The sequence below is a fragment of the Phlebotomus papatasi genome, chromosome 2 (assembly GCF_024763615.1).
Source record: "Phlebotomus papatasi isolate M1 chromosome 2, Ppap_2.1, whole genome shotgun sequence".
Classification (NCBI taxonomy): domain Eukaryota; kingdom Metazoa; phylum Arthropoda; class Insecta; order Diptera; family Psychodidae; genus Phlebotomus; species Phlebotomus papatasi.
In genome coordinates this window covers 61,294,752-61,366,840 of record NC_077223.1, presented here as the reverse complement: position 1 = coordinate 61,366,840, position 72,089 = coordinate 61,294,752, and the positions used below count along the sequence as shown (strand labels likewise).

The following is a 72,089-nucleotide window of genomic DNA, read 5'->3' as shown; positions in this document are numbered from 1 at the left end:
TTATTTCTTTTTCTGGAAAAAAATCATTTTATGACACTTTGACAAATCTTTCTTCTAAGACATTAAATCTCCTGCAACGATTAAAGCCATAAATGCAAAAAGCAGTAAAATCAATTGATTTTCGGGGGATTGTTTCGACGGTGAAAGTGAAATTGGAAGGAAATACATCCTCCTATAGGAATTTCAGCAAAGGCGTCTGGAGGCGAAAAAATTCATAAAAATTTTCCAATAAATTCTACCGAGGCTCGAGGTGTAGCGGGTCGGAACAGAAAAAAAGTGCTCAAGGAGCATCTTTTTTTTCAACGTTCTTTTTGTATCAAATCATAACACGCATCTCTCGCCTTCAACCAATTCACCCGAAAATTCTCCCCCATTTTCATTTTATTTCCACCCAACTCCCAGCAGTTGGGAACTCCATTGGGCTGAAGCTACGAGCACACCGTCAAGATGCGAGTATATGGCGAATGTATGGGGCGAGGGAAGGTGTTGCTGAAATCCATAAAAGACAAAGTGGAGGGCACATTTATAAACATTATTGCAGAGCACCGGGCGAAAGGAGATGAGCGATAAAGTGGGAGCAAATTGACATACGCATTGAGACTCTCTCTTTCCAAGAATAGGACGCGTCCCTCTGAGGAAAAAAAAGGAGTTGATGTGCTCTGTCATGAATGCGAAGAATAGCAAGGAGTGTTTCAAACCAAATTGACTCAGCTGGCGACCGATAACAGCTCCTGTCGCACCGATTGACTCAGCTAGGGGAACCCTTTGCAGATGGGTCCTGTCATTACCAAATCACATTTTCGCAATTTCATGCCATTTCTCAGGCATTTTGCAGAACTCTAGAGAAGGTCCATGAAATCACGGAAATAGCAAAAATAGTGCCGGTACAACATAGGGGAAACTGGGGCACCACTAAACACGGGGTAGCACCAAACACTGAGTGAGAGTTTTTAATCAGTATTCGGCTTCAGAGGACAAGACTTATAGAAATTTATAAACGCTATAGGGATGCTTGTTCACTGAAGAAATGATAGGGATAGTCCAAGTAATTTAGAAATAAAAATTAGTGTTTGGTACTACCCCGTGTTTGGTGATGTCCCAGTTTCCCCTATACTTTATTTTATTTATTGAGCATGTTGAAGAATTCTAGAAAAGAACAAAAAAAATTAGGGAATTAAGGGTTAGCAGATGATAAATTTTAAGCCTAAAAATGTTTAATACTATTATGATCGTGTTTGGTCTAAAAATTCACAAGAATCCTTAAAAAAAAAACTCGAATAACCCTATTGCTTACTGGTTAAAAATATTAAATTATCAGTTGCAACCGTTGCAACCATTGAAAACATCGGATTAAACAATTAGTAAAATACTAAATTTTGGGTATTGAAAACGAAACATCTTTTTTGCACTTTAATTCTCTCAAGTGCTTTAACATAATCAACTTAGTGTTGGTTCCCGCCACAACTGTTTAGTAGTTTTAGAACACGACAATAACTGGGGTAAACAGTTAAACCAACACAAAAAAAAGACTTGATTGCAGAAGCGCTTGATAACAGTAAAGTCCTAAAAAATCTTCACGAGAAACATTTAGGGTAAGAGTGCCAAATTCCGGACAGCTTGCAATTTCGGCCACCTTTTTCGTTCCTCGAATTTCCATGAACATTTAGATTTTACGTACTCTAGAGATTATGCAATGCAAAAGAATAACTAAAAATCGTCGGTAGCCTCAGCAACTGTGCTAACTGCATTTGCTTTGTGTCTGCATTCATTGCAAACGTCGCGCAGAGATGCGTTGCTTACAACGAATGCTGACACAAAGCAAATGCAGTTAGCACAGTTGCTCAGGCAACCGACGAAATGTAGCTTTGACAAACGAGATGACGTGAAAAAGATATTGGAAGAATTCCCGAAGGGCAAGGAACTATGAGAATGAAGGTGGCCGAAATAGGACACCAAAGCTATGTCTACATTTTTATTCATTTTAAAATGAATTAAGAATGGTTTTAGAATAAATAAAGACGGTAAACTCTTTACAAGGTTCTAAGCAATACTCTTACAAAAGAAAGAATCAAAAAAATCAATTTGTATTTAAAATATTACATTTCAAACTTGAGACTTTGACGCTTGCCTGCAACTATGCCGAAATTTGGTACACTTACCCTACCCTTTTAGTACATTTTACATTTTACAATATTCTATATTTACATTTTTTTTACATTTTTTAAGACATGACTGCTCTCATAAACTTCTGCATAATCGTCTTTTCATTGTGTTGATTCCTATCATGACTGATTTTCCCAATGCTCGTCGTGTTCTAAAACCACAAAACAGTCGTGAAAGGAACCAACACAGAGAAAAGTCGATTGTGCAGAAGCACTTTACAACGGGCATGTACTTAAAAAATGTTTTTCCACTTTTCATTTTTCATTGGAATATTTTTCATACAACATAAGTATTTTTAGTACAGAGAATCAGAACATGAAACATGCATTCTGGCATTTGTCTCGAAAGAAGATTAATAAAAAAAAAATATTACATTAGCCTTGATTAGTACTAAAAAGGATTAGGGGAAGTGCTCATAATTTTGGACAGTCTGCTTATAAGCATCGAAGTTCCAAGTTTGAAGTGCGATATTTTCTATACTAATTGACATTTCTTGTTACTCTCTTTTCAGAAGGGTTGTTTAGAAACTTAGCAAGCTACTTATCGTCTTATTTTTATTAAAATTAGTTTTAATACGTTTAAAAATGAATTGATAAGTAGAGGTGACCTTGGCTCTTATTTTGGACAACTTGTTTATTAATTTGTCCAACTTGGCTGTAAATTTGTACAGCTAATCCGCCTCAATAGGATGCCCATTGTTCTTTATTTGATGAACCAATCTTACCAAGTCCTCTTCCTGTTCATGTAAGGGAAACGTAGAATGTCACAGAAGCCCGGAAACTTTCCATATCATTCATTAAAGTGAGTTGACTTCGATACTCCAAGTACGTGCAGATTCGCTCATTCTCTGACCTTTCCGGGAGCCTTTCAAGGCATTTCTCGCTACATCTCTTTCGTAGAGATGATGCTCCTTTGTTTCTCCAGGCATTTGTCCAACCTAGTCATCACAAAAGCTAAAACTTCACGAAATTTCGTGAGAAAAACACCTGTCCAAAATAAGAATCATCACCTCACTGGTGAATGTCTTAAAAAATTTCCCATTTTTCACACGAAAAATATAATTCACAAGGCAAATCTCACTTCAGGTCAAATGTACAAATCATCAGTAACGTGAATCAACACAATATTCAATGAACATTCAATAACATCACTCAAAAACAGCGAACAAACTTAGTTAGTACTTCACCAAAACTAAATAAGACTGAAGTAAGCCACGAAGTTCTGTCATATTTCTCGTAAGCAATTGCTCACACTGAATTTTCAACAAAGCAATTTCAACTCAAATCATATTCAAATTTTAACGTATTTAGTGTTAAAATCTTTCAAAAAGAACAAATATTTAGATAGAATTCATTATTCATCAAATATTGGAATAAAAATCCATCATTTTAATCAATTTATTTTTAGTGTCCAATGTTATCCTCAAAGTGTCCAAAATAAGAAACTGGACAAAATTATAAGCCTTTCCCCTATACAGTTGTAAAAAGTGTTTATGATTTGGAGCTCTTGAATTATAGTAAATATTTAGTACACGGAACTTCTGAATTAAACATTTGATGTGCTAAAAATCATACATTTCAAAAAATAATTTTTTGAGATAATTGAATAAATATTATAACATGGTATGAAGAAATTTTATATTTTATTGTCTATATTTTATTTTAATATTTTAATATTTTTTAATAAGTTGTGCTTAATCTCAAATGACTACGGTTGAGATAGTGATAATATTCAAGTTCCACAGTATTTAATTTCAAACTATTTTAGAAGTTGGAATATTTTTAGTACAATCACCATAGTGGATAATTTATTTTATGCACATGTACGAAAAATTCATACGATACATTACAAAAAGTAGAATTAAATCAAATTATTTTAAATACCTTAAGTAAGCTTATCTTAATGCAAATTCTATTAAAACTATCTTGTAATTTGTAAATAAGTAGTTCTACTTAAGGCGGTCTAGTTTAATCCATTGACTGTCCCCTTATTTATCTTTCAACGGATTCTGTGTCACTCAGCGCCACCGGGGAAAAATTGATGAGACCCGGTGATAATTTTACACCCAACCATAATGTCTGTGATGAAAGAAGTCGATCCATATCTTGTAGATTGAGTCGAGAGAATGGGTATAGCGTTCTTGAGTGAAATATGTTGGATTTTCTCAGCGACAAAAAGGCGAAATCATCCCAATTTTCTGGATTGTTTATTTGGAGAAGGCTTAAAGAGAAAATATAAGAGATTTCCACATCGAATTGGGTGGTTCTTTTTTCACTTTTGGGCGACCACCCACGTGCCTGGGTTTCCTTTCTCTTACTCTCAGAATTAATCGTTATCTTCCATTGTCTGGATTGGGGGAAAAATCAAATAAATTACCTCAGGAGGTTTTTTCGAATGGAAAAGAAACGATTCCTGGGGCTTTGGGTGCCACCTCAAGGCGATTGGCATCGTCAATCTTTCCACAAAACACTGAAGAATGTCTCTTCTACGTGTCCTTTATTCCTTTTCTTTCCACCTCAAACACCTGACAAATCCATCCGCTCTTCTTTTTTGCTCATCCAGATCAATGACAGTCAGAAGAAATTAACAAATATCTACAAGAAACGGCCCACCTGGCGCACCCTTCAACAGCACACTTTTATTGCAAGTGACACTCGCGAAATATATTTCAAGTCTAATAAAATATCCCACTTCTGACACCAATTCCAAATATAAACTTTACACCAGTCACTTTTTCTGTGGTATAATTGAAATTAATGAAAAATTCTCTATATAGGTACGTAATTTTATAGGGCCAAGTGTTATTTCTCAGTTTAAATTTGCCAGGGAATATTTTTTTATCAATTTATTTTCTTTTCGTATTAGAAAGTTAACACAATGGAAGACAATTACGAGACAGAAAGGGTTTTCCGGTTACTGACTATGATTAAGGCATCACACATACCGGAGATGTGAGTTTCAGGAGCTGATATGGACGTTTTATATTTTTTGTTTATGACTTTTTACAAATTATTTTCAAACTAATATTGCTCGAACACAAAAATAAAAAAAAATCATTCGAAAAGCACACGTATGATAACATTGTAGGGGGATCCTTTTCATCTTCATACAGAAAGTGAAGTCCAAGTTTTCAGATTTTTTACCGAAAATTACACACAAGCCGGATCAACTATACCGCTATCTCAAAAAAAAATCTCTTACTAAGAGTAATCCTATCTACTAAGCGGAATCCTACCTCACAAAATTCCTGGAAATACTTTGATTTTCTTCTACAGTAAAATGAAAATTTAGTAGCAATTTTTACAAAGCTGCCCCGCTTTGCTCAGCTACGTAGAAAATTTGTCCACATACGTACGCCGTATATTCACTGTAAATAGTACACCCAGATACAAAAATTTTCACAATGTTTAGATGGAACTTTCATCTAATTGCTATTTAACTATTTGCTTTTAAAATATTTTTATGTTATTTTTCTAATAAATGTTTATATGTGACACTTGGAAATCATTTTTTCACTGTATTTTGCCAATCAATTAGCTATGATTATCAAAGAATCACCCTTATTTTACTACTTGGATTTTCTCTAACACCTGAAATCTATCTTATAGAACATCTTTTGAGCGTAATGATTCCAAAAATGACCAGCCATAAATTTAAGGTCCAAACTTAAGGTCCTCTGACCCCCTGACCCGAGCTGTAAGGGGTCAAAAACTAAATTTTTAAATGGTCATATCTCCGGTTCTAATTATTGGAAAAATATTTGGTGTTTTGGAAAGCTTTCATTGAATACTACAAGTCTTATAACACCACAACTTTAATCGATTTAAGTGAATGTCCGATTAATCGAAAAATCGATTTTCGATTAATCGATCTCGAATATTTCGAAAACTAGATAATGCTTTTTCTTTAATTTTTAGTATGTTGTAGCTGAGGTCGAGACCTTTCCAACGGTGGGTCGCACTCCTCCCTCGATGTTCCCTAACCCGAGCTATAATCGAAAATGTCTTGACCGGACTGCATTTTTGGTGTTTCTGCAGCGATGTCGATAAAATTTTAGTTTATAATACAGTAGAGTCTCCTAAATTCGAACGCTCGGGGGGTATTTTTGACATTTCTCACCTCCCAAATTCGAACGATTTTTTCAAAACTAACGAAATTTGTGTGAGATTAAATTGTACTTTGAATCAAATTCCCGTACTTTCTTGCAAGCCTTAGTGGTAAAATACTTCCTTTTCATTTTACACGACCATAATGTATGTAAACATTCAGGAAGAAGCACATAAATATGTTTTTCATTCACCAAGAATACGAACTTTCTCACATAACCTCACAATTGACATTTTGAATCCAAACGGCGTTCGAATTTGAGAGATTCAGATTTGAGAGACTCTACTGTATCTGAAATCAAGATCTTTCTAACGACGAGTCTCTTCCGTCTCTATACCCCAACCCACTGTACCCCGACCCTTACTGTATCCAAATGGACCGGACTCTATCTCTAATGTTTAGTGACCGATTTTAATGGACTTTTTTTCTTTTGTTCGCCTTCCCCACTCGGACTATTTAAAATAGAAAATGACCAGTGATAAGTCCAGATAGGCTTATGCTAGCTGAGATTCTTTACAGGCGACCTCGAAATGCGTGCAACTTGGAATACGTGAAAATTCGATTGTGAGTTGAATTTTGGGGGTAAAGAATCGCGTCGAACATACGGTTCTTGGCCACCGAAATGGATAAAATTGGCTAGACGCGATTCTTTACTCCCAAAATTCAATTCACAATCGAATTTTCATGCATTACGAGTTGCAAGCATTTCGAGGTCGCCTGTAAAGAATCTCAGCTATCATAAGCTTATCTGGGCTTATCACTGGTTTTGACTGATACTTTTACAAAGCTACAAAAGTTCATTTTTCCCGAGCTGCCAAGATAGTAATGTTTATGATTTTTTATTTCGGATTTCGATACTTTCAGAAACTGGGCTAAACGTCTAGTCTGAAGACCGCTATAAAATAAATTGATTCAAAACTTAAAGGATTTTTCTCATATTTCTGTAGCACAGATCCCAAGCCAATTCGGCTCTCACCTCTCATCCTGGCATCTGGTGCAAAAAAAAACTCCTTGAGATTGTCCTGACGAAGGGCATAGAAAAAACCAGAGCTAAATTTAGAACGAATGTATTGATTGATTTCTTTCTCTTCCTTTCGGATCTTCCTCATTTTTGCCCAGACTCCAGGGAAAAAAAAAGAGTTGGGGATGTGGGGTGAGCCCGGGAAAGACGATGAAACCCTTGAGAGGAAAACAGACAGAATTCAGAGCAATTTATCCAATTTCCGAATCTCTTTTCACATTCTTCATATTCATCCGAAAGAGGCGAGCTTGTGCAGAACACTTCTTCACCCAGGAATGGGTTTGGGGTGTTTTTTGGGATGCGTTTGTGTTGTAAGTGAGGATATCAAGGGGGTGAAATTTGAGCGATGAATGTATGGGAATAAATTTAACTTTCCGCCAAACTCATCTCATCTGTATTACAATAATTTTTATTTTCCCACCAACACATCTCTTTTTTTTTACCGATTTTCTCTGTGAAAATATTTTCATATTTACCATCTTCTATAGGAGGGTTCAGTATCTCGGGGTAGTGAGCGTATATGTAGGGTAAAATGGCAATTTTCCACCCACTCCACGGGAAAAGACTTCCAGAAGGTGTAAATCGATTGAAAATAGAGACTCTGCCACTGGAATATTGTTACCTCGGCTCTCCTGAGTACTTCTTTTGAAATGTGTACTTAACAGAAAGACGCTGAATAGAGCTTTCTTTGGCAAACCCAGGATGAATTCCATGGGGCTGACTTGAGAGTGTCTCCATCGAGAAAAATCGATTTGGTTCATCTCCGCGTGCATTTTTTTTTCAACCCTCATATGGCTGGTTAGAAGGGTGAAGGAATTGATAAAATCTGAGTGAGACGTGGAAGAAATAAGAGATTCAGTTCCGAGGCCAAGTTTAAGGAGTTCTGTCGCTGCGATTTTTCACTCCATTCCAAATTCTTTTCTTTTCTTTCAACCCTCAAACAGTTGGTAAAAAGAAAATTTATTGAAGTAAAACCCTAAACACAAATTGCTCTATGAATATACCGAAACCTCGAGAGTTCCATAATTAAATTTACAAACAAAACATTTTAAAAAAAAATTATTCTCAATAAAAGATATATTCCATCTATACTAAAAAAGCTCCGACTATTTAAAGATATTTTAATTTCAATAATGAAAAGAAAAGCATGTTATTTCACAGCAAAAATAAGAAAAAAAATTACATCGATAATCCCCAGAAAACATCTTTTGTATGTAGAAAAAAATCTAATTTAGAGACGAAATAATTAAGTAAGTAATTAAGTCTAATATAATAATTCTTATTATATTACAAATTATTCTACTAAGAAATTACTAAACCTTACCTACATATTTTAAAGTTTGTTATTTAAAAATATACAGTACATTTCTTATAATTAAAGCATTGTTACTAAATTTCAAATTTTTGAAAATATAGTACGGTGGGGTAATTGCATCGTTTTCCGAAGAGTACTACTTAAACGCTTGTTTTTGGCCTGATAAAATTCTTTTTATTTCTTCTCAATTCATAGAATTATTCACTATTTCATTCAGAAATATAATATAAAAAAATATCAAAAATATTAAAGAAAATTTATAAAATAATGATAATACTGAAATAAGTCTGCATGCACTAACTGGATCGCCTTTTTGCTAATTCACTTTTAATTAAACCTTTGGATTTAAAATACTTTTTGCACAAGGAAAAAACAATAAATATTTTCCATCAAGCAGCTGTCATTAGCGAAACTATCACTGCTAGAAAATTTTTAGTGAAGAACCCAGCTGGTACAAAGATTGAAATGAGTCGATTACACTCACTTATTTAATGGATAAAAATATTATTTTTGCTTTTTTCTCAAACTTGAATAGTTATATTATGTTACTGTAGTGACTATAATGCCCAGCGCACAATAACTTTTGTTTGTAAACATGTTTTCAAAATTGCATGTGAGAGTGAACGAGATGACTAGATCTAGATCTCATTTGCTCTCATTGAAATGTCAAAAACATGTTTACAAAACAAAAGTTATTGTGCGTTAGGCATAACGGAAATAAAAATAAAAATATTATTTTAAGTGGATTAGTATTAAATGATCCAAATAGCGAAGCGCCCGGATTAGCACACTTGACTATAATAATATGCTTGAATTGCTCCATCTAGATATTTAATTTTCTTATAATTTAATTTTAATATAGTTTTGAAAAACGTCTCATTCTTAATAATATTCTTAGTTTTTTTTTTCAAAATCTGAAGAGAATTAAATATATGCTTTTCTTTTTATATTTACAAAAAATAATTAGTAGTCTAATTAAGTTTTATTTTTTAAATATGTAAACTAAACATATAAGCCGTGTGGAGAATTAAATGGGTCCGCCCAGCAAAAAATAAACCACGCCCAAAAATTTTCAAAAGTACCTCTTTTAGAATTTTCAAGATTATTTTGAGACAACTCTTTAAGGTTTGATATTTTGGTTAGGGAGAATATATGGAAGCGGACGTCTCTTTCATGAATGCGTGACTGCAAAAAATTCAGGGCGTTTGTTGCTGTACATTTCAATAAGTCTAAAATCTCATACACAGAGTATTACACACACCAACTAACCAAATCTACGATTTGTTGTTTTCACACAATTTCTTTAATGGGCGTAGTTTATTCATTGATCTTCCCATATTGAAATGATGCTACACTAAGAATAAAAGAGGATGCGATTAACAGTTTTTCCTCAGAAATTTAACACTTTTTAGGTGTAAAAATATATCAACATTTTTTAATGTTAATTTTACACCTTTTTAAATGTAAAATTAACATGAAAAAGGGTAACTTTAACCCATAATACACCTAAATAGCATAATATTTACACCGATTTCCGATTAATAATGCAGGGTAAAATTAACATTTCCGCAATGTTATTTTAACTTTTTCGGATTTCTCTCAGTGTAGTTTCCTGCTTAATTGTATGGCAAATTGTTTTTCTATTAAATATTGAAAATTTGGAAATTCTTATGTTTGTTACATGTATATAACTGATAAAAGGGGGCGTGGCAATAAATTATTTTGGCATGTCCTACAGGTCAAATATTTTCTGACGTACCTGAAATGATTTATTTTCGCTATCTTTTTCAAATAATATTACATCATTTTCTCTTTACTTAGAGGATTTAGTATATTTTGAACATTTTAACTATTATTACAATATTTCTTAGAATAGCCTTTCACCCAACTCCCATAGCCAAGATTGCTTTTAGTTTGCAAGTATGTAGCAAAATAGCTGTCTGGCGTAATTTAATGAGACTCACCCAATGTTTTTTCTTCTTTTTTTCCGCTCTCTCGCAGTATGGGAAAATTGTGTGGTCGCACTCTTGCACGTTGAAGATGAAATGGCCGTAAAAAGTGCGATAGCAACGTTCCATTTAGCTGTCTGATGAGTGAGGTACAAAAATTTGTAGCAATACCCAACCCCCTATACGTCCTCCACTTTCTCACTGCTTTCAAGGGAAATAAAAAAGGGGTTGAGGGAGAGCTTTTTACCTCAGAAGCTTCCAATTGAAGGTATTTTTGTACATCAACCACTTTGCGTTTTCTTTGGGGTGGTATGTACTTCATTTTCTCGCGGGAAAATTTATGGAAATTTATTGCTCGAAATCCAACCATGATAATGTTGAATAAAGACTGGTGCTGTTTTTTTTTCTTTCTCTAGCAAAAGAGGAAAAAAGCAAGTTTACAAGTAGAGAAAATAGGTTGGTTGAAGGTTCTTGTGTCCATTAATCAATAGACAAATTGAGGATGTTGAGTAAATATTTAGGTCTTATTCATATAAAGAAATTCACACACTTCACACATTTTTCAATGAATTGAGCCCCTAGAAGGGATTCTCAAGGGTGTATTATTATACAGGTTTTTCTTTTGAAAAATCGATTCCACTTCAAAACCCTGAAAAATACCGAAAGAAAACCGCAGAACAACATTGAAAAGTGAAGGAAAACCCCACTTGAATTTCTGATATTGATTTTTGCCTTTATTCTTAAACCTCCTTTGGGAAACCCATCCCTTGTACCCACATAAAGTTCCCAAAGTGGATTCTCATATATTGAATAAAATGATGAGGAATTGTATACCTCCCTTATGCCATAATTAAATACTTACCAAGTCGAAAGCACATCGTCATTCCAATTCGATAAAATCCAACTCACATGTTAAGCTCATATTCTGGTTAAATAAGACTTTAATTATCAAATCCTTAAGCAGGGATTACGTGTAAGTCCGCCTTTAGGATATAATACCACTTCTTTTCATCAACGACGAAGGGGATTCGCAATTTACTCAACTGCACAACAGCACACACACTTTCAGGCTTTTCCTTGGGAACATTTTTCCACATACTTCAGCCAACATGCTTCAGAGATAAAGGAATGATAAAGGGTGACTGAGGCGCTATGATAAATTTGGAAAATTTGGAAAAATTGAAAAAAGTACCCTCAAAAAATTGAAAAAACCATCAAATTTGAAAATATTAGATAGTTTGTAAAATATTCCAGAGTTCCAAAATGACCATTTGGAGATGTGTTAAAATTATAGTACAGGCATGTACTAAACCTATATGAGAAAGAAATTATCATACTTTCTTATTAAGGACTTTTAACCATTTAAGGATGAGAGGGTTAAAAATTGGGTGTCTGAAAAAATCACTTTTTCTGTCTTTTTAGGCCGAAAGCTTTAGAAGGCCTTAGGAAAAATTTAATTTTTGGGTCATAAGGTTACCCATTCGTCCTTAAAGTGTTAAAACGTAATTAGGACACAGATAGTTTTTAAACATATTGAATAAGATAGAAGATGAAAATAATAACGCAATAACGTGGAGTAGCGTTTGTACTAAATTCATATTTTCTAAATAAATGCAAAATCGTTATACAAAATATTTTATCTTTACTAAACTTCTGACAACCGAACTAGACTATATTTTTTTATTAACATGATTATTAACATAAACTACGTTCGCAATTTTAGTACAAGATAAAATATGCTTTAATCAACATGATAATAATTTAATTCCTAAATTTATTTTGAATGTCTGAAAAAGAAATATATATTATGCTTCAAATTCATAAGCTCTATTTTTCCACTTTATTTCACGTAAATACTATTAACAAGGTACTTTAGAACACACATGTTCTAAAACATAACTCTGCCTTCATGTTGTTTTTTTTTTACTATATAAAAATAATTAAAACAAAAGTTTGTTGAAAACTAAAAGTTTAAAAATATATTTAACCATCATTTGGTTTATTTATGTTATTAGTTTGTTTGCAAATTTCATTGAAACCTACTAACCTTCAACTGCAGGTTCGAAAGCATATCGTACTTTTCCCGTCATCAACGGCTCATGCTCCTGATCCAAATAAGTCAGGATGTGTCTATTGACTCGTACAAATCGCGAAATCTCCCTCTGGGAGATGGGATTGAAAATAAGATCAATTTCGATGGTGCTCCCTTACTCAACGACATATGGCCCAGTGAATCATCTTCATTGGCTGCGAAGTAAAGTCCTTGGCCATTAATACGTGTTGATCCCGGGGGAAAAGTATTAAGTTTTGTGTCGGAGTCTCATCCCTTTTTGCCCATAGTGTTCCATCATGGAAATAAATGTCCAATTTCTCACCCACGCAATTTTCTCTCATAACCATTGGTGGCAAGAGATGTTGGAAATGTGAACCGAAAAATCCCCCAAGGAGAAATGATGAAAGCGATTCTATTTTTCCAACCCGTGTCTCACTGGACTCTCAATTTCTCGTTACAGTAATTTAATTCTTCGCTTCCAAACGACACATACTACATTTTAATCTCTAACCCTTTTCCCGGACAAGGCTCCCGGGAATATTACACAGAACACAAACCATGTACATACATCTCTAATGACATTTCCTCCAACGATTTTCTTCTGGAAAACAGTGAAAAAAAAAAAGAAATCCCTCGACAGAAGGTGAAAATTGTCATAAGGAATTATTTTCATTGCCAGCTTCTCTTCAAATAAATATTCAAAAATGGAAAGTTGTCGAGGGACGCACCCCTTTTGGACTTGATTTCAATGAAGTACGGGAGTGTATACTCAAGGATTATGTCCACCGAGGGAGGTTGCATAATCACCCATCTAGATACAATTTTCAATGAGGTTTTTGCTTCTAGTTTACTTATCTCAGCAGGTCCCAGGCAAACACTCCAAACGAATAACAATGGCTGACGGATAAATATCAATAGAATCTTTGCAATTGAAGAAGTGTGTGTTGTTTTAACAATTGAAAGGGAAATCCTTATAGTTTATTTATGTCATGAATATTAGGTTCTTTAAGGACTTCTAATGCAAACTGACACTATTCAAAATTTGTGAGACGTAACTCGCAAAACAAAATCGTAATAGAGGTTAAGTTCAACAAAACATAGGTTATGCGGGCTTCAGACCAAAGGCTTAGCCATCTGGCTTAACTTGTCTAATTCCTCATCAGACATGAATTGTTAGGGAATTGTTGTTTAAGATATTGGATGTAAAAGGCAAATGATCCGTTAGATTTTGAAAAATCAATAAAATTGCTTGTTATTTAGATTTGAGAGACTTTCGGGGACTGAGCTAAACCTCCAGTCTGAAGCCGGCATTAGGTTACAAAGAATCAGATTCTATATTAGAATTTTCACGGAAAGCACATAACGTACTGTAGTTTAATAAATCATACAACAAATTAGGTTCTAATCACTATCCAGTCCATTGTTTACCTGAATCCGAAAAGTTTCACCCGCTGAATCTCAATATTCCTAAAGGCGATCTTCGTTATCAACTAGTCCATCAATTTCGATTTAAAGGCTCAATGGATCTTATTTTTAAATCTTTTGTCTAACTTTTACAATAGAATTCTTTATTAAACTCTCATATTTCTTTTTAAATTATATTCTTAGCTTAAATTTTAAAAAAATTCAAAAACCAAAGGAATTTAGGGTAAGTGTGCCAAATTTCGGCATAGTTGCATGCAAGCGCCAAAGTCTCAAGTTTGAAATGTAATATTTTTAAAACAAATTGATTCTTTTATTCCTTCTTCTTAAGGAGTATTGCTTAGAACCTTGTATACAGTTTATCGTCTTTATTTACTCTAAAACCATTCTTAATTCATTTTAAAACGAATAAAAATGTAGACATAGCTTTGGTGTCCTATTTCGGCCACCTTCATTCTCATAGTTCCTTGCCCTTCGGGAATTCTTCCAATGTGTTTTTCACGTCATCTCGTTTGTCGAAGCCACATTTTTTGTTATTAATTTGCATTGTATAATCTCTAGAGTATGTGATAACTAAAAATTCATGGAAATTTGAGGAACAAAAAAGGTGGCCGGAATTGCAAGCTGGCCAAAATTTGGCACACTTACCCTATATGTAAATGTTTTGAAGAGAACATCGACCGATCTATGCCCGGATCATCAAGGACAGTCAAGGACGAGAAAGATTAAAAATAGGGCAATTTTTAGATTAGGTTTAACTTCATCAATAAATTTTTGATCGTAAACTCTTTCCTTTCCAAAGTTTTGACTAATTTAAAAACTATTAATCAAAGGAAAGTTGAGACTCTTAAAGAAGTTAAAGTTCTAATTTTTAATTCAATGATATTTTTTCTTTACTAGCTATAATATTATAAAGGGTCGAAGTTACTGTATTCTTTCGTATTGAAGTTCCTGTAGAGATATTCTGTGATACTAGATTTTATGGTATAGGATTCTTAGTTTATAAGTCGTATCTGTAATCTAACAGAAGTGTTCGAGACTTTAACAAACACTTAATGTCGTTCGCAAATGTTTAATAGCGAGCAGACCTAAAGCCTATGGCCTAACCTTCTGAAGGTCATGTAGGGGTCTTTTACCAATCCAAATTCTCTATACTAATTTTTATAAGTGAAAGTAGCATCTACATCGTCAGAAAACTTTACTATGCCTTAATTCAATGCAGTTTTTAGGTTTCTATTTCTAGTTCTAAGGGATACCTGAAATTCCCAATTTAAATTCAAACGAACCTTTGCAAATCTAACTGAAATTGGGCCTCTAACCAGACTAACAATTTAAATTCAAACAATTTCCTTTTGTACATTTGTAAGGGGCAGTTCCCTTAGTTTTTAAAAAGAATTATCCTGATATATGTGTGGCACTTAATATTATGTATCTAATCGAGTCCTGCAACTAGATCTTCCCAGTGATTGCCACATCCGCCTGTTCTGCCTGACCCACGTCTGCAACTCTTTTACTAGGGGGTTCTATATAGAAGGCAAGAAAGCCAAGAGATTTATGAACCCTCCAGTGAAAAAAATTATTCAGTGACCAAGCGAGGGTGCTAGTGAACTGGACGCACATAATGAGATTCAGGCGAAATGGTCAGGAAGGGTGACTATGGGGTTGGATATCGCACATCGCTTAATGAGCATGTGACTCATTTGGTGATAAGAATAGGATTGTGCCAAGCGGAACCCATTGATTTCATGCTGAGAGGCGGGATTTTCAAATAATTTCCCATTGACAATGTATCAATATTAATTATTGACATTCTATCACACCATATAATCCCTTTCCTCCCCCAAAATGGCAAAAAGTTTTCCTCCGAAGTGTCAAACGAAGGGATAACACGAGAAATTGGATGGGTGGCCAAATCTCACAAGAATCGATTAAGTCCCATTTAATCTCATTCACAAATAATTTCCCACTCCAATGGCCAAAACTTATCGGACCAATCCAACCCCTGAAATATCACCATCACCAGGCGCACGCAGCGGAGTTGCCCATCCTTGATTTTTTTTTATTATTATTATTATTATTCCACCAAAAGCGTAACTTGCAGCGATTTTTGAACAAGCCACATTTATTCGCATTTCACTGTAAAATCCATTTTAGTGAAAAAAATGTTTTTCAGTAATTTAACCTTTCTCTTCCACAGAAAACATAGGCAATGTTTGTGTGAAAAAAAATCCATAATAGGATTACAGAGAGAGAAAAATAGCCCAAAAATATATCAATTTGAGTGGAAAATTTACTCCCGTAGAAAAAAAATAGCAACGAATTATCGTGAAATGCAATAAAATGTTCAACATCAACTTTCCAAATGACTGGACAAAGTGTGGGTTTTTTGATTAAAAACATTTTTTTTAATAAAACTGTTTGAAACATAAATCCTATCTTGTTTGCAGACACATCAATCGTTTGAAAGTACCCAGCAAAATCTCCTGAGAAATGAGCCATTAATATCAATTATGTTGTTGGACATATCCTCGGACAAGGGGCTCCCAAAAACAATAATTAGCATCATTAAAAGGCAGCCCAGAATGAGTGAAAGAGAGGATCCCTCATAAAATTTTCTCTAAAATACCATATTTCCCATCTACGAGATGGGTCGTAAATTATTGATGGATTTGAGCATTAAATGGCGATGAATGATCGTGACTCTTGAAGACAATTGCTGATAATTCGTTTGTGATTTATGACCAGAGACACTTCCTCCTTTCATAACTTTGATTGTATTCACAGCTGAATTTTATGATACTAGATAATAATTCATGATATTATTAGAATCCTCAACTACTTCATGCACCCATTCTCTTTTACAATCGAAAATTCTTCTGCAAATAGAACAATTTAGAACTTCCGTTGAGGAAAAAAAAATCTTCCAAAAAGCTGACAAGTCAATAACCAGCCTAATTTGAACAACTGACGACAAATTCAATTACTGAGCTTTGATTTTCATTTGCTTCCAAACTCAAACCTCATAAGACTTTTCCTCACTCTGTGCCATGTCAAAATTCACCTCACGTCCAACATGAGAGAAAATGTATATTTTGGACGCAATATCCGTCTTGAGGGAATGAGGATTTGTCCCAGAGAAATGGTTTAATTAGTGGCAATTGATGTCTGTCTTTGCTGGGGATGAAGAAAAGTCCCGGGAAATTTCATTTGTCGCCACAGCAACGACGCCTCGTCCAAAGGAGATGGATGATTGTTGGGTGGGAATTGTGTAAAGTCAATTTTCTAATTAACGTATTACACAATTTCATCTCCCCATTCCCTCCCGTCATACTGTTCTAATCTCAATGATGCAGAATGTCTCAGTAGAGTGACCTCCGCACAAACTTGAAGCCTCTAGGCTGTGAATGAATTAGATTGAAAGGATTTCTTTGGGTGAGATACTTTGTGACTCTACTACTGGAGCTCCTCTGTCGTATTTGGAAGCTTTCACGACCCCAAAATGTTTCAACGTCATCGATTTCCCATGGGATGTTCTACTCTTCCCTCAAATATACCCATACTACCCAAAGAATAGAAACAGATCGTTGCTCTTATACAGAGTTGAATGAAATACAGATTAAACATTAATTTAGGTACATACAGTTAGGCAGTTAAAGGTGCCCAATTGGTCACTTCGACACTCAATTCCCAATATTATTCATATTGAATATTTCACTGACTTGTTTAAAATTTCTTATTCTAAGATTCCATTGGGGATACTGCTATTTCCTTTTTTCCTTTTCCAAATTGTTTTGGAATTTTCGAATAAATAGATTATTTCTCAACTTTCCACTAAAACATGATACTCAAAAATTCAATTCAATTCGATCTTTAGTAAATTAATAATAATGTTTACGCAAGCGGGATTTCTAGACATGTATTTTTATTTTTTTATACAGGAATGAGGCTGTCAGATTTATGCCCACAGTGCAGTGAAGATTAATGGATGCAATTCGAATTTGAACATATTTAAAGCCAAAAAGAGTTTCTGGTGACCTAAATGGGTTTCGAACCCAAGAAACTTTAATCAGAGAACGAGTGCTCTACCACTTGACCCACTGAGTCCCCCAATACGATCTTTAGTCTCTACAATTCATTGAACTCCTTATCTGCTGGACAGACTTACGGTTAAAGTTGAGAGCCGGCTTAACGTAATTATCGTCTAAATAATGATTAGACTATCATTTTAATCAGTTTCCCATTACAGGCCGTAAGTCTACCTAGGGCATTACAATATGTCCATCGTTGTCTTAATATTTCTTGTTACCTACAGAACAAATTACGGAAAAGTTTACTGATTGGTTAAATTTTTGCGACATCTATTGCGACTAAAGAGAAAATTCCAATGAGATACGACAGTATAAGTATTTAAAATGTGAAAAACGCATATACAACATTAAATGCTTATAGAAAAAATATCTAGATGTAACCGGAGCGAAAGAATTTTGGATTTGAGATCCTTAAAGTTTCCTTTAAAAAGTTTTATTACTCTAAAGGCCTTGACAGACCTGAGGATTAGCCGAGAGATGGCTTAGCGTAATTATATTAAATGGCCAAACTACATTTCCATCATTTTCCACTAAGTCGTCTCTCGGCTTAAGTCGCAAGTGTATCTAGGGCATAACACTTGTGTACACATAGAAAACTAGGATAGTAAAATTTATAAAAAATTTTAATAGCCTATACAAAATTTTAATAGCCGGATAGTAAAGAAAAGTCATCCAGCAAACGCGATATGAGATTGGACTTTCAAAAATTGTAGAATATAGGTGCTCGCCTTTAGAATTTACTATCCTGTGGATAGTAAATTCTAACAGCCAGATGGTAAATTCTAATATCCCCAGATAGTAGGTTTTACTAGTCGGATGGTGGATTTTACTAGTCGGATGGTATATTTTACTAGCCGGATAGTAAATTTTACTGGTTTAGCTGGCAATTTCAAATCCAAATTAGTATCCTCATCCTCCGTTAAATTTTACTGTCTTCCAGTTGAATTCTAAGTAAGATCTAATTTGCGGTTAGTAAAATGTACTATCCGGATATTAGAATCTAAGAGAGATCAATGTAAAATCTAAAGGAGGATAGTAGAGATTTTACCACCCGTCTACTAGAATTTACTACCCATAGGATAGTAAATTTGAAAATTTCAAGATAGTAGATTCTAAAGGAGTCTATGGCTACGTCTATGGAGGATAGTATTTTTTACTATCTTTTGAGGCAGTAAAATTTAAAGACACGATTTGTAGATAATACCATACAATTTTTTCTCGGTGTTGTAAAAATAAGTATAAATTGTTTAGGTTATTGAAATTTTAATTTAATTATCAGAATCTTTCAGTATTTGATGAATTCGAAATTGAAACGAAATTCGAAATTGAAATGTTTGAGAAAAATCATGAATTTCTAAAACTTTTTATACATAATGCCAATTCCGCTTTTTTGTAATTTTCTTCTTCTTTTAGACTTCACAACAACTACAATTTAGTTTTGACGAATTTGAGTGCCAAAGATTGGGATAGACATAGGGGGAAGCGCGCTACCTTCGGACGACTCAAGCTTCGGACAATTCAATTTTTTCTCTATGTTCCTTATGGATTTCACCCACAGCTCTTTTCTGAAAATTTGAGGCATAGGACTAGCTATTAAAATATAATTTTATAATGGGCCAAATTCATTTTTAACACATTGAAAAAAAAATCATTTGTGCGAAGCATAAATGGTCCGAAGGTAGCGCGCTTTCCCCTACATAAAAATGTATGAGAAGGATTATTATCTAAAATTAGATTTTTATGTTATTTTAATCATCTAAAAGGTGTATCTGATGTGTTAATGACTTAACATTTTACTAACCAAAGTTGCAATTTTATTTACCATTCCAACATTTTTACTGACCGACCAAACATATTATTTTACGCACTATTTTTTTATTTACTGACCAAGTATTTTTTGATCGTTTTATCAAAATACTGACACAAATGTTTAAGCCTTGATTGAATAATAAGGTCAAGGCTCTGGAAAATTCATAAATTTTGCAAATAAAAGTCTGATGAAATTTTAGTTAATAAATTGCTGCTACTTGGGTACAATGCACAACTGCAAAGAAACAAACTTTCTCTATGAACATTTAAGCTTCCTGTTCTTTAAATATCAACTTGAAGGCATCCCTGCAATAACCGATTTTTACTATGATCTACAGACAATTACGCAACACCAACTTTGTCCTCACCTAAACAGAATTCTCTCTTCTCTGAGCCATGAATCTCTAAATACACTTTATTTAAGGAGGGTGAAATGTTATATAGCATAGTGTTTAGGTGATTATTATCCATCCACCCTTGCTTTCTCTTGAAGCGTCTTTGAGGTAAAATTTTGAGCATCTTCCTGGAAGACGTAAACTATGTATATGTGAAGTTGGATCTGTGTCTCGAGGGGCTCTCTAACCGACTCTTTACCTTTTCTTCATGCCAAAAAGTGGGTCAGAATAAAATTGTCTGAGAGTATGGGACTCTTGTCAAAGTTCACCCCTTATCGCAACATCCTCAGGATTAATCCTTTAATTATTTCTCAACACTAAGCAAAGTTCCGAGAGGGGTTTTGTACACCTTGTAGCATTTTAGAAGGGATTATACAACATACCACCCACCCCTCCCAAAAAATATTATCTTATCTCTCAACACTCGAGTCCAAATGGAATTGCAACTTTTATCATATCTTGGAATTATTTTTTTTTCGACCCCTCTGTCTTTCTTTTATTTCGCACAGCCTGAGAAAAGTTTCTCAAGTGGCGAGAAAATCTTTTGCATACAGCAAACTTTTTTATATTTTATGCTCTAACGTTATCTGATATCGCGAAAAGTTTTCTCGTCAATTCCCTAACTTTATTCGAGAGGGGGTCGTTCTCCTGCTTTTTGTTCTTTCCAGAAGAAAAAAAATATATATAGAACTTTCTTATCTCCCTCGAAACTATATGATGAAAAATTTTTCGTGATTGTAGATGGAGATTTTAATTTAAGATGAAAATTCAGTGTCTCGGTGCTTCTTGCAGATAAATTTCTGATTAAATTTGCACACTAATTCGTGTCGCAGTGAGACATTTTTTCTGCCAATAGAAAATCATCTTTAGAGATTTTTTATTAAAGTTTGTTTTTTTAATTTCTTTTCTATAAATTATAAATCTTTTAAAAGTTCATTGAGATATTTCTTTTTCAATTTAAAATCTCTTATTTTCTCAATATTATAATTTATTGTATATAATATTGCAACATTTATTTCCCTGAAATAGAAACCCTGAATAAGAAAAATCAAAACATATCGTTAAGTAAACTTCTTTAATTTTCTCAATTAATAAAATATATTGAAAATGTCTTTCTCAAATCTTTCAATTTCTGCAACTTATTTCGTTAAATTTATTTGTCAAAAGGGTCAAAAGTAGTCTGTCTCGTGTATTGGCTGAAAAACTTAACGGAACTTACAAAAAATTATCAATTTCCTCTAAAATAGTCATTACTAAAGGTAGAAATGGGGCTGTTTTATTCATAAATGACTTTCGAAAATACACGTTTTTGGGATAATAAATGATTATCTATAATTTGTGCTATATATTTTTGGATAGCCAATACGCAAGAGAAACTAACGGAGTATTAATTATTGGAATACGGTTCATAGTCGTTTAACAAATGTGTCTTAAAAAAAAGTTTAACTGCATGAACCTGCCCCACCCTCCCCTATCCCTCTTCCCATGTATTAAGCTATTAAGTACAAATATTTATTTATCTTTCATCAATTGACATGAATTGTCAAACTTCCCATTCATTTTGACACAATGAGTCAGAAACTCAACGAAATTCATTAAGTCTGTGCCGGTAATTGATTTTTTCAAGTATCATTCAATTTTTTAACACAATGTACATCAAAATTCATTAATATCTGAACGCTATTTAGCGCTTGAGACACTCTCAAAGTCGTAGACAAAATCCCCATTATGAAATTTTCTATTGAATTGTTCGCTGAACAATTGAAGAATCTCCTATAACCTCATCCCTATCTAGCCTTGTCTTTCGTGTCTCAAAAATCCATAATTCATAATGGCACAATCCTCAAATTCTGCATAATTAAGAGTCAGTGAATCCCTCGTCTCTTCCATCCCAGGCAGACACACAATAGAAGAATTCCGCGTTTCGTGGAACAAGAGCCGATTTTCTAACACCCAACAATGGCCCAAGCGAATGGAAGGAATGGAAAAGAATGAGAAAGGACAGGAAATCTCGTGACAATCGCGAAGAAATCATTATCATATATATTGGAGTGTTGGTGGCTACACAAATTATCTCGTCAGCGGACTCCCCGACTGGCCGGAATATTAAAATAACAATTAAACGTCCGTGCCATTGTGTCGGGGAGTGTCGCGTGCTTTTTTTTCCATCGGGGGCCCAAGGGGTGCTCTGTTGGTGGACCACCCCTGAAAGTTGAGGTTCGTCAGCAGCGCTCTCGTTTCACGACTGTTATCTTCTGAATGCATAATCCGTGTGGATCAGCGTCGAGCTGAAAAAGAATATGCTTTTATTCATGCTTTTGTGCCCTTCGCGAAGTTCGGGGGTGATGAGAACCTCCCCAGGAAATCATTAGCCAATGCACACAATGCACTGAATTGAAAAAGATCGCATTGTTGCGATAAATAATAACCTTTTTAATGTTTAATGGTTCTGAATAAATAGTCTTTAGAAGTACTTGAATGAAAAAGGTTGAAATGGGGGTTAGATTATTCCTAAGAATTCAGTTTTTAATTTAATGATGTTCACTGAGTGAGAGATAATCCTTAAAGAATTAAGCGTTATAATTAGCGTTAAAAAAATCCACGAAAAATTAAATTTTATACTACACGTAAATATTTATTCCCTGCATTGAACTTGTAAATCGAGTAATGAATTTTGATTTATAGAGTACTGCTAAACATGATAAATTAAGTGTTAATTTAAAACACGAAACTTGTAGGATTGAAACTTTTTAAGGCTTAAGGGGGTGGCCTGAATTAGGGTGTCGATAGAATCAATTTCTTTTATAATCAATAATTTTTTATAATCATTAAAATCACATTTCTGGGATTTTTCTTTGCTTAAATATGAATACTTATGAATATTAGGGCCCATTTATAGCTATGTAATACAATTTTGAAGTTGGAATACAACGTAGAAATTGTATTACATCGTAGAAGTTGGAATACATCGTAGAAATTGTATTACATCTTTGAAGTTGGAATATCATCATCATCATCAATCATCATCATCATTTCAACCACTTATCACTATTGGGGGGCGGGGAAGTTGGAATCCAACGTAGAAATTGTAATACAATTTTGAAGTTGGAATACAACGTAGAAATTGTATTACAATTTTGAACTTGGAATACAACGTAGAAATTGTATTACAATTTTGAACTTGGAATACAACGTAGAAATTGTATTACATCGTAGAAGTTGGAATACAACTTTCAAAATATCATGTCAGTGGATTCCCTATCTCCTCTCTAGGAAATCCCAGATCCTCTGGGATTTTCTTGCATATTATGCCCAAGACTCTTCAGATACCTTCCGTGGTCAGAGGATTTCTGGAGCTTCCTCCAAGAAATCCTAGATCTTTTGGGATTTTCTTGCATATTATGCCCAAGACTCTTCAGATACATTCCGTGGTCAGAGGACGCCTGGAGCTTCCTCCAAGAAATCCCAGATCTTTTGGGATTTTCTTGCATATTATGCCCAAGACTCTTCAGATACCTTCCGTGGTCAGAGGATTTCTGGAGCTTCCTCCAAGAAATCCCAGATCTTTTGGGATTTTCTTGCATATTATGCCCAAGACTCTTCAGATACCTTCCGTGGTCAGAGGATTTCTGGAGCTTCCTCCAAGAAATCCCAGATCTTTTGGGATTTTCTTGCATATTATGCCCAAGACTCTTCAGATACCTTCCGTGGTCAGAGGATTTCTGGAGCTTCCTCCAAGAAATCCCAGATCTTTTGGGATTTTCTTGCATATTATGCCCAAGACTCTTCAGATACCTTCCGTGGTCAGAGGATTTCTGGAGCTTCCTCCAAGAAATCCCAGATCTTTTGGGATTTTCTTGCATATTATGCCCAAGACTCTTCAGATACCTTCCGTGGTCAGAGGATTTCTGGAGCTTCCTCCAAGAAATCCCAGATCTTTTGGGATTTTCTTGCATATTATGCCCAAGACTCTTCAGATACCTTCCGTGGTCAGAGGATTTCTGGAGCTTCCTCCAAGAAATCCCAGATCTTTTGGGATTTTCTTGCATATTATGCCCAAGACTCTTCAGATACCTTCCGTGGTCAGAGGATTTCTGGAGCTTCCTCCAAGAAATCCTAGATCTTTTGGGATTTTCTTGCATATTATGCCCAAGACTCTTCAGATACCTTCCGTGGTCAGAGGACGCCTGGAGCTTCCTCCAAGAAATCCCAGATCTTTTGGGATTTTCTTGCATATTATGCCCAAGACTCTTCAGATACCTTCCGTGGTCAGAGGATTTCTGGAGCTTCCTCCAAGAAATCCCAGATCTTTTGGGATTTTCTTGCATATTATGCCCAAGACTCTTCAGATACCTTCCGTGGTCAGAGGATTTCTGGAGCTTCCTCCAAGAAATCCCAGATCTTTTGGGATTTTCTTGCATATTATGCCCAAGACTCTTCAGATACCTTCCGTGGTCAGAGGATTTCTGGAGCTTCCTCCAAGAAATCCCAGATCTTTTGGGATTTTCTTGCATATTATGCCCAAGACTCTTCAGATACCTTCCGTGGTCAGAGGATTTCTGGAGCTTCCTCCAAGAAATCCCAGATCTTTTGGGATTTTCTTGCATATTATGCCCAAGACTCTTCAGATACCTTCCGTGGTCAGAGGATTTCTGGAGCTTCCTCCAAGAAATCCCAGATCTTTTGGGATTTTCTTGCATATTATGCCCAAGACTCTTCAGATACCTTCCGTGGTCAGAGGATTTCTGGAGCTTCCTCCAAGAAATCCCAGATCTTTTGCGATTTTCTTGCATATTATGCCCAAGACTCTTCAGATACCTTCCGTGGTCAGAGGATTTCTGGAGCTTCCTCCAAGAAATCCCAGATCTTTTGGGATTTTCTTGCATATTATGCCCAAGACTCTTCAGATACCTTCCGTGGTCAGAGGATTTCTGGAGCTTCCTCCAAGAAATCCCAGATCTTCTGGGATTTTCTTGCATATTATGCCCAAGACTCTTCAGATACCTTCTGTGGTCAGAGGATTCCCGGAGCTTTCTCCAGGAAATCCCAGATCTTTTGGGATTTTCTTGCATATTATCCCCAAGACTCTTCAGATACCTTCCGTGGTCAGAGGATTTCTGGAGCTTCCTCCAAGAAATCCCAGATCTTTTGGGATTTTCTTGCATATTATGCTCAAGACTCTTCAGATACCTTCCGTGGTTAGAGGATTTCTGGAGCTTCCTCCAAGAAATCCCAGATCTTTTGGGATTTTCTTGCATATTATGCCCAAGACTCTTCAGATACCTTCCGTGGTCAGAGGATTTCTGGAGCTTCCTCCAAGAAATCCCAGATCTTTTGGGATTTTCTTGCATATTATGCCCAAGACTCTTCAGATACCTTCCGTGGTCAGAGGATTTCTGGAGCTTCCTCCAAGAAATCCCAGATCTTTTGGGATTTTCTTGCATATTATGCCCAAGACTCTTCAGATACCTTCCGTGGTCAGAGGATTTCTGGAGCTTCCTCCAAGAAATCCTAGATCTTTTGGGATTTTCTTGCATATTATGCCCAAGACTCTTCTGATACCTTCCGTGGTCAGAGGATTTCTGGAGCTTCCTCCAAGAAATCCCAGATCTTTTGGGATTTTCTTGCATATTATGCCCAAGACTCTTCAGATACCTTCTGTGGTCAGAGGATTCCTGGAGATTTCTCCAGTAAATCCCAGTCTTCCGTGATTTTCTTACATATTATGCCCGAGACTCTTCAGATCCCTTCTGTGGTCAGAGGATTCCTGGAGTTTCCTCCAGCAAATCCCAGATCTTCTGGGATTTTCTTGCATATTATGCCCAAGACTCTTCAGATACCTTCTGTGGTCAGAGGATTCCTGGAGCTTTCTCCAGGAAATCCCAGATCTTTTGGGATTTTCTTGCATATTATCCCCAAGACTCTTCAGATACCTTCCGTGGTCAGAGGATTTCTGGAGCTTCCTCCAAGAAATCCCAGATCTTTTGGGATTTTCTTGCATATTATGCTCAAGACTCTTCAGATACCTTCCGTGGTCAGAGGATTTCTGGAGCTTCCTCCAAGAAATCCCAGATCTTTTGGGATTTTCTTGCATATTATGCCCAAGACTCTTCAGATACCTTCCGTGGTCAGAGGATTTCTGGAGCTTCCTCCAAGAAATCCCAGATCTTTTGGGATTTTCTTGCATATTATGCCCAAGACTCTTCAGATACCTTCTGTGGTCAGAGGATTCCTGGAGATTTCTCCAGTAAATCCCAGTCTTCCGTGATTTTCTTACATATTATGCCCGAGACTCTTCAGATCCCTTCTGTGGTCAGAGGATTCCTGGAGTTTCCTCCAGCAAATCCCAGATCTTCTGGGATTTTCTTGCATATTATGCCCAAGACTCTTCAGATACCTTCTGTGGTCAGAGGATTCCTGGAGCTTTCTCCAGGAAATCCCAGATCTTTTGGGATTTTCTTGCATATTATCCCCAAGACTCTTCAGATACCTTCCGTGGTCAGAGGATTTCTGGAGCTTCCTCCAAGAAATCCCAGAACTTTTGGGATTTTCTTGCATATTATGCTCAAGACTCTTCAGATACCTTCCGTGGTCAGAGGATTTCTGGAGCTTCCTCCAAGAAATCCCAGATCTTTTGGGATTTTCTTGCATATTATGCCCAAGACTCTTCAGATACCTTCCGTGGTCAGAGGATTTCTGGAGCTTCCTCCAAGAAATCCCAGATCTTTTGGGATTTTCTTGCATATTATGCCCAAGACTCTTCAGATACCTTCCGTGGTCAGAGGATTTCTGGAGCTTCCTCCAAGAAATCCCAGATCTTTTGGGATTTTCTTGCATATTATGCCCAAGACTCTTCAGATACCTTCCGTGGTCAGAGGATTTCTGGAGCTTCCTCCAAGAAATCCCAGATCTTTTGGGATTTTCTTGCATATTATGCCCAAGACTCTTCAGATACCTTCCGTGGTCAGAGGATTTCTGGAGCTTCCTCCAAGAAATCCCAGATCTTTTGGGATTTTCTTGCATATTATGCCCAAGACTCTTCAGATACCTTCCGTGGTCAGAGGATTTCTGGAGCTTCCTCCAAGAAATCCCAGATCTTTTGGGATTTTCTTGCATATTATGCCCAAGACTCTTCAGATACCTTCCGTGGTCAGAGGATTTCTGGAGCTTCCTCCAAGAAATCCTAGATCTTTTGGGATTTTCTTGCATATTATGCCCAAGACTCTTCTGATACCTTCCGTGGTCAGAGGATTTCTGGAGCTTCCTCCAAGAAATCCCAGATCTTTTGGGATTTTCTTGCATATTATGCCCAAGACTCTTCAGATACCTTCTGTGGTCAGAGGATTCCTGGAGATTTCTCCAGTAAATCCCAGTCTTCCGTGATTTTCTTACATATTATGCCCGAGACTCTTCAGATCCCTTCTGTGGTCAGAGGATTCCTGGAGTTTCCTCCAGCAAATCCCAGATCTTCTGGGATTTTCTTGCATATTATGCCCAAGACTCTTCAGATACCTTCTGTGGTCAGAGGATTCCTGGAGCTTTCTCCAGGAAATCCCAGATCTTTTGGGATTTTCTTGCATATTATCCCCAAGACTCTTCAGATACCTTCCGTGGTCAGAGGATTTCTGGAGCTTCCTCCAAGAAATCCCAGATCTTTTGGGATTTTCTTGCATATTATGCTCAAGACTCTTCAGATACCTTCCGTGGTCAGAGGATTTCTGGAGCTTCCTCCAAGAAATCCCAGATCTTTTGGGATTTTCTTGCATATTATGCCCAAGACTCTTCAGATACCTTCCGTGGTCAGAGGATTTCTGGAGCTTCCTCCAAGAAATCCCAGATCTTTTGGGATTTTCTTGCATATTATGCCCAAGACTCTTCAGATACCTTCTGTGGTCAGAGGATTCCTGGAGATTTCTCCAGTAAATCCCAGTCTTCCGTGATTTTCTTACATATTATGCCCGAGACTCTTCAGATCCCTTCTGTGGTCAGAGGATTCCTGGAGTTTCCTCCAGCAAATCCCAGATCTTCTGGGATTTTCTTGCATATTATGCCCAAGACTCTTCAGATACCTTCTGTGGTCAGAGGATTCCTGGAGCTTTCTCCAGTAAATCCCAGATCTTTTGGGATTTTCTTGCATATTATCCCCAAGACTCTTCAGATACCTTCCGTGGTCAGAGGATTTCTGGAGCTTCCTCCAAGAAATCCCAGATCTTTTGGGATTTTCTTGCATATTATGCTCAAGACTCTTCAGATACCTTCCGTGGTCAGAGGATTTCTGGAGCTTCCTCCAAGAAATCCCAGATCTTTTGGGATTTTCTTGCATATTATGCCCAAGACTCTTCAGATACCTTCCGTGGTCAGAGGATTTCTGGAGCTTCCTCCAAGAAATCCCAGATCTTTTGGGATTTTCTTGCATATTATGCCCAAGACTCTTCAGATACCTTCCGTGGTCAGAGGATTTCTGGAGCTTCCTCCAAGAAATCCCAGATCTTTTGGGATTTTCTTGCATATTATGCCCAAGACTCTTCAGATACCTTCTATGGTCAGAGGATTTCTGGAGCTTCCTCCAAGAAATCCTAGATCTTTTGGGATTTTCTTGCATATTATGCCCAAGACTCTTCTGATACCTTCTGTGGTCAGAGGATTCCTGGAGATTTCTCCAGTAAATCCCAGTCTTCCGTGATTTTCTTACATATTATGCCCGAGACTCTTCAGATCCCTTCTGTGGTCAGAGGATTCCTGGAGTTTCCTCCAGCAAATCCCAGATCTTCTGGGATTTTCTTGCATATTATGCCCAAGACTCTTCAGATACCTTCCGTGGTCAGAGGATTTCTAGAGCTTTCTCCAGGAAATCCCAGATCTTTTGGGATTTTCTTGCATATTATGCCCAAGACTCTTCAGATACCTTCTGTGGTCAGAGGATTCCTGGAGCTTTCTCCAGGAAATCCCAGATCTTTTGGGATTTTCTTGCATATTATGCCCAAGACTCTTCAGATACCTTCTGTGGTCAGAGGATTCCTGCAGCTTTCTCCAGGAAATCCCAGATCTTTTGGGATTTTCTTGCATATTATGCCCAAGACTCTTCAGATACCTTCTGTGGTCAGAGGATTCCTGGAGCTTCCTCCAGGAAATACCAGATCTTTTGGGATTTTCTTGCATAGTATGCCCAAGACTTTTCAGATACCTTCTGTGGTCAGAGGATTCCTGGAGATTTCTCCAGTAAATCCCAGTCTTCCGTGATTTTCTTACATATTATGCCCGAGACTCTTCAGATCCCTTCTGTGGTCAGAGGATTCCTGGAGTTTCCTCCAGCAAATCCCAGATCTTCTGGGATTTTCTTGCATATTATGCCCAAGACTCTTCAGATACCTTCCGTGGTCAGAGGATTCCTGGAGCTTTCTCCAGGAAATCCCAGATCTTTTGGGATTTTCTTGCATATTATGCCCAAGACTCTTCAGATACCTTCCGTGGTCAGAGGATTCCTGGAGCTTTCTCCAGGAAATCCCAGATCTTTTGGGATTTTCTTGCATATTATGCCCAAGACTCTTCAGATACCTTCTGTGGTCAGAGGATTCCTGGAGCTTTCTCCAGGAAATCCCAGATCTTTTGGGATTTTCTTGCATATTATGCCCAAGACTCTTCAGATACCTTCTGTGGTCAGAGGATTCCTGCAGCTTTCTCCAGGAAATCCCAGATCTTTTGGGATTTTCTTGCATATTATGCCCAAGACTCTTCAGATACCTTCTGTGGTCAGAGGATTCCTGGAGCTTCCTCCAGGAAATACCAGATCTTTTGGGATTTTCTTGCATAGTATGCCCAAGACTCTTCAGATACCTTCTGTGGTCAGAGGATTCCTGGAGATTTCTCCAGTAAATCCCAGTCTTCCGTGATTTTCTTGCATATTATGCCCGAGACTCTTCAGATACCTTCTGTGGTCAGAGGATTCCTGGAGTTTCCTCCAGCAAATCCCAGATCTTCTGGGATTTTCTTGCATATTATGCCCAAGACTCTTCAGATACCTTCCGTGGTCAGAGGATTCCTGGAGCTTCCTACAGAAATCCCAGATCTTTTGGGATTGCTTTTCTCTTCCAATTTTCCTCATTTCCAAGTGAAATTTTGCACATCTCAAGCTTGAAGGAGGCTCTAAACAGATGTAAAGTTTAAGGTCCCTATCTCTCATAGTTTCCGAGATAATCGACTTTAAAGATTTTCTGACACTTGTATGCATTTCTCGCCCAATTTTCCTCATTTCCAAGTGAAATTTTGCACATCTCAAGCTTGAAGGAGGCTCTAAACAGATGTAAAGTTTGAGGTCCCTATCTCTCATAGTTTCCGAGATAATCGACTTTAAAGATTTTCTGACACTTGTATGCATTTCTCGCCCAATTTTCCTCATTTCCAAGTGAAATTTTGCACATCTCAAGCTTGAAGGAGGCTCTAAACAGATGTAAAGTTTGAGGTCCCTATCTCTCATAGTTTCCGAGATAATCGACTTTAAAGATTTTCTGACACTTGTATGCATTTCTCGCCCAATTTTCCTCATTTCCAAGTGAAATTTTGCACATCTCAAGCTTGAAGGAGGCTCTAAACAGATGTAAAGTTTGAGGTCCCTATCTCTCATAGTTTCCGAGATAATCGACTTTAAAGATTTTCTGACACTTGTATGCATTTCTCGCCCAATTTTCCTCATTTCCAAGTGAAATTTCGCACATCTCAAGCTTGAAGGAGGCTCTAAACAGATGTACAGTTTAAGGTCCCTATCTCTCATAGTTTCCGAGATAATCGACTTTAAAGATTTTCTGACACTTGTATGCATTTCTCGCCCAATTTTCCTCATTTCCAAGTGAAATTTTGCACATCTCAAGCTTGAAGGAGGCTCTAAACAGATGTAAAGTTTGAGGTCCCTATCTCTCATAGTTTCCGAGATAATCGACTTTAAAGATTTTCTGACACTTGCATGCATCTCTCGCCCAATTTTCCTCATTTCCAAGTGAAATTTTGCACATCTCAAGCTTGAAGGAGGCTCTAAACAGATGTACAGTTTAAGGTCCCTATCTCTCATAGTTTCCGAGATAATCGACTTTAAAGATTTTCTGACACTTGTATGCATTTCTCGCCCAATTTTCCTCATTTCCAAGTGAAATTTTGCACATCTCAAGCTTGAAGGAGGCTCTAAACAGATGTAAAGTTTGAGGTCCCTATCTCTCATAGTTTCCGAGATAATCGACTTTAAAGATTTTCTGACACTTGCATGCATCTCTCGCCCAATTTTCCTCATTTCCAAGTGAAATTTTGCACATCTCAAGCTTGAAGGAGGCTCTAAACAGATGTAAAGTTTGAGGTCCCTATCTCTCATAGTTTCCGAGATAATCGACTTTAAAGATTTTCTGACACTTGTATGCATTTCTCGCCCAATTTTCCTCATTTCCAAGTGAAATTTCGCACATCTCAAGCTTGAAGGAGGCTCTAAACAGATGTAAAGTTTGAGGTCCCTATCTCTCATAGTTTCCGAGATAATCGACTTTAAAGATTTTCTGACACTTGTATGCATTTCTCGCCCAATTTTCCTCATTTCCAAGTGAAATTTTGCACATCTCAAGCTTGAAGGAGGCTCTGTGTCGGTCAGTCGAATGGTGAACATCACAGATCAAATTGTGATCAAAGTTCAAGTGTAGTGTAACAACTCCCACCTGTACGTGATTTTCCCTGCCATATTCGATACCTGATGAAGAGGACATCCATCCTCGAAACGTCGTAAAGAATAAAATTGTGAAAATCAAGAAAGGTTCAGTGTCTCCGTCTATTTCCTGCTGAGATAATCGACTTTAAAGATTTTCTGACACTTGCATGCATCTCTCGCCCAATTTTCCTCATTTCCAAGTGAAATTTTGCACATCTCAAGCTTGAAGGAGGCTCTAAACAGATGTAAAGTTTGAGGTCCCTATCTCTCATAGTTTCCGAGATAATCGACTTTAAAGATTTTTAAGTGAAATTTCACTTGGAAATGGGGAAAATTGGGCGAGAAATGTATACAAGTGTCAGAAAATCTTTAAAGTCGATTATCTCGGAAACTATGAGAGATAGGGACCTCAAACTTTACATCTGTTTAGAGCCTCCTTCAAGCTTGAGATGTGCAAAATTTCACTTGGAAATGAGGAAAATTGGGCGAGAGATGCATGCAAGTGTCAGAAAATCTTTAAAGTCGATTATCTCGGAAACTATGAGAGATAGGGACCTCAAACTTTACATCTGTTTAGAGCCTCCTTCAAGCTTGAGATGTGCAAAATTTCACTTGGAAATGAGGAAAATTGGGCGAGAAATGCATACAAGTGTCAGAAAATCTTTAAAGTCGATTATCTCGGAAACTATGAGAGATAGGGACCTTAAACTGTACATCTGTTTAGAGCCTCCTTCAAGCTTGAGATGTGCGAAATTTCTGGAAATGAGGAAAATTGGGCGAGAAATGCATACAAGTGTCAGAAAATCTTTAAAGTCGATTATCTCGGAAACTATGAGAGATAGGGACCTCAAACTTTACATCTGTATAGAGCCTCCTTCAAGCTTGAGATGTGCAAAATTTCACTTGGAAATGAGGAAAATTGGGCGAGAGATGCATGCAAGTGTCAGAAAATCTTTAAAGTCGATTATCTCGGAAACTATGAGAGATAGGGACCTCAAACTTTACATCTGTTTAGAGCCTCCTTCAAGCTTGAGATGTGCGAAATTTCACTTGGAAATGAGGAAAATTGGGCGAGAGATGCATGCAAGTGTCAGAAAATCTTTAAAGTCGATTATCTCGGAAACTATGAGAGATAGGGACCTCAAACTTTACATCTGTTTAGAGCCTCCTTCAAGCTTGAGATGTGCGAAATTTCACTTGGAAATGAGGAAAATTGGGCGAGAAATGCATACAAGTGTCAGAAAATCTTTAAAGTCGATTATCTCGGAAACTATGAGAGAGAGGGACCTCAAACTTTGCATCTGTTTAGAGCCTCCTTCAAGCTTGAGATGTGCAAAATTTCACTTGGAAATGAGGAAAATTGGAAGAGAAAAGCAATCCCAAAAGATCTGGGATTTCTGTAGGAAGCTCCAGGAATCCTCTGACCACGGAAGGTATCTGAAGAGTCTTGGGCATAATATGCAAGAAAATCCCAGAAGATCTGGGATTTGCTGGAGGAAACTCCAGGAATCCTCTGACCACAGAAGGGATCTGAAGAGTCTCGGGCATAATATGCAAGAAAATCACGGAAGACTGGGATTTACTGGAGAAATCTCCAGGAATCCTCTGACCACAGAAGGTATCTGAAGAGTCTTGGGCATACTATGCAAGAAAATCCCAAAAGATCTGGTATTTCCTGGAGGAAGCTCCAGGAATCCTCTGACCACAGAAGGTATCTGAAGAGTCTTGGGCATAATATGCAAGAAAATCCCAAAAGATCTGGGATTTCCTGGAGGAAGCTCCAGGAATCCTCTGACCATAGAAGGTATCTGAAGAGTTTTGGGCATAATATGCAAGAAAATCCCAAAAGATCTGGGATTTCCTGGAGAAAGCTGCAGGAATCCTCTGACCACAGAAGGTATCTGAAGAGTCTTGGGCATAATATGCAAGAAAATCCCAAAAGATCTGGGATTTCCTGGAGAAAGCTCCAGGAATCCTCTGACCACAGAAGGTATCTGAAGAGTCTTGGGCATAATATGCAAGAAAATCCCAAAAGATCTGGGATTTCCTGGAGAAAGCTCCAGAAATCCTCTGACCACGGAAGGTATCTGAAGAGTCTTTGGGATAATATGCAAGAAAATCCCAAAAGATCTGGGATTTCCTGGAGAAAGCTCCAGGAATCCTCTGACCACAGAAGGTATCTGAAGAGTCTTGGGCATAATATGCAAGAAAATCCCAGAAGATCTGGGATTTGCTGGAGGAAACTCCAGGAATCCTCTGACCACAGAAGGGATCTGAAGAGTCTCGGGCATAATATGTAAGAAAATCACGGAAGACTGGGATTTACTGGAGAAATCTCCAGGAATCCTCTGACCACAGAAGGTATCTGAAGAGTCTTGGGCATAATATGCAAGAAAATCCCAAAAGATCTGGGATTTCCTGGAGGAAGCTCCAGAAATCCTCTGACCATAGAAGGTATCTGAAGAGTTTTAGGCATAATATGCAAGAAAATCCCAAAAGATCTGGGATTTCCTGGAGAAAGCTCCAGGAATCCTCTGACCACGGAAGGTATCTGAAGAGTCTTGGGCATAATATGCAAGAAAATCCCAAAAGATCTAGGATTTCTTGGAGGAAGCTCCAGAAATCCACTGACCACGGAAGGTATCTGAAGAGTCTTGGGCATAATATGCAAGAAAATCCCAAAAGATCTGGGATTTCTTGGAGGAAGCTCCAGAAATCCTCTGACCACGGAAGGTATCTGAAGAGTCTTGGGCATAATATGCAAGAAAATCCCAAAAGATCTGGGATTTCTTGGAGGAAGCTCCAGAAATCCTCTGACCACGGAAGGTATCTGAAGAGTCTTGGGCATAATATACAAGAAAATCCCAAAAGATCTAGGATTTCTTGGAGGAAGCTCCAGAAATCCTCTGACCACGGAAGGTATCTGAAGAGTCTTGGGCATAATATGCAAGAAAATCCCAAAAGATCTGGGATTTCTTGGAGGAAGCTCCAGAAATCCTCTGACCACGGAAGGTATCTGAAGAGTCTTGGGCATAATATGCAAGAAAATCCTAAAAGATCTGGGATTTCTTGGAGGAAGCTCCAGAAATCCTCTGACCACGGAAGGTATCTGAAGAGTCTTGGGCATAATATGCAAGAAAATCCCAAAAGATCTGGGATTTCTTGGAGGAAGCTCCAGAAATCCTCTGACCACGGAAAGTATCTGAAGAGTCTTGGGCATAATATGCAAGAAAATCCCAAAAGATCTGGGATTTCTTGGAGGAAGCTCCAGAAATCCTCTGACCACGGAAGGTATCTGAAGAGTCTTGGGCATAATATGCAAGAAAATCCCAAAAGATCTAGGATTTCTTGGAGGAAGCTCCAGAAATCCTCTGACCACGGAAGGTATCTGAAGAGTCTTGGGCATAATATGCAAGAAAATCCCAAAAGATCTGGGATTTCTTGGAGGAAGCTCCAGAAATCCTCTGACCACGGAAAGTATCTGAAGAGTCTTGGGCATAATATGCAAGAAAATCCCAAAAGATCTGGGATTTCTTGGAGGAAGCTCCAGAAATCCTCTGACCACGGAAGGTATCTGAAGAGTCTTGGGCATAATATGCAAGAAAATCCCAAAAGATCTAGGATTTCTTGGAGGAAGCTCCAGAAATCCTCTGACCACGGAAGGTATCTGAAGAGTCTTGGGCATAATATGCAAGAAAATCCCAAAAGATCTAGGATTTCTTGGAGGAAGCTCCAGAAATCCTCTGACCACGGAAGGTATCTGAAGAGTCTTGGGCATAATATGCAAGAAAATCCCAAAAGATCTGGGATTTCTTGGAGGAAGCTCCAGAAATCCTCTGACCACGGAAGGTATCTGAAGAGTCTTGGGCATAATATGCAAGAAAATCCCAAAAGATCTAGGATTTCTTGGAGGAAGCTCCAGAAATCCTCTGACCACGGAAGGTATCTGAAGAGTCTTGGGCATAATATGCAAGAAAATCCCAAAAGATCTGGGATTTCTTGGAGGAAGCTCCAGAAATCCTCTGACCACGGAAGGTATCTGAAGAGTCTTGGGCATAATATGCAAGAAAATCCCAAAAGATCTGGGATTTCTTGGAGGAAGCTCCAGAAATCCTCTGACCACGGAAGGTATCTGAAGAGTCTTGGGCATAATATGCAAGAAAATCCCAAAAGATCTAGGATTTCTTGGAGGAAGCTCCAGAACTCCTCTGACCACGGAAGGTATCTGAAGAGTCTTGGGCATAATATGCAAGAAAATCCCAAAAGATCTGGGATTTCTTGGAGGAAGCTCCAGAAATCCTCTTACCACGGAAGGTATCTGAAGAGTCTTGGGCATAATATGCAAGAAAATCCCAGAGGATCTGGGATTTCCTAGAGAGGAGATAGGGAATCCACTGACATGATATTTTGAAAGTTGTATTCCAACTTCTACGATGTAATACAATTTCTACGTTGTATTCCAAGTTCAAAATTGTAATACAATTTCTACGTTGTATTCCAACTTCAAAATTGTATTACAATTTCTACGTTGGATTCCAACTTCCCCGCCCCCCAATAGTGATAAGTGGTTGAAATGATGATGATGATTGATGATGATGATGATATTCCAACTTCAAAGATGTAATACAATTTCTACGATGTATTCCAACTTCTACGATGTAATACAATTTCTACGTTGTATTCCAACTTCAAAATTGTATTACATAGCTATAAATGGGTACTTATTGTTTTTAGTTTATTTTTGTAACACAAGAGAAAAGAGCAGCGAATCAATAGGGACCTAGTCCAGAAATTAGTCCGCCATTTTGTAACATTTTATTTCCAAAAAAATTACTTAAGTACTTCAAACCTCTTTAAACATTATACCTGGAAGTTTCAAGAAGCTTTGTCATTTCTTTGTCTTACAATAAAAATACCGAAAATAAGACAATTCTTGGCCTCCTAATTCAGACTCCCCCCTTAATAACAATAACTCTTTCATATAATTTGGCCAAGCTCATATTTATCCATGAAACCTCAAAATCGAAATGAAAATCTGTGTTCAGTGTGTTTACTGATTTACAAACTTTGCCTCTAGCGGTTTTCGTATTAATTCCTTTATAGGTCTCTATACATTGGATGCCATTTTCATCAAATTTTTTTTTGACAGATTTTTGACGCTTTCACCTAAAACAATGCAAACGATTTCCTCCAAAAAAAACAGTTTTTGATAAAAAATGTTCCCAATGTATAGATGAGTTATCAACGTATCATTCAATCATTTATTACTCTGATTAGAAAACAGCTGCGTCGAAGTATTGGGGAAAAGTTTTGAAAGACTTTTCTAGGTATTTTAAAATTAGAGAGTAATTTAACAGAATTTAGGTGTAAAACTTACACACAGATGTAAAACAGCCTTAATAAAAGTCTTTAATACATAATACTAAAATTATTGAACAGATATATCAAAAATTTTGATCTTTGAGATATTTTTTGAGAATTGTAAGTAGTTTATTTTTTTATTTTTTTTAGATCAGTCTCATGTGTAGAAGATACACACGTATTCAAAAGCTGTCCTTAGGAAAAAATCGCTAAATATATATAAAATAAAACATTATTAATTTATCATTTAACGGTCTATTTAAAATTCTCCAATTTAATTACACTTTCCAAACCCGTATATTAAATGTGAAGTATATGCAGCAAATTGATTTAATTCATGTGTAGAAATTACACAAAAATCCTAAATCGTTCCTTATTCGCGAAAAAACTATTAGTATCACAGACAATACCAGAATTTTCTTTTAGTATACAATTGATTTAAAGCATTTATCTTTACATTTAATTTTCGAAACCAAAATATTAAAATTCCTGTAATTGCTCAAAAGTGGTTAGATTGAAGTGCAAAAAAATTAAACAAATTTTTAAAATGTTGTTAATTAAGTTTATTTAAGTACATGTTTAGAAATTTGTATTTCAATTTGCATTAAACAATAACTATGTGCATTACATATAATTGAAATTTCGAAGATGTTGACCCCTCAGTATAAAAGAAGCAGAAGCTATTGAAACAATAAAGCTGCCATTATTGTTTATTTCTGAGCAAAGTATGAATGCATAATGAGCAGAACACGTTTTTTCATCGAAAAGAACTCCTTATGCATCTTTTATTTCTATTTCGTCCAACAACTTCATTTCCACTCCTCACCTATTATTTATGTTATTTCATATTTTCTTATTCTTCTTGGGCACAATTTTGTCCTATATTTTTTCCCCATCGGACACTCAATATTAGTGCCTCCTTGTCCCAGAAAAAAATTATTAAAATTCAGCACTTTTTCTAAATGATTTATTGACGCCACTGCAGTTCTTTCGACGTCCTTGTTAGGGGAAAAAAACCTTCCATTTACCAACCTTTGGAAAAAAATCGTCGATATTCTTGTTCGCATTGGTTTAGTTTCTTCTTTTTCTTTTTAGAGTTTTCCTGCGCAGGAAATACTGTATATGTATTACCTTTGAGATGGTTGTGGAAATAAATTTTCACATCACACAGCAAATTGAAGCATTAAATTCCAATAAATCAAACGTTTATATCCGGTACAACCGCAATAAAACTCATACTAATAAAATTAAAATGTAATGCTTAATAAAACAGAGTGTGTATGTTGGTCCTTTTTTGGTACAAAAACTGAAGCAAGTAGCAGAACAAATTTTCTGTCATGGAGCTGCACTTTGAGGATTCACCCACAAATTCACCAGAAAGAAGAGCAAAAGTATGGAGCCTGGGAAAAAGAGAAAATAAGTGAAATTTATGACCCTGTTTCTGGACCACTTTTAAATCCCGATATTAGGGTTAAGTCGTTACACCGAGAATGAAATTGATTGATCAATTGGCGTATCTTGTAGCAAATTGAGCTGAACAAATTTTATGAAATCCGATGGAAAATCTGCCAGAGAGAAGGGATTTTTTCCGCCTCTTCCGTTTCCCTAGCAAGTGTCATATTTAGTTTAAGGATTGATTTTTGATTGGTTCATTCTTTTAAATTTTATTGAATTTACTGAGATATATCACTTGTTCTTTTATTGTGCTTGAACTCAAAGCGCTATATATGTATATTAATATTCTTAAGTAGAGATGTTATTGATTTTGGGTTCATTATTCTATAATTAAATTATAACAATTTAATTATTGTAATAAAAATTTAAAAAAATAGAAAATAAACTGCATATATGCAGAGAAAATGATAATATTGAAATTATTTCCTTACAAAATTATTGAAATTTCTGAATAGACAATACAAAGTCTAAGCTCATTTCTATTTCCTTTGGGATCTTAGACAATAAAAAAAATTGTGAATATAATATTACATATTTTAAGGAATAATTTATTTATTTATTAAATTTTTATATTACTAGAGAGTGTTCATTTTTGTATATAATTTAGTTTACAAATTTTATTAAGTTATTTATAAACGAGGTAACTGTCCATTCGGACCCATCAAACATTTGCTCCCGGTAAGACTTGACTCACAACTGTACCATTTGAGCCAAGGATCTCACTGCCAAAGACCCTTTTTAGAAAATAAAATTTTAATTTTATTCTGCAACGTATTCCGTTTATTAAAATTTTTTAAAACTTATTTAACATCTCTTTTATTTCTGTTTTTTTCTCCAATACCGCCTATGAAATATGAGTATACCAGAGGGAGAAGTGGGGCAGCTTTGAAATTGGGGTTTTCTCCTATTTTTAATTCAATTGAGCCTCATCATGATATAATTGTAAGCCCGATGCGGCTCAACCTAGTCCCCGGCGAGTGGCCTTCAAAGTTGAAGCCAATTTCTTACTTTCACATACAAATGCGTATGGGAATTTTTCTGCACTCGTGATCGTTATGCTAAATATTTAAAAAATGAGAAGTTTTTCCGTATTATAAGATACCTTTCCGTATGAAGGGATAATTATGATAAATTTTTGTTTAAATAAATTTTTTCCTTGGAGCACTGTGAGCTGAGTCCGAGATCAATTTAGAAATTGGCTTCAAATAGCTCCATATAAAAAGCCCAACTTTCCATGTGCTTGGGCTCAACTAAATAAAATTAAAAACACTCAGAAGGAAATTGGCCGTCGACTGGGTTGACATGTGTCGAATAGGCCAAACGCTCTACATAATTTAGCTCCACAGAAGATTGAGAAGCTAAATTACGTTATGAGATGGTTCAATTCCAATTAAAAATAGAAGAAATATCCTCATTTCAAAGCTGTACCAAATTCAAAGGTGCCCCACTTTCCCCTATACTGTATTATATTTTGCCAAAATTTTGCAATTCTAAAGTTTCAAGTAAAATAACTCCTGTCTGTTTATTTGGTTTTGGTCCTTTTACTAGCCTAGAGATCAAACTGTGAGAGATATCGAATTCCGACTTTCAATGATCCTCCTTATAAGATATTCCTTAGTTGTCATCGTTCTCCTTTCCCGTAAACCCCGTAAAACTGCAATAAAAGTATGTTTTTGGCTTATTTTAAAAATGGCTCTAACAACTCGAACTTGAAAAAAAACCTGAATATAAGCAATTAAAGTACCGGTAATTAAATGTTTTCAAAAATTATTTTATATATAGCTTTTATTATATTTTAATATGGTTATATCAACATGATTTACGAACTAGTTTAAGATCCCTATATTTTCCCTTGCTTGGAATAATGCTTTTATTATGTGAATTTAAAGTTTCAAGCAATAAATTTTCAGTTTTTCGCTTCAGTGAAATCTCTTTTGGGTGGAAAATCCACAGCTTGATGAAAAACTAAAACAGCAAATTGGTAAAAGACATCTATTTGTTTAAGATTCCATCGAGATACTCCCATCTTTGAAAGATATGTGGGTGTAAATTTTCTTTTATGCCAAGCGCGATAGAGTTAAAAATACCGCGAAAAAAATATGTGACTAAGGGGTCTCATGTTTGGGGCTTTCATCTGGTCTGAATTGTGGGATGGATGCACTGAGTATTTAGTTAATGGGTTTAACAATTTAAATATGTCTTCACCTCCCATTAGAACTGCTTGTTGTGCCATCACACAGAAATAGACATTGACGAATGGTGATATCTGGACGCAAAAACATGCATCAAATAATTTATCCACGAAGAACCTTTTCCAAATAGAAAGGGCAAAAATTCCATAAATAAATTACATCGCAACTCCCCAAGCCACAAGAACCATGTTATTCTGTTATTTACAGCCCGAGAAAAACTTCTCATTTTTAGTGTATTTATCTTTCATTGAGATGACTCCAAAGTTGATCCTTTCCATGTATTTTTATAAGAACAAAAAAAAGAATTTCTCTCACCCTCCAAATATCTTTGCATATTTCCATCGTCCGTCTCCTCCATGAAATATGACAAGACACTCAACAAATAACAATTCAAGTCCATGTTTCTCTATAAAATTTTACGACAACGTCGATTGATGGTTTTATGCTTCACAAACTCTTCTTGCATCTACCACCCGAAGCTCTTGCATTTGGGCATGGGATGTGGTATTAAAATAAGGACTTTCCGTGGGTGGCTCTTAGGCACTATTTTTACAGCATTTCCCACCCTAAAATCCTCTGTATGTTTCTCCTTTTCACTATCTGTTTAATTGTCTACAACTTGGCAATTAAATAAAAATTTTATTGTCTTTTTCAGGTGAGTGACACGAACTTGTCGAGAAAAATATTGAATGTCTCAGCAAGAAACACTCCAGAGCATATTTCCATGGACACGTGGCTCTGAGTATAAAACAGTTACCATCTTGATGACAGACAGAGATTTTCGAAACCATCATTAATTTTAAAAAGGTAGTAACCATGTTTCATCACTTACTTGTCTTACAATTTCATCAGAACTTATTTTCGAGTACGAAACGTGGTGTTAATGTAAAATGTGCCAAAAATGGTATTTTTGTACAAAAATCTCACAAAAATACATTTTTCCTTTTTCAAATATGCCTCGTTCAAGTAAGTTATTCTGCTGATAAGATATATTTGATTTCTTGACTTTCGATGAATCTGCTCTAAGTAATCGTTCGTAACTACAGCAAAGTAAAGTTTTTTTTTAAAGAGCTCTCAGAAAAATAGGTCCCAGCGACTAAGCTTTTGCAATTTTTTTTTACGCGCAAGAGCTTTAATTAAATTTTTTTTTTATTCCGGTAAAAAAATCCACTCTTTTTGACCCACGTAACCCCTTAAGGGGTTAATTTAAGTCATTAAATATATTAGAATGCACCAATAAAATATATTTTATTGAAATTTTTATTTGAAAATATCAAAAATTCAATCGTTGGGGCGAGATTTTCAGAGACGGGTCCCGGTCAAAATCTCGAAAGCAAAAATCTCGAAAGCCAAAATCCCGAAAGCCAAAATCCCGATAACCAAAATCCCGAATTGGCCAAAATCCCGAAAGTCAAAATCTCGAATTCTTAAAAGTGTCATAGGTATTCCCACGATTGTACTAAACGGTAAGAAATATTGACTTCCGGTCTTCGATGACTTATCGAAATCACTAACCACCCCTTTCATCCCCTCCCAAAACATGATTTTTTGACTTATCTCAAAATTGGCAGAAGCGATTCCATTGATTTTTAGATACGTTTTGTAGTTAGTCCAGCTGAACATTTCATTCTTAGACACCTTTCACCAATTAAATCATCATCCTGAATTATTCAAGGTCAAAAAGCCTAGTTTTTAACCAATTTGCTAAAATTATATAATTAAAATAATAATGATTTTTAAAAATATCCACTTCTTGAACAATTTTCAACTTCAAGATGATTTTGTGGTAATTTATCTATACAAACTAATCGAAATTGAACTTATATAATCATCCAACAAATTTCCAAGAAAGACTATAAGGCAGAGCTCCTTCTCGGGAATTCGAGCAGCTCGCAAAGCCTCGGACGCTTTGCCACCCCTTTTTCAATAGATTTTTTTTAAAACGTCTCCAAAAATCTCGTCCCAACAGGTGAATTTTTAAAACATTGAAATGAAAGTTTCAGAAAATTCAGTTGAAATATAGTACTTTTGAATGCTTAAGATCTTGAATTAAATATTTCTTTTATTATGTTCAAAAAGATGTAAAAAGAATTTGTTGTTTTTTTTTTGTCTGCGTGACCCACGTAACCCCATTAAATGAGACCCTTTATTTTACAATCATATAGGGTGAAAGGAACGGGTCCCGGTCAAAATCCCGAACGCCAAAATCCCGAAAGCCAAAATCCCGAACGCCAAAATCCCGAAAGCCAAAATCTCGAATTCTTAAAAGTGTCACAGCTACTCCCACGATTGTACCCACGCTTGCTGGAGGCAAAGGGAAATCTTCTGTGTCTTGGGAAATTATTATAAACATTTTCCTCCATATAATTTCATCAATTTCAGGATTTTTAAAATTCGGGATTTTGGCTTTCGGGATTTTGGCTTTCGGGATTTTGGCCTTTTCGGGATTTTGGCGCTCGGGATTTTGGCTTTCGGGATTTTGGCTTTCGGGATTTTGGCTGCCACCGGAAAGGAACACCTATTAATACTTTAAGAACTAATGTCAGGACCTATTGACACCCTACTCTGTACCATTTGGAATACGAAATTTGAGCACTTATCCTTATTGAAAAACGTAGATTAATTAAAAAACGCCATATAACTTACATTTTAATAGATATATGTGACAAAAGTGTCAATAGGGGTTTCCTGTCGAAGAGGTGTTCATTCGACGCTAACTATACATGAATAATATCACCAAAGAAGAAGGATTAAGAAGGGTTAACAAATGTCCCGTTCTTAAAAGATCCGAACCAACGATAGTTTAGTTTAGTGTATTTGTCGTATTAGTGAGTTGAGTACTGAGTAGTGACACTGACTGAGAGAAATCCGAAGAAGTTAAAATAACATTCCGCAAATGTTTATTTTACCCTGCAGTATTGATCCGAAATCGGTGTAAGTATTATGCCTTTTAGGTGTATTAGAGGTTAAAGTTACCCTTTTTCATGTTAATTTTACCCTTGAAAAGGTGTAAAATTAACATTAAAAAATTTTGATATCTTTTTACATCTAAAAAGTGTTGAGGAAAAAGTTAATCGCGTCCCCATTTTTTTTCTCACTGGAATTAAGTTCATTACTTTGTTCTCGAATTGCACAAAGACATGAGGTTCAAATAACATTTTTGGACAGTTTAACTGGTTTAGTGTTATCTTATGGACGTAAAAAAAAAACACAATGACGAAAATACTTTAATAAGTTACGTGAATTTTGTATTTTGTTCAACACGTAAAATATTTCATGAGTTTTATTTTCAATATTAGAATTGATATCTTCGATGCAGAGTACGTGCAGAATTATATTTTTACAACTGCATATTTTATCGCAAAAAGTTCTACATTGTAAGGGCAGGGATCAATACAACACTGCACTTTTTTGATTACAAAGCAACTCTATCATCATAAAAAGAATTTGTTACGTTTTCAATCAAAAGGGAACAATTAATGATCTTTTGTGTAATTGAATAAAAATCGTAAAATCATTTTTTTTTTCGGATTCGTCTGCTATGTATCTGCACATTTTATCCTCAATCGATATACCTTTAGCAAATTTTGCAAGGAAATATCTTAACGTGAGCGATACTAAAACTTCAATTTACGACACATTAAACATCCCAGAAGACTTCATTGGATCTTGTGCAAAAAATATCGCTTAATATTTAATACCTTCGTGATTTATCTAATAGTTTCAATCATGAATGTGTCATGTTGTTCACCCCGCAAAATGAACTTGTATTTGCATCTACTTCGTGCTAAAATTGCCATTTGAGACTTTTATTGTCACTGCAAATGTCTTCATAACACATGCCATTTACAAATGGAATGTGATGTTCTCACATATTTGAGCGGTGATATTGAAGCTCCGCAGGTGATCTCCCTGATTAGTTTTTGGAATTCTGGCACATAAAACGTGCCATTGATTTTCTGCAAATGGAAAATGATAGTATTAAATATCTCTGTAGTTATTAAATACTAAATAGTGCGTTGCACCTAATAATAATAATAATAATAATAATAATAATATTTGTAATGAAAATAATACAGAGATGGAATTTTGAGTCCCAAGCTATGTGGAATAAAGTACAAAAAAATTAAGGGGTTATATCAATCCGAGAAAACAAGGATAGTAAAATTAACCATCACAAAATTTACTACAGAGCTACGGTGTCAATTAAAGCCTTAGCGCTGGGTCCCCTCCCCTTGCCCTGTATCAGACGTGTGAAAATTTTAAATTGACCGATGCATTAGCAAAGTCACAAAAAAACCGTTAATTTTAGGTTTTTAAATAAATACAACCCCTTGACTAAAAACTAATTCAATTCCTTTCACGCAAAAACAATTTTCGGTAACCTTACAGGGATCCAAACCTGGGACTCTTGTTTTACAACTTTGACGCTTAACTCTGTAACCTATTTGTGTACTCCTAATCTCCACGAAATTTTCCGTTCTGTGCTCGAGCCTGAATTTTGTAAGTTCTTAAAATGAAAATAAATAAAATCACCGGCATTCCCCCAATTAGCCGTCCTCCTAGTTTTCCTGTGAGCTTAATGTATTGCAAAACTAACAAAGCTAACAAAGATCATTCAGTTTTCAGCAAAAGTATATGGGGTTAAAATCAATACTTCTATAGTTCCCACCACCAAAATTGCAACTTGGATGATGATTGGGCTTCTCTAAGAATCATATTAGGCATATGAATGAGTTTATCATGACTAAACGTCAAAGAGACAAATGATCGAAAATATCTAACCTGTAAAAATTGGCAGTAAAGATTTTTTCTCAATTGTGAGTATACACTGATGACTAAGGACCATTGATCAGAGGTTCTTTGAATAAATTTCCATTACCTAATAAACTGAAATCTATCTACCTATCTAATCCTTTACTGTCAAATGTCACAGGCTAAATATTTTCGAGGATCAGCCTGAATATATTTGAAAACTTATAGCATATTTGCATCGGAAAATACTACTTCTACTCTAACTTAATCAATGGCATCAAACGAAAGTATATCATTGCTTGTGTACAGCGTACGATTTATTCGACACATGTCAATACGACTTATTCGACACATGCCAACCCAGTCGACGGCCGCACCCACCAATCCAAATCTTTTATTCCGTTGACATGTCAAACCAGTACTATCCTTATTGGTTATGAAAGACTGCTTTAAGGATCCTATTGTAACTGTCCCCAGTCTGAGGTGAGTGAGCATCAGTCGCCGTGGACGGTCTACTCTCATGTAATGAAAAATAGGTAGCACCTTTAGTTCTCCAATATCTCACCTTAACTTTATAATATTTATTATTTAGGTGAGCCCTATCAGGCCTTACACTTGGATCAGAAACTTCACCTAATACATTTGCTTTATTTGTTGCAAATAACACATTGTGGTAAATGCGTAAACAAAGGAATACATTAGTTCAGTTGCTGATCCAAGCGGTGATCTGTCATTTCGCCGCAACGTAAATATTACTGCACTTAAATTATCGTGTTTCATGCTCAAAGTTTAAAGCTTTGCTTTTCTGATCTAATTTTAAAGTAAACTGATGCACATCTTTTGCTCGAAAAACATCAGAAACTACCTAGATTAATGCTTCATAAATTGCGATTTTAACATAGAGAACAGAAGGACCAAAGACAATATAAAAACACCGATTTGCAAACTTTATTGACTGAAATCTAAAAAAAAAAACTACTTATAAACATCGTACTAGTAAAATCAATTTGAATCATGCATTGTTCGAAAAATGGCCAGGAATTGAGATTAATTAGATAAATTTAGGTTATGAATGTCAGGCAACAATCAAATTATTGCAAAACAAACGTTCTCATTAAACAGTTTTGAATTAGAAAAAAATGAATTGAATACTAACTTTCAAAAAAATAGCCCCATACAAAGCGACAATCTGCGTGCAGGAAAAGTGTGGTGATGATTCCAAAATTGCAGCTATACATCTAAAACGATGTGAAAAGCGGGTAAATGTGTCGAAAATGCACATGGGGACACAATGGAAATTAACGAATCAGCAAAATTCATGCAACTTTTGCCATTCAACCCACACAGAATCCACCCTTTGAGGGTTTGAGCGGGGGGCAAGCTGACTTTGCCGTGAACAAAAGGCGCTCCCGCCCTTGGAAATCGTGTAATCATGGTGATTGTTGTTGTGAGCTGAAGCTCCTTCCGCCTTTTCCCACTGCTTCCGGTCCAAAATCCAATTGTACCATCTCTTAACCCATTCACTCCTCTATGCGGGACTTCGTGAGGCATACCCTGCATTTCAAATATTCATTCCATTTCTATTTGCAATTTATATCATTATATGAATTTCACCCGCACACCATTCGTGTGAGTCGACAGATTTGTCATGGAAATTTCCCATGGTATTCCCCATCCTTTTAAACCGTTTGCTGCTAAATTAAGTCAGGATTGCAATGTGAAACACTGATATAAAATGTCCCTAACTAAACTGTCAATTTTAAACTGAAATACCTGTCAAATTCCTAACCGCAAAATCCCTTTCATGCGAAAATTACATCGAATAAAATTCTCTTCTATTTTTTCCAAAACTTTCCAATTGGATCTGGGCACTTTTTCGGTTTCATGGTGTTGCAAAGCCGGATTTTCTGATAAAATTGAAATAAATTGCTATATGCAGTGTGTTTGGTCGCCGGCAGTGATTTGGGTGCAAAGCCGAAGGGACATTCATGGAGGATAATCAGGTCAGAGCACGGTGTTGGTAAACACACAAATGCATAATTGCAGGACGTCGATTTCCGATGAAATTCTATTTGCCGAGGGATTGGTGGCAGGTGGTGAAGGATTAAAACCACACGACACGCAATTTCCCGTGGAGGAATTTATTCAGCCGAACCGATTTTGCGGAAGTTTCCCTGTACTTCCTGCATTTTCTTTGGCATTAGTTTCTGAATTGAAGATATATATGTTGTTTTTTATGTTCTTACTTCTTCAAGTTCTGAAATTCAATTAATTTGATTTGCAGAAATAATGATAAAAATCTTAAAACTGAAGCTTAAAACTGAAACTTAAAAAAATCAAAAAATTTGGGGATCCATATTACAATAGTCACAGTGCCTTTTTACAATGTTTTGTAAACCAGTTCGTTTGTTGAACTCAATTTCTCTATCAGGATTACAACAACGATCATAATTTGAAGGTCGTGAGTCACTTCCCCTCTCTAAAATGGTACAAGGCGTTCGTGGATAGAAGAAGTCTGTCTTGGTTTGACCGAGAAATAGGGAGCATCAAGATCTGGGTTCCTGAGCTATATAGAGATCGGATAATTGGTTACTCCATGGCCCAGGACATTACGATTACATTGAATCGAAGACAATGAACTTTTCTCTGAAACTGTAAACGAAATTAGATGTAAGACGCAACAATGCATTCAAAGTTCCATCGACTTAATTATTCGCTATTGCATTATCATTATTATTAATCGTGTCGACGCATAGAAATTTACACATATCTTGCCCAATAACGGGCTACGTCAATGGCAAGCGGGGTTGCCGACATCAATTCTCCTACTTCGCGAGAAGCAGGAGACTGGTGGCAGCTAAAATCTCGAAAAGGCCAAAATCCCGAATGTTCAAAATCCTGAAAGGGATGAAATTATATGGGGGAAAATGTTTAGAATAATTTTCCAAGACACAGAAGATTTCCCTTTGCCACCATCAAGCGCGGGTGTAATCGTTGGAATAGCTATGACACTTTTAAGAATTCGGGATTTTGGCTTCGGGGATTTTGGCTTTCGGGATGTTGGCGTTCGTGATTTTGGCCCATTCGGGATTTTGGCTTTCGGGATTTTGACCGGGACCCCAGGAGACAACGGACAAACACACAAGTGTGGGGTAGTTTGAATTACCCCACACAGCCACAAAGGACGTCATATTCCGAGATCCGATTCTGTTGTCTCTCAATCGCGCTACGCCGCTCCTCAAATGATTGAGAGGCAACTACGTCGCCCAGTTTTGCTCACCATCAAGGAGGAAGGCCTTCCCTTAATTCGACAAAGTCTGGTGGAAGGATTTCCTTCCACAGATTGAGTCTGACCTCCTCTGGAGATTGGTCAAGTGGTTTGACTGTTTGGCAAAAGCTCTTGCGAGACTTCAGCCTTGCTCTTGGTTTTTGTGACCGTAGAGAAGATGCCTTGGTTCAGAAATAAGCTTGGACATCTCTCTACTATTGCATTAAAAATTTGGCAAAAACAACCTAAATAATAATATATTTAATTTCGGATAAAATACAAATACAAATGTCTCCGGGAGTGAGCCTCCACTGTCCTTTGCAAGACAGCCGCGAATCTGGCATCCTCCTCGCTTCACTTGTGAAGACCGACTGAGGAGCGGATTCGATTGTGCATTCGAAATAACTCGTCGAGCACTCACAACTCCATCTAGCGGAACTAAAGCAATATAATAACTTGAACTTAACCGCCGTTATAGGACCCCTTAAAGTTACCACCCCAGCGGAACAGCGATTGGTACCGTTGGCTTAGAAGAGTCTTCATCAGGACGGGCTTCCTCCCTGCAACTCCTTCAGGCTCAACAGTCCTACTACAAATCTTACGTTCTTTAGTTGTAATCCTACGACTGATTAAAAAATATTTTACTCAACATAAATAAGGCTTCCAATATATGACTTAATTTTATTTATACGAATTTGCGTAGCTTTTTTCAAATATTTTTCATAACTTCAGATATGAAAACAAAAATTTAGCAAACTCAAAAAGTTTCTCTATTAAAACCAAAAATACGCGTTTAAATTCCTTTAAAAAAAAAATGAATCCACATTCTCCATTTCAGAGTCTTTCATTCAAATTCAAAATGCATAATGCAGCAAAAATGTGAAAGAAATTGCTGGATTTTTCCTCCTAGGAGGAAGAGAGAGAGTAAAAGTTTTTCCTCAGCGAGAAAATCCGTGTATGCTAATTAAACAAATTTACTCAGATTTCAATTAGCGCCAGAATTTAATTCAATTCTCTCGGACGGAGATTTGGGATATGAATTTCGCGGCGGAAAAGTTTTCCTTTTTGCATAACAATAAAAAAGATAATTGCAGAGGATGGGATAAATTCCGGTACTGGGGAAGTTTTCCAATCGATACAGTGACGTCATCAACAGAGATGGCTCGTATTAATGCTATCAGCGATAATGTGCTAATGACGAGTATGCCTTGACAATGGGTGATAATCTCAATTAAATTGGACATTATATGGAAGCTCGTCGAACCGAACAAATCCTCAATCACAGTGAGGAATTTGTACAATTGTCACTAGTCTCAAATATCAATAGTTTTATTGGTTCTAAGACAGTATTAGGATTAAATTGCAACTTTTCCGTATCATCATCCAAATAATCAGTCAGTTGACGATGTCCATCATAATCGTAATTTGAAACATAAAATTTTCACTAAAACCCCTCCTTCTGTATGAGAAAGTTTGAGTTTCACGAAAAGTTCAAATATAAAAGAAGAAACCATTGAAGAGAGTTACTCAATTCTCGTGAAACTCCTTTTAAATTGTCTGCAATAAAAGAAAATTTGTGGCCACAATAATTTAATACTTTGTGTGAAACATGATGACAATGATGAAGATTTTCTCCCTTTGTCTTAAATTTGCTTTTTCTTTAAGGGGCTTCCTCTTTCTGATCTCTTGAGCTTTTTTCGGGGGCTTTTCCCTTTGATATGCTACGTCGTAAAACCTGAATGTATAGAGGATAGGGTAGTCTTCCATTTGAGAATTTTACGAGAAAAATGGCAAGAGTTCCACGACAATGTGGTTAGTCTTTTATCACAAACTCTTTCTTCATTCTTTGAGGTTTTTTTTGTTGTGTTAGCATTTGTGGCTTTTGTAATGAAAATGAAAAGATATTTTATGAAAGTTTTCCAAAATTTTATTTATTATAAAATAGAATTTTGTTGCAGGTTTTTGGGTACCATACACAATAAATTTACAATAAGGAATTGTCCTTTTTTGTATTTTTTGGATAGTGCAATTGACTATTTTGAAAATATATATAATACAGGATCAAACTGTTCCTATAGTTTCTAAGATACAAAAAAAGTTCCCATACACATTTTTTTTTAAATCGACTGTCTATCGAGAAAACTGATTTTATATTTTTAAAAATTACATCTAATAGGAACACGGGAAAAAAGAAATATTTTCGTTAGATTAGAAAAATTTGTTCTCAACAAATATCATTAAAACTGATCTAAGATTCTGTGAATAGATGGATAGTTAGTATATAAAATCGTGCATAAAAATAATGTTGTAGGATAAATTTATGAAAAAATTGGTGTCAAAGTGTTCTAAGCTTTGATAAATCCTTAAAAAAATCTATTCTAAAGAAATTAATGTAAAGTTTGTTAAATAAATTACACTATTTATCAATTTTTAGAAATATCTGTAAAAACGAAGTAACTGGTTATAAATTAAAGATTTAATTCAATTTCTATATGCGTAAGAAATATTCTTCCTGTGACCTTTAGGGTATTTAGAACAGAAGTGTTTACTCAACAAACAGATTATATTCTGAAGTGTCGAAATTGATGATACACAACATTTTAATTATTATTATAAGCTTTAACTTATTTTAATTTGCGACTTAATTCATACCGAAATTACAACAAATCCAACAGCTTATTGTAGATTAATAAGAAAATCATATCCTAAAGAATTTCTACTAAAACCAATTCTGTTCTCAAACGACCAAAACGATGAAATATGCATAGGGTTCTAAAACTTTTAGTAAAGTCAAAGTAGAATGCTTTTAAGATTCCATATCTCTACTCAAATTGTGACAAAATCTGTTAAATAGTTAACCCTTTAAGAACGATTGGGTCTCCGGTGACTCAAAAATGAAATATTTTCTATGACCTTCTAAAGCTATATTTTGCTTTACAAAGTCAGAAGAAGTGATATTTCAGATCCCAAATGTTTGACCCTCTCTTCCTTAACCCTTTAAGGACGAGAAGCTTTCCGCTGAGCGAAATTCAACGAAATCAAGTTTCCCTCGGTATTTTAGCCTAAATAAGAGATTTACGGTTAAAAAGAAATTTTCCCATCCCTAGGAGTCCTGGAAGACTATGGGTCATATATGACCCAATCGTCCTTAAAGGTAAAAAAAGCTCAAAATTTTCCAGACGACTAGTTTACTCGTTTGCTCTGTTATTTTTGAAAGATAAATAACTTGAATATATTTGTAATAATAAAAAAAATACTTAGAGTACGAGTAAAAATTAAAACGATAAAAAATTAATTTTAAAAAATCTCATTCAATTTTTGGTCTCAAAGACTCTTGAAGACTTGTACACAAAAACAATAATTTTTATAAAAAAATGTATTATTTACTTCATTTTTAATTTTTATGATATTCATCGAAACAATTGCGAGTACTGGTAACACAGTACTTGGTCTTATAATCCTCTTTTCTGATAGAACCATGTGCACCTCAGTTTTCTTCGAAACATTTTTGATGGTAATGGGTAGGTGCAATGTTGCTTGTCTCTGGGAATTTCAGACATACGGTTGCACATTGCTGTGGATCCAGGAGTTCTTCCGGAGTTGATGCGTTCTCGATGAAGACTTCAAAGTCCATTTCATCCACGTCTTGTTCCAAATGTATTATGTCGCTTTCGTTCAGGTCACGATTGTCGGCATCATCGCTATCTTCCGGGCGTTCCGGGCATAATATGTGGATGATTTCGGGTTCACTGATCATGATTTTTTTTCCATTCTTGAAGTCATGTACAAGAGTAAAAAGTTATGAATTTACAACATATACGCAGAAGTATCTTATAAATTATCAAAATATTACCTTCTTCAGTCAGTATTGCACTGGGAAATCTCAGCTAATTGATATATCACACAATATTACACGAATAATTAACTATTTTCCGTACACATAAACAAAAACATGAAACAGTCTAACCTTAAATCCACGAAAATCCACTAGTGACAGATTCGGTGTTTTTTTACCTTTAGGGACGATTGGGTCATATATGACCCATGAAAATTATGAAGCTTTCCTGAAAATACCAATAAACTATAATTTTTACTTTGTTGAGAAATATTATGTATAGTTATTATAGTTTCAAATCCCAAGAGGTTTTTGCTTAAAAAAAATAGAAATATTAAAAATATTAAAATTCAAGCACCAACGTGAAAAATTGAAAATTCGTCATTTTTGAGCTCAAATATTTTTTATATAGCAAATAGCTGGAGACTTGCAAAAAATATCCTAGATTCCTACATCTTTCTACTTCGTGATTATGTACAAACATTAGAAAGAAATAACTTCAGGTAGTCAGGAAAAATTATTTTCTCTATGGGTCACGGGTGACCCAGTCGTCCTTAAAGGGTTAAAGGGATACAAGCGGCTCTATATTATTTTTAAACATTTTATTATATAATTTTTTTATTATACCTTTATTCGCTTCCTAAATTATCCAGAAGTTGCATGAATACGATAGAATCAAACGATAGAATCGAAATTATTTAGGATTGTATAAACTCTCGAAACTTAAAAACTGATTTTAATTTTTAAATTTACTTCTGTACTCTACTTATGGTAGGTGTCATGAGCCCTACAATTAGTTTTAGAATAATAATAATAAGTTTTCATATCGTACGTTTAAAGAAATTTGTTCTCAAATGACAACAATGACGAGGTCCAATAGATTATACATTTAAAATTTATTTGATTTTTTGACACATTTTTTTGAATTTTTGACTAATCAACAAGATAAATACAATTTTTTCTGGTTAAAAATTTGTTCTCAAATTTATGAATCAAGTTCGCATATACAGAACAATGTCACCTTCAAAAGTATCTAACAATGAAATTCCCTTCTTTTGAAAGATGCAGCTTAAACTTTATTTGATTGCTCGATCCACGAGGCCCTTGTCTGCATATGAATAGGCAAATGATGTGGTATAATATTTAACCGTGTGGTGTTGGTCTTGTTCTCGTGGTTTATGATCCAATAAATGAATCAATGGGCCAGAGAGGATTACAGCATAAATGGGAGATGATTGGATCAAAGACGATGACGGTGCTCTTTCTAATGACTCTGTTTGTGTCATCCAACCGTGGAATTCTCATTCGGGCACACGTTCAATTCGTCTTTTCTCCTCCTTTAAGAAGAAAAAAAAATGGCAAAGAGGGGCCTCATAAGGTGAGTTCAAGGTGTGATCTACAATAATAAATTTTATTGACACTCTACATAATCCATCTCACTCACTCCTGGAGGGTACTATCTGTGAGCCCCATAATCCCCATCCCAATTTAGTTGAGACGAGTTATTGTGTCGCTCAGAATAAACTGCTCTGTGTATCTCCATTAATATTTATTTATGCGCTTCATGTAAATGATTCTGCATTAAGCATTTTCAGTAAATAACATTTATACGCTCCACATACATAATATAAAGTATTTCTATAGTCTCACATTGATTGGAAAATTCATATGGTCGGGAGGGATATTTAGAGTGCCAAAAAATTTATTGACTATTAATTCGAGAGATTTTGCATAGTAAAACAGATGGAGCTCTCTTTTTTTATATTTTATGCTCTCTAGACGGCAAAAAAAAATATTATTATGAATTTATTTGAGCACAAGCTTTGCATAGTCAAGCTCCAGGACACGAAAAAAAATGAGAAATGCTCCCACCCGCCTAAAATACACATTTATTAATGTGGGTCAATAAATTATCGATAAAAAATTGATGCTTCGCTCTCTATGCGCTAGGAATTTTTCAGGGGACACAGAGTCACTTTTCATAATGTTTTTATATTTTACGAATTATGCAAATTTAGCAATGTCTCTTAATAAATAAGTTTTGTTGAGTTATACACAACTCTTGAATATTTCATTTCATCAAACTGTCAATATTGTTATTAATAATAGTGATACAGATAGAGAAATTATACTTTCTCTCAATTGATATTTCAATGCATTTTAAACTTTTAAATATATGCGTGAGGTAGTAAATCAGGTTCTGAAAGTTAGTACAAAATTAGTACAAATTCTGGTGACCCAAAGAGAATTCGAACTCTAGACACTTGCATCATAGAGCGAGGTCTTTATAATTTAAGGGGTTGCATTGATCCTGAAAACTAAAAAACCATATTTTCTCTATTTTTCTAAAATTTTAAAATAAAGGTTTTAAGTAATCAGTATTGTAGTACTTGATTTTTAAAAACCCCTTTTCAAAAACTAATTTGGTGGTGATAGTTAATATTCAATTTAAATTAAACGACATAATTAATTTTGATGGTTTTAATTTTACTTTTATTTATTTACTTATTTACTTTTTTGAATTTACTTAATTTACTTATTTGATTCATTCATTTAGCAGCCCACGCTTGTCGATCCTCCGCCACTTCAGGAAGATGTTCGGGTTCGATCCCAAGGCGTTCCAAGGCAAGATTCTGAATTTGATTTAGTCACCTTGTCCTAGGTCTGCCTCGAGGTCGACGCCTTCTCACAATGGCTTGCATAGCTTTTCTGGGGAATCTTTTACTTATTTGATTTACTTATTTAATTATTCGATTATATTAATAGGTATTCTAAATTTAATTTTGATCCCGTTCACTATTAATCGTTAAGAAAAACAAATTTGTTAATATGACCATCGCTGTCTTAACAATAGATTGATTTAAAGTCGAAAAAACTAAATATTTTCTGTTAGTAGGTGTGTTCCATTTGTTCTTTTACGAAGTACTTTTGGAATAAATTGAAATTTTTGAAAAAAGTTGAGCGAGTTTAATAGAAAAAATACATACTTTTCAGCACGTTTTTCACCACTTTTCAACTTGTAAAATAAATTGTGATCAAGGAAAACAAAGTTTTTCATTCAAATACTAAATATATCTCTAGCACAAATTAGTTTTTCGAGAAATTTTGACCGGCCGATTCGAAAATTAAATTCTTGAAAAATAGCAATTGATTGTGCGTTTGTTTTACTCCAAATGACCTTAAAATAAAAATCGAAAAAAATGAAAAATTATTTATAATTTTTCTTTTTCATATATTTTTTCCTTTTCAACTCCAATAACTTCAATAATGAACTTAATAAAAAACTAAATTGGTGCTTCAGTTTCATATTTTGCAATTAACCTTTCAACTTTCTCACATTTCTTCAAGAATAGGAATCTCTAAGAAAATTTAATCATCAGTAATACAATTAAAATGAAAATCAATTAGCAAGAATGTTTCAATTGACATTTTTTTATTAGGAGGAAGCAAATTTGTGAAGCTGAAAAAGTTACACAAACTGCAAAAAAATCCCTATTAAATTTTTAAACTACCTTACTAATTTCAATTGCTTATAAAAAGTCTTTAGAAGAAAATTAAGAAAAAAAATTAAAGTTTTGAAATCTTGAAATCTCTTAATAAAAGCTTGAGTGATGACGAACCATAATTTTATTATCCAGACATTGTTGTGATAAGTTATTAAAATTTTGTGGATTCGGATTTATCATCTTGCTTTCAAAAATGAGGCGATTACCTTTTTTAAAAAAAAATAATATTTAAAAGAATTGATAATAAATATAGTTCTAATCAATTCGGTCTAACTTTTGTAAACCTCACTTCTACCTTTAAAAATATCATTTCTTGGCTTACATTTTCACCCTTTTTACATGGTTTAGTAAAAACACATTTTCGTAGTATTAATTATTTTTAGAGAAAACTCGAGAAATTTTTAGATTACTTTAAAAACTTATTTATCTAATTAATAATTTAATATTCTATACTATTTGCAACGGATATTCACATGGTTGATTTCAAAACCTTTTAATTTCGAAATAAGAAATAATTTAATTATGAATCATAACATAACAAATAAAAGTGAGTCAGAAGTCACGGGAGTTTCCTACTACTTCGGTATTTATATCGTTTATTTGTCAGACTATTGTTAAACTTTCTGAAAGAAATATATCTTTGTATGCACTAAAGTTTAAAATTTAATTTAACATTGCACTTCACAACTTCGTAAAATAATATAGTTTCTCTTGAAATCTGTATTAAATGTTTATAAGAATATAAACTAATATTTAAATAATAGTAAACACTAAATTATCCTGTTTTAAAATATTGGAACCTGTTCCAATACTTTTTGGATATTTGGAAAGTTCTTCTTCTGGGTGGTATGAATCCCAAGAATCTTCCTGTGAAATCCTCCGAAAGCGTACGCCAGACGACACCCTCCTACAACGAAAATTGGTCAAAATTAGTGAGCAAATGAGGGTGATTTATGGGATTGCCTGCAAGCCCTGCAAGTTGGTCAATGAGGCCTCGGAAGAAGAGTCAGAGAGATTCTTCTATATGGCGGAGAAAACACACTCATAAATCCAAGTAAAATGTTTGTTTATCCCATTCTTGAGCTCGGAGCCGGAGGTGCAAAAGAGCGACCATGGAGCACCTATTGGGAGAGATTTAGAGTCTAACAATGAAATATAATGACCTACACGAGACATTTCTTGAGGAGTGTTAAAAGACCCATGAGCGAGCTCTTTTTAAGGTCAAGTGATATATTTACGATCATTGAAGTGATTTTCACGCCAATTGTTGCTTTCGGAGACACACTCGTGCCACGGGAGAGTTCTTCGAAGGGAACCCCACCTGCATTTAGATCTTCCGACAAAATTTTCAGGAATTTTCCTATTGAAAAAAACAGACAAACCGTTCTTTGTTATCCTTTTTAGCACAAAATCCAGTAAATTGTTTTTGAATACTTCCGCAAAAAATATATTTTATACCAAATGCTTCTTCTGATTGATTAAAAAACAGAACCAACAGTGGAACAATTATTATTTGTTTCACTGAATATAATACACTTAATAGACAAATTATTTAATGTTCGCATTCACATCACGAAGAGTTAAAGAGTTATATTTTGCATAATAACCAAATGGGATGAATTGAATAAAATCTAATGATATTTTTTTGTTATTCCCCACAATAATGAATCTGTTGGATGTTTTTCAGTCAGAACAGTTGAATTGAAGTATGTCCATTGAATGGAAATGTTTCAAAATATTGACATACAATTGATGATTATTTGCCATGGCTCATTGTTTAAACCATTTTATGGGAAAATCAGTTGAAGACTTTGCGTGTCAATGAGAAGTGGATTGAAATACAAAAGAAGCCCAGGAATGAAAGGCTTTAAGAAATTTAAGACAAGACACAACACAAATATCTACAATAAATTAAGTCACAATTATTTCGTGTCCACTATCGTCTTAACTTTGCAGAGATGATCTGAAATTATTCTGAATAATGTTTTTTAAAGATCAGGGAATTAACGAAGCCTTAAGAGAACGTATTTTTAGGTTCCGATACGTTTAGGTTCATTGAAAAATTTGTGAATCAATTAAGCACCAATAATTATTTTATTCTTTTAAATCTTAATTACCTTTTAGTTGATCTTATAGATTCAAATCAGTTGTTTACCGATAAATATTTATAGAAAAATCGCTTGGGCCAATTTCGAGATAAGTCAAAAAATATTTTCGGAAGGGATGAAAGGGGTGAAGGATGATTCGGTTAAGTTAGTTCGCTAGAGAATGTTGACTTGTGGGGGGAGGGGGTCACCGAAGACCGAAAGTCAATATCTCAACGTTTAGCAACCAGGAAGGTGAGAATTTGATAAATATTGGATTGTAGCAGTTAAAATGGCACAAAAAATACGGTATGTTTCGATTTCAACACTTGCAAGTGAAGCGAGTTAAGAGTTCGAACATACCGCATAACTGAAACACTTCATCATCTTGCATAGTCTTTGAAAAGCCTGTTTTAAACCGTTGAACAGTTTTTGTCTGAAATCGAAAAACGTTTTATGATACAATTTGATAATATTTAAAGTCTTTTTAATGGGAATAAATCAAACGAAATAACTCATTGAGGAATTTCTTAAATATATTCAAGAATGAGAGAACGTTCCATTTCATATGAGTTAGAACATTTATTTTCGTCTTTATCCTTACTATATACATTGAGAGAAATCCAAAAAAAGTTAAAATAACATTATGGAAATGTTTATTTTACCCTGCATTATTTATCCGAAATCGGTGTTAATATTATGCTTTTTAGGTGTATTGGGGATTAAAGTTACCCTTTTTCATGTTAATTTTACCCTTAAAAAGGTGTAAAATTAACATTAAAAATGTTGATATATTTTTACACCTAAAAAGTGTTAATGTTACGAGGAAAAAAAGTTAATCGCACCCTCTTTTTTTCTCAGTGTAGTGATTTCATATAGGGGTATGAGTTTCTACATTCAAACTAAAGTTCTAACTGCAATTAAATACCCGCAGTTTAAAGAACACCCATCTTATTATACCACGAGCAAGAAGTCAAAGAGAAAGAACAATGCAGCTGAAAAAAGATGCATTATCTCTGACACAAATCCCATGTGATCAATTTCCTTCTTGAGACTGAGATATCAAGTGCAGAGAATTCACTTGAGGCTCCCTGGGGGACGTCTCAGTTTTCAGAAGCATAGGAAGGAAGCAAAAGAAAAAGCTTTGGAGATGGGAGGTAACATAACCGAATAATCACACGCAATCCTAAGAATCACCCCAAAATCACCATAGTTTGGTCCCACTTTTTTTGCAACCACTACAGCTTTCTCTCGTGACTTTTTTCCGCCCCAGAGACACCATTTCGTGCTGTGACTGAATTAAGCTCTTAATCTGCCCAAATGCCAGACCCTGATTTTTCTCTCCCGAGTTTGAGTTCCTGATTGATTGGAGCGAGTTTTTCAGAGAAAAATCAATAAAACATTATATACACTGGTGAATTCTGACCACGCAACTGAGTATTTGATGCACTACCCGAGCTACCCTTGTATTTTCAACAAATCTAACTTTGTGCTGCACAAAGTCCAACCTCATGATTTGATATGCTTTTGCCACTGAGACATATTTCATAAGACTCCCACCCTTCATTCACAAGCTTCTCAAGTGGACATTGGTTTTGGCCATTTGAACCTCATCACTTCCATCCGAGCAGAGAGATTTCCGTAGAATTATTTGCACAAAACACACTGTGTCGGTTTCTACGCACTCACCCCTATTGGAAGGGTGGATGTTTATATGCTGGATATCTGGAATTAGCAGATTTCAAGAGAAGAATCAGTTAGCACCACAAACAGAATTTAAAAGAAGCCTCGAGACTTAATTTAGATACAATTAGAGATTACTGATCTATCCACCTGTTAAACAATCCAACACCAAATTCAACATTTTGGAAGAACATTTTTCAAGTTAATATACGAAAAACAAACGGTTTCTGAATCCAGTTTATTTCTGAAACATTCACAAATCACTCAAATACTCCCAAGCTACTTCATGTTGCAACCCTCCGTAGTTTTCGCACACAGTTCCTTCAATTGCATCCAACACTTTGACTTTCCTAATCCTGGAATTGACTCTACTAAGATCCAATGGTTCATCCGTACCCAAAGCAAGATGTACTTGGCAAGAATGCATCCAGAGGTATCCCTCGGAATCCACATAAACATCGGAAAATAGTTCAAATTCCTCGGGGTGGAAAATAACCTCAAGGTTATTGGGATTAAATGGTTTACCAACATTCCAGCACCTGACCTCTCCAGAAGCCATATGAGCGAAAAACATTACTCCACAGTTGGGATCAAAAAATTGCCTATGAATAGATCCTTTACAACCATGATATCCTATTAATCGGAACTCATTACCATAGGGGGGCTGCTTACGACGATTCTTTAGGGTTTTGGTTGTTACAGCGTATTCTCCGGTACTGGCACCTGGTGCATAATAAGCAATTCTATTGCCTTTCTTGTCTGGCCAACCTAGAGCAATGTTCATAACACCGTAAGACAGCTGATATTGATCTAAGATATAGGATTCACTAGGAACTGGAACAAAAGACGAATGATTGGCAAACATCCAAAAGTCATCCTTCACATAATCATACACAACGATTGAGTTATCGAAGATATTGTCAAAATATAGGATAATATCATCACAACCACCTTTTGATTGGTAGTTTACCGTAACGTAGTCGAAACCTAAAGGATCGTTCCAGACATTCGGAGGCAATTCGACTCTTCTAAGTACCTGGAAATTTCTTGATACACATCCGTTAGATGGTAGATCGTATACAACAAGAGCAGGTGGTTGAACCCAATACCTTACATCATCTATAGTCCTAATTGTTCCAGTATCTATTACAAATTACCTGTTGCACCTATATCATCAATTATTGGATGATAAACCGATATGATACGGAAATCAGGAGAATTGTAGTAGCCATAATAGGGTTTCTTATGCTTTAAATCTGAATCGGGATTCTCAGTAGTATTCCTCCGAACCCTCTTAATATCGCTATAATCTGAAGGTTGTAGAGTATTATAGTCCTATAGTCAGGAAAGCCCCAGATATATGGACTAGATCCTGCTTTGTAGTCAGTTGTGCAAAAAGCGTTAAGTGTTGATGGAACTCCTTCTCTAATTCGTCCTATTGTTACAATCATGAGTCCACTCTGAGCATGGTATCCTGATCCCAAAACATCATTGTTGGTGGGAATAAAATAAGGGTAAGGTCCAATGTAAGAATCCTCTGAAATATACATAATGAAAATAAGATAAAGATTCTATTATATTCAGTATTCATTTACTCTTGATTGTTCTGATTTACCTTTCAAAGGAAGATTTTCAAATTGCACGTCTTTCCAGAAATATAAATCCAGAATACTGTTTTCAGAATGATAATACTCACAATAAACGTGGAAAAAGCAAGTAGTAATTAATAAAATGACAGTGCTAAAGAGTTCCATCTCTAACAAAAGTTCAACCAAAACTAAGTTTCTGTAATTTTTGGTGGCATTTTTATACTCACAAAAATTAAGAGACCCCATCCAGAATTTTATCTTGTACTTATGAACTTCCCTGAGAAGCAATGAACGAAGAACGTTCCCAAGAAATATATGCAATATCCATATTTTTGCAAAAGCGAACTTATTTGACAATAAACACTTAAGATGAAAAATTCGATCTGCCATATGAGGCTACTTGACTTCGGATCTGGGTTTAGGAGTGATTTCGGACCATTCTCTAAAAGACACCCTTTCTCGGTTAAACATTTCAACGTACAATGCAGTGTAATTGCATTCAGCCTACGCATTTTACCAGTGTTGTACTTAGTAGCTACCAAGGAGGAAATATCTCAAGTAAACAAAGAAAAAAATGACGTCGAAAATTTTCAAGAGAAGATAAAAGTTGATTAATCGGTGGGGTTCTATTTATATTTAAAGTAATAAACGGGGATTTGGAAAGCAGGCACAGTAGCATGACAACAGTAGCGGCCCAAACGGGGTCACCCTTGTTCAGGGTGGTTGACGTATTCACAGCTCAGGATCAACTGAGTATCTGCAAGAGCTTTATACTATCGGAAGACATGAGTGGTTCATATACCCATAGTTTTACCCTATTCACATCGGAAGGCATGTTAAATATTGTAAACCTATTTTCAATGAATTGTATACGTTTGCAAAAATCTTAGTTGCTATGAATGTTACTATTCAAATCTGGTCCTGGACCGCTTCTATAAGCCGGTATGAAGTGATTGCCTTCTGAGTCTTTGTCACTGTATCTAATAAATTGGAGAGCCGAGAGCATCAGTCCGATCTCGAACGTCAGAGAAAAAGGACGCGTGGACTTAAGTCTCTCGGGGGAATCTGGCTGGGTGCCTCAAGGTGTGGTGGCTAGTTGGTTAATAATGACCAATCCTTTCAACCTAAGGATCCGATCATGCCTAATCAGTCTTTATGAATTTTAAATAATGGCAGAGACTTTAGCCATAGAACCACTTCGTCTTACAAGAAATTGTCAGAAGAAGGTGAAAATTGATAAACTAAGGAACGACCTTCTTGACCATGAAGACCATTCTATACCTATCTTATAGCAGGTTTCGTTCAGGTCGTCGAAACAGGCGTCAACTACAAGCTCGACCTCAGTATTTTTGGAAAATCTTTGTCCACCCAGCCATTTTTTCATGTTTGGGAATAGCAAATAGTCCGATGGGGCCAAATCTGGAGAGTAGGAGGCATGGAGAAGCAATTCTAACTTCAATTCCTTGATTTTGGCCATCGCAACAAGACGCTGTTTTTGCTCCGGTGTGAGCAAACGCGGCACCCATCTTGCACAAAGCTTCTTTATGTTCAAAGTTTCTGTCAATATACGATGTACGGCACTTTTTGAAATGCCTGACATGTCAGCAAGCTCACGCACTTTCAATCGACGATCACTCAATATAATTTTTTTTGGATTTTCGACACATTTTCCGGTGAGAATGCCTCTTTAGGGCGACCAGTACGTTGATCATCATTCAAGCTCTTTCGATCACGCTTACACTCTGCTTTCCAAAATTTTACAGTGAAAATCGAAGGAGCAGACTTCCCTAAAGTAGCATCCAAGCCAGCTTTAATATTGGGTGTCTCAAGACCTTTCAAAAACAGGTACTGGATCACGTAACGATGGCCCATTTCTTCCATGGTCAATTTTTTTTCTAGGCATACACTTTTCAACAGCTGTCAAAAAATTATGCAGCGCATTGTCGCCAAACTTAAAACTTAATCTTTCTAATGTTGGTACTTTGGAAAAAACTCACTGGTCTCAACTTGCAAGCGCCATCTATACCTGAGGCCAGGGACCTCTGGTACTGCCCTCGTAGATAAAACAAAGTTCCGTGTACGGCTATTTTAAAATTTATAGAACTACCTTTTATATTCAATATTCACTTCATATTCATTCAAGAATTATTCTTCATTAATCTGTCCCTTGATCTAGCCCAAATTTTGCATGTACACGTTTTGGCACTCATACAACAATAATATAATATGCGCCAAAAGTCGTGACGTTTCATCTCGTTCTATCCTGTCCGCAGTACAAACGTTTCTGGAGAGAAAACGGAAAGAGATATCGACAAGCGGTTTTCGGCAAAAGCTAAATGTCCGTAGGTGGCTACACAGAAAAAAAATATTTTGTAAAAATGTTCGTAAATGTTTGTAAATTCCTATGGAGGAGTTATGAAATGCTCGTGAATCGTATAACCCACAAACAAGTTCGTAAAAGTTTGTACTTTTTTCACAAACATTGTTCGTAACATGATCATTTGACAAACGTTTTTTTTTTGTACTTTTACAAACATTTTTTCGTAAATGTTTGTAAACACACACAAAAAAAAATTCGTAAAATTTTGTCATTTGTTTGTAAATGTTCGTAAAATGTTCAACAGGAAAACAAACATTTATGAACAAATGACAAAATTTTACGAACATTTTTTGTGTTTACAAACATTTACAAACAAAAGGTTGTAAGTACAAAAAATGTTCGTCAAGTGATCATGTTACGAACAATGTTTGTGAAAAAGTACAAACTTTTACGAATATGTTTGTGGGTTATACGATTCACGAGCATTTCGTAACTCCCCCATAGGAATTCACAAACATTTACGAACATTTTTACAAAATATTTTTTTTTCTGTGTAGAAGTTGGTGATATCAGATCCACCCTCCCACTCTTTTAAAGATTCAGTGACTTAAATGAATTATCCATTTATCATCAACATTCATCAAAATTTCAAAACAATCAAGATACATCCCCCTTTACTTTTCATAATGCTTCTCACTGAAACTGCTCTGGCTAAAAGCTGCCCTCAGAGTCTGGTGAGTGGCCGGCTTCAGTGAAAAACAAACACAATCAATTCAGCAGCATCGAGTGTGTCCCGCCAAATGGATTTTGGTTCAAAATGAGAAGAGTGGTGCACGTGATACATGTAAAATATGCAAATCAATACAGTATTCGAGCATGTCGAGAGCCCTGCCGATGGACACGAAAATCATTTTCGTGCCCCGTATGAATTAACATTGGTCGGGACATGGAGAAAATTTTGCACAATCTCGCACCATGCCTTTGCCATCTAAATCATTTCTTGCTGAGGCATTTGTCACACATATGCATTTTAGCATCATTAGATATCTGCATACCTACAACACTGCATATTACTTACATCCGTCTTGTTTTCATTCTTTTCAGGTAAAACAACAATTTTCGGAGCTATTTCAGTTTTGGGAACACGAATTATGCTGGAAGAGTGAGTTGAGGGCTTGGATAGTGAATTATTAAAGAGGTTGCTTTTGGATAGAATCCCCTAAAACGCTTTAAAGTGACTACCACTTTATGCACATTCTAGATTTCAAAGAGAATAAGATGAACTTTAATAGGTAAGGGGGAAGGTCATGTTATAGCTTCGAAACTTTATAGTTTTCATCAACAAATCTTTTTGAAATATTGATTGAATAATCCTTTTATAAAAATAATACAATTCACTGTTATTATTATCACTATTTAAGATACAAAACTAAATTGGTTTTAGTTCAGCAGTTACCAATAACTTTTGCTTTATAAATTGCAATGTACAAAAAATAATCATCAGAACAAATTTAAATTTGATTAGTAAATCAATTTGAGGCGAGTACTTTAGAAATCTAAAAGTGAAATTATGAAATAAAATCAAATGAAAATAATTCATCAAGTTTTAGAAAAAAGATTATAATAAAGAATCACTCTTAGAAAAAATTAGTTCGTACAAGCTCATATGCAGTTATTAGAACTATAAAATATAGTAAATATAGACCCAACTATATATTTAGTTTGGGTAACTAAATGAAATAGTTGACCACAGTTAGTTAAAGTATCCTTTTCATTTAGTTATCACAACTAAATCAAAATAGTAATGGGTACTATAACATATTAGTTCCAATTACTAAATAAATGGGGTTGATACCCATCTTATTGGCTGTAATAACTATATCATATTAGTTGTGTTTACTATATAGCATTCATTGTGATGCATATTTCTTATTAGTTGCTTAAAATTCGAAAGAGCTTCAACGCATTACTAAAATAAAAACCACTCTTTACTATTGGAAAAGTAGTCATAACTTTATGAAAATATAGGCCCATCTATTTACATTGGTTGTGAGAACTAAAAGGAATTAGTGACCAATATTAGTTGGGATAATGATTTCATTTAATTAACACAAGCAAATATAATTGTGTGAAAGCATTATGAAATAATTGCCGCAACTTATCCACGTAAATATTGTCTTATATTCTCACTACTAATAAATTTATTATGAGTAATGTTTTAAGAATATAAGAACTATTTTAAATAGATTTGATAATAATCGCCCGAACAACTAATTTTCATTAGTAATCACGTCTAAACTTTTCTAAGAGTGACTTTTCATTTTATTCACAACTATTTTAGATGTTACTACCAACAGCATGCCTTTTAGATTTGGAAAATGTCCTTAAATCGAAATTCACGTTACTTTCATTCTCAAGTATTTCGCGTACTCTGTATCCTACTCATTCGCATTCAAAATGGATTGAACTAAATTGAATTTGTTAAAATGTTCAAAGAAAAAGAGTGCGAAAGATTATAATAATGACGTAATGCAATACGTTTGAAAAAGAAAGAAATTTGAATTTTGACTTTATGAAATTTAAATGTTCTCAAGAGAGTGCCACAGCCATAAATTAAATTGTAAAGATTTGATTTAAAATATTTAATATTTACTAAACAAATTTAATTGTTTAGTGAGCAAGTTATTTTTTTTATTGCTTATTTAGTATTTCCCTTTATAAATATGTCGCATTATAGTATAACGATAAAAAATGATAATTTATGCATAAAAATCAATTTTATAATTATGTTTCCAGAAATCGATCTCATAATAATTTATTTAATAATGTCCTTGACTCTAAGTTCATGAGCGTAAACCAGATAAATTTTTGACTGGTTATACACGTTCATATATTAGATGAGTTCATATATTCTGTCAGTAGAAGAGGTCGAAAATTTGGAGTGGTATATCTCAGCTCTTGATGAACATAATTGGATGGGTGAACTATTGTTGGAAAGCTTGGCTCATTAGCTTTTATAATCTGGTATATGTAGTCTGCTATGAGTAAACCATGGTCATCCAGAACCATTTATGTCGAAGAAGACACTTTTTGCAGCGTCATTTTTGACCATCTACTGCTGGGACCAGGAGTGACCCACAATTCTCGCACAAGGACTGTTTGTTAGAGGAACTCAAAAGGTACAATTTGTGGAAGAAACTTTTTTTGGACATCTTACTTTTTTTATTCATCCACTTTTGCAAGAATTTTAACATTATACACGCATAGAAAAAAATGAAAGAAATCCTTCTATCTCATTTTCTGGACAAACTAATGAAGATATCGACTTGGAATGTTCTAAGTACTCCCCCATAAGTTTATCCAAGGAATCCAAATATCACATCAATTTCATCCCCACGTCTATCCTTCCCCTCCAGAAACCACTCTTTTAGGATTTCAGTAATTTTTTCCTTGCGTTTAACACTTCAAAATTCTTGAAAAAGTTGATGAATAAAAAAAAGTAAGATGTCCAAGAAAAAAGTTTCTTCCACAAATTATACCTTTTGAGTTCCTCTAACAAATAGTCCTTGTGCGAGAATTGTGGGTTACTCCTGGTCCCAGCAGTAGATGGCCAAAAAAGACGTTGCAAAAAGTGTCTTCTTCGACATAAATGGTTCTGGATGACCATGGTTTATCCATAGCAGATTAAGTATACCAGATTCTAAAAGCTAATGAGCCCAGCTTTCCAACAATAGTTCACCCATCCAATTATGTTCATCAGGAGCTGCGATATACCACTCCAAACTTTCGACCTCTTCTACTGACAGAATATATGAACTCATCATTTTATAAAGATAATCTTCCCTCACTACTTAAAAAAAAGAAAAATGTTTCTGATTAATGGAAAATGGAGTGTTGAACGTGATAATTGGTTTTTGATTATAGCTAAGTTTTCGATTAACTGTGCAATCGATAGACAAAATAGTAACCAACAACCAGTTGTGACTGGTCACTTCATTTTAAGTTCGACTTGAAAAGTTAAAATATTTTATTGAAAAGCTCTAATTTAATGTTTGAGAAGTTCTATCTCGAAACACCCCAGATGCTAAAAATGCCACTCAAATTACAGAAGTGCCGATATATTTGAAATTTTAGGAAGAGTGAGTAAAATTGACTTCTTGCCATCTCGTTAGTCAATTTCGCAAAGTGGCGTTAAATTTTTAATTTATATAGAATTTAAATGAAAATAAAACCAAATAACACAGCTCCTAAAATATTTTCTGAACTTATAATCTTAGATCCAAAATTGTTAGCACTTCTAAGCCCTTATGCTGAAAGACGTGTAGACCAACACCTTATATGTATCTTCAAATGCATTATTACAACACGTGATGCAAAGTAATTGAACTGAAAACAGTAGATGTTGGTTCACAACTTCCCTGTTCGATGGAACACTGCATAAATTAATGCAAAATCTACACGATACCCCCACACTTTCTACCTCCCTCTTTCAATCCCCAAGACTCATAAGTATCGGTGTTGAGCCCACGTCCCATGAGCGCCATAAATCATGAGACATCTCTCTCGGGAGAGTCCCTTTCTTCAAGTCTTTCTCAGTGGGAAATTTCCGCGATTCGCGGAGGAGTTTTCCCGCTACTCACTAAAAGACCACAAGTCCATGGATTCTGTGGTTGGTGAACACGAGATGGCAACTCTATGGGTCTCTGAGAGAGATTCGCGAGAGGCTGATGGTGCAACATGCACCAAATGAATAGAACACTCATATAATCCATATCTGGATGTTACCATCTTGTGTGCTTGTCGTTTTATAAATATGTAATGCGGCAGCCGGAGTGCATAAGAGGAGCTGGGGCGCGGGTAGGGCATGTTAATTTGTGTATATGAAAACGCATTTCGATGTAGCTCACCCGATATGGAAGTCCGCATGGTTAATTAAATTCTTTTCGCTTCCCGCATTTGACTTTGAGCGCGCATTTATCCAATGAAGGGGTGCCAGGGGACGACCCATCTCGAGGCGATCAATTGCTGGTTTTCTCAGTTAAGTAAATTATCCATGTAAAATTGAACAAAGTGAATTTATTAAAAATTGCGCTTATGAAATAAGCTTTTAGCATTGACGGTTGAAGAGGAAAAAAAATATGAGCAATATTTTCATTTGGAAAAATTACTGTTCGGAATTGAAAGAAATTAAAGCAGTTTCATAATTCTCTACAGGTTTTAATGTTTTTAAATACCTATTAAAGTGTTTTGCTCCAATAAAGGAACTGCTTTTTAATAAAATGTTAAACTTGCTTCAATTAAACAAAATTAAAAAAAAAATGTGTTAGTCTAGTTTCGTTGAAGAAGTATAGGGGAGACTGGGGCACATGTAACCATTTTCGATAGATGCGAATTTGAGGTGATTTTCCAAGGACACCGTGATTTTTTGGAAAATATTTCTTAGCTCATGTTTTACCCTTGGGTATAGGCAATTCGTCGAGGGTAATGCGGATGCTGGAAAACAATTGAGTTTTCCATAAAAATAAAATTTGTGTCCCTGTGCATTTTTCTCTTTTCACAAAATACCTGGGGTAGAAGTAACCACTTTCTGGGGAGGATGTAAACACCTTTTTTCCCACTCTTGAAATTAACTTTGCACCACTCTCGATTATTTTAATTACTTAAGAGATATATAAAGACTGTATATTTTTCAAAAAATCATGACACTTTTTACAAAGAATAATTAAAATAGCAAAAAAACTAAAAGCATGCATATCAAAGACATTTTTCAATGGATTGTCCCCATATTTTGACATCATGTGACTTTTTATTGAACACAGCACCACCAATTTTTTTCGTAATCTATGAATTATAGATATTTCGCATGAAGGTAAATTTCCCGCTCTTTTACCTACTCATTTTGTGAAATTGAAATTGCCTGGTTACATCTACCCCAAATGCTGTTTTCTGACTAATTATTAATTCTTTTGAAATAATGAGAATCTCAATTTGTCTAGTAAATCCATAAATATAATCCTAAAAGATGTACTCTGAAAAAAATAATTTGTAAAAAGTGGTCAAAGTTTTGTAATTTCCCCATAGAAAAATGACAAACGGAGGTGAAAAGGTGTTCCCACCGCCAAATTCGTAAAAATTTGTTAATTTTTCACAATCGTTTTGTAATTTTGCAGATTCACAATCCAGTTTGTACCAAACACAAAACTTCACCCCCTGGTTTGTAAATTAGATATTTTACAAAATATGGGTCTCTACCACCAAATTTTACCCACCCTTTTGCTATTCTTTTCTTTTAGGAGAATTTCAATATTATTTGTAATAATCGAAAATATAAAAATAAAACAAATTTTACTTTTTTTAAAATAATATATTTGACGTATTATCATGCTATAACAAAAGAATTATTTTATGACTAGCTTTTATTGCAATTGTAAGTGTAATATTTTTCCTCATTGTCCACATTTCTCAATCATTGTGCTATAAAGTACTAGGTAATGAAATTTTGGTGTTAAATATGCTTTGAAAATTCTTTGATATTCATAATTAAGACTTTTAACCTTTTTCCTAAGTTCGACAAGATCATCATTGGTTATTGACGTCTTCATGACTAGTTTAATTAATTGCTGAAGCATTCGTAATAGTCTTAGATTTTCGTTTTCCTTTGGAATTTTGTCTTTTACGAAATCAGTAACAATTCGAGCAAATGTAAGGGTCTCGGAAGCACTCATTTTCAATTTTTCATTTTTAAATTACTTTCAGTTATATCTATGGAACTAAGGCTATCATCACTCTTATATTTAAAATTCTTTTTGCGTTCATTAATGTAACTTAAAGTAATCAACTTTTCTACGTAAATTAGTCTATAAAGACACTTACACTTTTGTGTCCATACAACAGCAATGCTTTTAAAATTTTTTAATTATCCCTCTCAATCCCTTTCTTTTATCGGAGAACTTTTAGACCATGCATCAAGCACTTCTTCTGAAAGGTCTCCTTCATCAATATTCACCAAAAATTCCTTCAAATGCAAAATGTCTTCATTTTGGGCACTTCAAATATCTGATAAATTGGCAACCTCTGATGTGGCTGTTGTTCCTTGGTGTCGTGACGTTCTCGGATGACGTTGAGAATTGTGGTACTTATTATAAAGCCTACCACTCTAATAACTTTTGGTGGAAGTTTTCGGAGAATAATATAGTTCCTAAAAAAATTCAAAGGCGTGTAAAATTAACACGGTTTTCAATTATCAATAAATCAATTTGTAAATTACTTTCTTTACCTTTTTTCTGACTGGAAAGTTTCTTCAATCTCCTCAGAAAGACGTTGCATCGATTTTGTTGACAGAAAGACGCTCTTCGAATTAAAGTATTCGATTATAAGATCCACCAAGTCTTCCCGGCGATGTTTGTCGAATCCTTTTTTATTATTATAATTAGTCTTCAGCATCAAACCTTCTTCAAAATTTAAGATTGATGAGAGGCCTATTACTGTTCATGGCGATGCTCATTGCTGGATAATCGGAGTATCGCCGTCTCCTAATTTTCCGGATGCTGATGTTCCCCGTGACGCAGATTGCTCTTCCTCCAAGGATTGCTTCCACTTCTCCCAGACTTTCCGGAAGCATACTCGGTTTATATCTGCGTCCAAAATATCATTGATATCTGCTTCTCTGAAGTCATACAGAGCATCTGAATGATCTGAATGAATACCTTTACCTGAAATTAAGAAAATCGTGGTAACTGAGGTTAAGTTACTCAAGAGCAAATTGAACTCACTTATAAGAGTCCAATACGCCTCCTCGCAATCCCATTGCACACACTTTGCATTGAGCACAGCATCAACATCTTCGTCCACTTCGTCACACATATAAAATTTCAAATTTAATTGAAGGAAATGGATTTTTCCTTTTTCACGTGCGAAAACTCTCACTATTCAACACTTTTTCGTTGTCAATTGACAGAAGAGACAGCAGAGCACCTAGCGGCAAGTTTAAGAAAAATGTTTGTGTTAGAAACAAAATGTATGTAAAAATTGGTTGAAAA

At 35.4% G+C, this 72,089-nt stretch overlaps 1 protein-coding gene across 1 annotated transcript; it reads right to left on the bottom strand.

The window, feature by feature from the left end:
• Nucleotides 1–60,394: 60,394 nt before the first annotated feature.
• LOC129801004 (L-dopachrome tautomerase yellow-f2-like) lies at nucleotides 60,395–68,838 on the bottom strand. The gene is made up of 3 exons (XM_055845755.1): nucleotides 68,691–68,838; nucleotides 61,299–61,451; nucleotides 60,395–61,128 (listed from the first exon to the last, which is right to left on the bottom strand). The coding sequence occupies exons 1-3, from the start codon at nucleotides 68,836–68,838 to the stop codon at nucleotides 60,395–60,397; spliced, it is 1,035 nt and encodes a 344-aa protein (XP_055701730.1).
• Nucleotides 68,839–72,089: the final 3,251 nt, after the last annotated feature.

Excerpts from the sequence above, each read along its gene's own strand:
- LOC129801004 (XM_055845755.1), bottom strand. The coding sequence starts at position 68,838 with ATGGTAACATCCAGATATGGATTATATGAGTGTTCTATTCATTTGGTG. Across the intron at positions 61,452-68,690 it reads CATGGACTTGTGGTCTTTTA|ATTATAGCGATATTAAGAGG; the intron begins GTGAGTAGCGGG and ends TACAACCTTCAG. Across the intron at positions 61,129-61,298 it reads TGATGATATAGGTGCAACAG|GTTTCGACTACGTTACGGTA; the intron begins GTAATTTGTAAT and ends ACGATCCTTTAG.